At 34.1% G+C, this 72089-nt stretch overlaps 3 protein-coding genes across 4 annotated transcripts; 1 reads left to right on the top strand and 2 right to left on the bottom strand.

Moving 5' to 3' along the window:
• The first annotated feature begins 29178 nt into the window (after positions 1–29178).
• LOC120085599 (interferon-related developmental regulator 1) lies at positions 29179–34278 on the top strand. The gene is made up of 13 exons (XM_039041666.1): positions 29179–29512; positions 29822–29990; positions 30203–30283; positions 30975–31057; positions 31165–31277; positions 31374–31484; positions 31566–31675; positions 32594–32906; positions 33005–33082; positions 33164–33214; positions 33341–33430; positions 33590–33667; positions 34003–34278. Exons 1-13 carry the CDS (start codon positions 29503–29505, stop codon positions 34042–34044), a joined length of 1329 nt encoding a protein of 442 aa, XP_038897594.1. The 5' UTR covers positions 29179–29502; the 3' UTR covers positions 34045–34278.
• Positions 34279–34463: 185 nt separating this feature from the next.
• On the bottom strand, positions 34464–48543 carry LOC120085598 (activating signal cointegrator 1 complex subunit 2). 2 transcript variants are annotated; one of them, XM_039041664.1, is made up of 10 exons: positions 48074–48543; positions 47815–47950; positions 47321–47480; positions 47155–47216; positions 39691–39785; positions 38833–38946; positions 37404–37469; positions 37118–37215; positions 36587–37005; positions 34464–36110 (listed from the first exon to the last, which is right to left on the bottom strand). In XM_039041664.1, exons 1-10 carry the CDS (start codon positions 48344–48346, stop codon positions 34918–34920), a joined length of 2616 nt encoding a protein of 871 aa, XP_038897592.1. In that variant the 5' UTR covers positions 48347–48543; the 3' UTR covers positions 34464–34917. The 2 variants fall into 2 exon arrangements, with proteins under 2 accessions (XP_038897592.1, XP_038897593.1); XM_039041665.1 differs by lacking the exons at positions 47815–47950; positions 48074–48543 and having other exon boundaries at positions 34918–36110; positions 39691–39774; positions 47321–47376.
• Positions 48544–61531: 12988 nt separating this feature from the next.
• On the bottom strand, positions 61532–69706 carry LOC120085597. The gene is made up of 8 exons (XM_039041662.1): positions 69272–69706; positions 66750–67471; positions 63903–65611; positions 63354–63568; positions 62589–63210; positions 62406–62487; positions 62083–62130; positions 61532–61901 (listed from the first exon to the last, which is right to left on the bottom strand). Exons 1-8 carry the CDS (start codon positions 69591–69593, stop codon positions 61698–61700), a joined length of 3924 nt encoding a protein of 1307 aa, XP_038897590.1. The 5' UTR covers positions 69594–69706; the 3' UTR covers positions 61532–61697.
• Between the last annotated feature and the right edge of the window lie 2383 nt (positions 69707–72089).

Here is a 72089-nt window from a genome sequence, read left to right on the forward strand (position 1 = left end):
TATTCTAGTTAAACTTACACTTGAGTTTCATTAGATAAAATAGTGTGTTTACACAATTAAGGAGACCAAAGCATAGAATCATCTCATCGCATTTATAGAAATGCATCTGTTCTTTTTCCCATGTTGTGATTTCTGTGATACAATTTCCAATCTTTGTTTTAGTTTAGGGCATTTCTATGGCAATCATTCAACTGCCAATTCATTTTTATCTATGAATTTCACTTATTTTAGTTTTCTAGCATTTCTTTTTACTTGATAAGAGATTTAAACATTTTTTTTACTTCAGTTGTGTTAGAGTTAGATAATATGCAGCGGAAGTATCAAAGATCCATAAGCATTCAAATTCACTTATTTTGGCAGAAACTAAAACATGTTCATCTAAATAAGAGAGTTTTTTTTATCATACCTTTGAAGAACTCTTCAAGAACTTGATCAATCAGCAGCAGTCTTCACCAAAGATCACCGTGAACTACCTCAAGATCTTCCCCACTATCCTCTTGGAGCTTTAGACCGCGTTGTGGGACTTAAGAACAGCTTGAAACGATGAAAAACGGAGAAATGCTCACAGCAGCTCACTTTGAAAAACCCTTTCTTCCCACTGAAATTTCCTCTCAAAATTTTTGTGTTATGCATCCTTCAATTCACTCCAATCTTCTTTATTTATTGCAGATGAACATGCAAAGAAGAGATATACATGGCTTGCAGCTCATGCTTGGAGCTTTAATTAAGAGGAGGAAGTGGGCTTTGTGTGAGCATGAAGAACATGATATTGGAAAATCAAGATTTTTCATTTTAATGCATGCAAAACGATTTTTCCCAATTTTTCTTTAAAACCAAAATTTGATTTCAAATTCAATTTTGATTTTAATAACTGAAAAATCATTTTCTTAAATTAATTTCATACATTAATTTAAATATTAATTAATTTAATATCAAATATTAAATTAATTTTTGCATAATAACCATCTTCATATATTTAAATCATATTTAAATATATATTCTCCTATTATGTTTAATTTGAACGTTTCAAATTAATTTCTCAAACTACTCTAAACCTTAACCATTTACGAGCTAGTAGGGGACCTCACGGACCTACAGATGATGGGTTTCAACGTTTCGAGATTAATCGGCTAAACTCATTAGTCCGATCTAACCCCCATTCGTTAACTAATGGGACATTCCACTATAGCCCATAGTTGAACTCCCCTTACTGTAGATATATTATGTTCACTTTATAACTATAATCAGTAAGTCGATCCTTCACAGGTTGTTTGTAATCACAGCTAGGTCAAAGTTACCGTTTTACCCCTGTGATTACATTTTGTTCCTTAAGTTCTTACTGACCATCTAACGAAAAATTCTGCTTCATAATCTCTATGAATCAAATTCTTTCTCTATCATGAGAATGTGAGCCTCCGATTATTCAAGACATGGAATCAGTACTTAAGATAACAACCTATCTGCTAACCCTAAATAGGGTGGGAGTGAATTCCATCTTGCAAGGCTATGTCTTCAGCTATTCATTCGGTCTTATCCCCAAAATGGTAAGCTTATTGAGCAGTGTTGTTGGATTACTCTCACATTTGCAGATCAAAGGATAATCTCGAACAAACAGGAATTCATAGCTAGCTCAGGATTAAGATTGAGTTAACCTAGGTTATTTGATAAATGAAATAGTCAATTTTAATAGTAAACGGTCATTATAAAGAAAAGTGACAATTTTCATGGTCCAGTCTATATGCAAACTCATTGCATAGGATGCCCCCACTCACATGTCTCAACATGAACGATTTGTGGATCACATCGTTTGTAATACTTTACAACTTCTTGTAACAACTACATAGTGGGTCGCATCCAATAGTGTTGCCAGGATGAGATACCTAATTTCATCCATATACTTATTAGACCATTTAGGCTATATACTGTAAACTTGATCTTGTTTATGTCAGTACATAAAGTTACAGTATTCAGACTATAGCCAATGATACGTTTATTGGATTTTCATAATAAGATGCAAAATCAACAAGTCAATATTATTGATAAATAGAATGTTTAACACGAACTGTGAGTTCTAGGACATTCTCAACAAGTTGTTCTATTCTTCTCATATACTAAGTAACCAATTGGATGAATATGAACAAAGATTGTGATGAGGTTGTTAATTTTAGTTTCTTGGCTTTGAATGTTGAACACTGGTTTTTCTTTCTATACTTTATTGGTATTTCTGATGACATCTTGATCACAAGCTATCTTGAGCTTTGTTTAATTTACTTCATTTTGTTTGTTGGAAAATATATTTTGAAGTGGTTCTGTTCCTCAATATTTGCATGTGTATGTTTCTCTTAGTATAAATTAGAAAATCAAAAATGTATAGACTGAAGTTTCTATTACAGTGAATTTTTATTCATTAAAGTATAAATTTGGTCTCTATGGTTGGAAGAAAGTTAGAGTTTAATCTCTATGATTTCAAAAATTAAAAGTTGGAGTTTCGTTACTTATTTTTTCTGTCTATCTACCTTGAATGCTTGGTTGCTTTGTTTAATGAAATAACAATGTGATTGCTATCAATCTTTTCTCATGACTTGATAACATTAATTGTTTGGGTCGATAAGTTATTTATTTATGACTTCTATTTTATTTATTTTTGTCAACGAGTTTCTTTACGTTAAGTTGAGTTGCTAGGTTCAATAATTTTGTTTACATTTTTACGTTTGTAAGTCTATAAGATATATTGTTTATGTTTATGTATTTTGCTCAATATATTTAGTTTCTATTAGTCTTTTTTCTTTCTTTTGAGCCGTTTCTTTTCCAATGAGTTATTTATAGTTTTTATTGTGTTCTATTTAGTTTATGAGTTTTATTACCTCATTGAGTTTATTAATTTTTATAAGTTTAGTTGTTTTTTTTTATTGTCTATAATTTTAGGGAATTTTCAAAAATAGAAAAATAAGGGAAACTATATACACAAAGTTTTAATTTTAATCTTCTTTGATAGAGATTGATAGAGGTTGATAGATAAAATTCTATCAGTGTCTATCAGTGACAGAAACAGATAGAAGTCTTTCACTGATAGACGATGATAAAAGTCTATCAGTGTCTATCAACATTTTTTTTTTTTTTTGCTATTTCTGTAAATAATTTGACATTTTTTCTATTTGTAAAAATTTTCCTATAATTTTTTTAGTTTTTTGTTTATGTTCATGTACTTCTCCAAATAAATTCGGTTACTATTATCTTTTCTCTTGTTCAATTACTATTGTCTTTTCTATTTAGTTACAATTACTAATTTTCTCTTCATTTTGATAAGTTTAGTTGGTTGGATACATAAGTTTGTTTTCCAATGAGTTTTGTTACTTAATTCTCATGTAGTTTGCTTACATATAATTTTAAGTAAAATGTCTCTTTACTAATTTTCTCTTCTGGTAGGATTTAGCATATTCAGACACCCACCAATGAGGACTATACTTAGTTGGGTAAGTTTCAGTGGGTGAGAATGCTCTAAACTCTGTTTCAAACTAATTTAAGATTGTTGAACTTGTCTCTAATACTTGAAATCCCATATTTTTAGATTTAGAATAGTTACGGAACCATTTGAACACTCTTCAACAAGGGTTGAGTTTGAAATTTGAGGGTTTTCTCTATTTGTAGTTTACACTCGTTACGATGTGTTTGAATTGGTGTTCAAGGTCATTGTAAGTAAGATCGAGATTCAAATAAGGTTTCTAACTAAGTTTCAACCTTGGAATTTGAATGTTATTATATAAGGAGTCTCTTGATCGTTTGAGAAACACTTTTAAAACGCTTAGGTAAGTAGAATTCTATCTATTTGGGTTTGTTTTCTTCCGTACTAGCATGATCCTTTATTCATTACTATTATGCATAATTATGAATTATGTTATTCTGAAGTGATGATGTGTTCTAATATGGTTGGACCCGCCTGGATACTCTCGTTTTGTTGATTTTAATTATGTATAACATGCTGAAATGTTTTGTTGTTAGGATTATCTTATGGTGGAAAAAATATGGCCATATGTTATTTTTATTTTCTTTCTTTTCTTAAGTACATGGTGTATTTGTTTTGTTTTTCTGTTCTTGTGTGATTCTTTTGTGGCTACAGGAATGCAAAATAATCTCTTTGTTATTTTTCTAGACAAGCAAATAGGTTTGCTTCATACTTTGGTAGTTTGTGTAAATATATGTTTATGCTTTGGCAATCTTTTTTTATATATGATTTATTTAATTTTAAATTCTCTATTTTACACAAAAGCAAGTGTATCTTCTTTACAGACTTTCTGAGAAATACACCAATTAGACATCTAGTTCTTATAGTGAATTGTTGGTAAATCCTTTTGAACACCTCTCAACTTAGACAAAGGTTTTAGTATTGAGTTTTAACCTTTAAACCTTTTATTATTATTTAGGAGCACTTAGATTTTCTTTTAGTAACACATCAAGCAAGTATAATTCTACCTTCGGTTTGTTTATGTTATATTTGTATGTTGTGTGTTTTAGTTTTGAGTGCATGTTAAGAGAGATTGTAAACATTAAGAAGGTATATTTATATAATTATTATTATTGACATTGATATATAATTATTACTGTTGATATTGATATATTAAGAAGGTATATTTATATGACTATTATTGTTGACATTGATATATTAGGTTGAATTCTAACATGAATGTTATTTTTTTAAAAGGTCATACGCAAATCTATTTAAGTGAAGAAACTGTCTCACAAGTTATGTATATGTGTGTATGTGTGTGTTTCTTTTGTTGGGATAATACCAAACTTTTTTGGCAACACTTATTTATTTAGTTTCTTTGTAAATAACTTACCAAAGTTTAATTATTAGTTTCCTTGTATATAGTTTATTTGTATAAACGATACCAACCTTGTTATATATGAAAGTTCATATTTATGTTTCTATGTATCTCGTGTCAAAATTGGAGGAAACTTAGGTGTAATAATATGGATAAAACAAATAATTATCCATCATTATAAGTACTTTTTTGACATTTCTCATATGTCATGAAATGTATTTTTTTTACGTCGAAATACTATCATTAATCAACCTTCAATGGCTATAAATAAATGTCAATGTTGTCAATAAGAGTGTAGCTCAATTGGCATAGTCATATTATCAACCTCGTGGTCTAAGGTTCAATTTCCCCACCCCACACTTTAATTACAATACCTTTGCAAAAAAAAAAATGTTACCATGATAGGTAATTAATGTCACTAAATGATTATTGTTGATTGAATTTGAAAGTCATGAAACAACGATTTATGACACATTTTTCATATGTCATCTATACACTTTCTTTGATGGTGAATTCAAAGACTAAAAAAAAGAGTCACGAAAAATGGTAATGGCATTTTCTAAGAGTCATAAAAATCCGTTTTTGTTGTAGTGTCGTAAGTCTCATATCCCTTTGTGACATCCATTTACACCTAAGTGGCCAGTACCGATTTTATCTTAAGTTCAACAAAAAAAAAGTGCGTAAAACAATATGGAGTGCAACATTACTTAAGCCATAACAACCATAGGGCATCCATATTGGTATGGTCTCGGATTCCTCCTGTCATTCGTCGATGTGTCCTTGCCCTTACCTGAGAAACATAACATAATAAAGAATTAGTATAAAATACTCAGCAAGTAACCCTCCTACCGGGGTCAGACTATACTCAAAAATATGTGATGCATGCATATTAGTGGGACAAGCATATTGAAATTCATCAAAGAAACATAAGATCGTGAACACTTGGAAACATGAAAACATGGATGGTCATCTAAAGAACAATTACATCCATTCTAACACGTATTTGGGGCTCGAAAGCACACAAACATTGTAGAGAACCTGTGGTCCCCGGAGCTGAACATGGTATTGAGTCTAAAGGATCATGATGCTATTGAGTCTAAAGGATCATGATGCTGAACATGGTAGTGAACATGAAGGATCACGGTAATGTGGTAGAGAACCCGTCAACTCCCAATAACATGATAGCAAACTCGAAGGATCACAAAAAATGGCTAGTGTTAGAAGGGCAATTGTCACCACTGAACATGAATCATAAAACATTTATCTAAGATTCCGCATCATAATGAATAAAACATTCTCATGGTCCTAACATGCGTAAAGCTGAATCATTCAATTTACATCATATTCGTAAGGTCTAATATATGTTTCTGAATTTACTTATTTCTAATTGAAACTAAGGAACTAAAATGTCCGAACAAAAGGCGTTTCGGTATTAATGTCACTTATCTATTAATTCAAATCCAAAAATATATTCAAACAAACTTATCTCTTAATTGTCCAATTAGATCTTGAATCAAGTCTATGACATAAACAAAGTTTAAAATTAATATTAAAGGCCTAATTCCACCATATACATTTTACCAAAACTCAATCCAATTCATTTACACAGCACGTGATTTAACTAAAACCACTCCAGAATTCCCCCAAGTGCTCCAACCTAAACATGAACCAGAGCCAAACATCATAAACTTAATTTATAACAATTATTCCCAATCTCCACAAATCGCAATGCCGTAAAACTTACCAAAACTTTACCAAAATTACTCCTTGATGCCATTGGATAGCAACTGTGACCACCTCAATACCTCTATCCCAACCGCCTAGATCAACAATAAACCAACCATTAGGCTTAAAACTTCCATGGTTCACCAAAAACTTCAAGAAAAAAATATATAGAACTCAACCCAAAACAAGCAACCCTTACCTAATTCTCAAAATTTCCAACGATTCGGCAATTGAACGGCACGATTAATGTGGCGATAACACGAACGGAAGGTGCAGTAGAAGATCGACGACGCTACTGTTTAGATCCAAACCGAAATGAAACTAGTGATACTCGCCACTGACAAAAATGGATGAACAGCCGACATTGTTGGCTGTTCCAACGACGACCGAGCAGATGAAACTGACGGCGACGAGGTGATGATCGAGAGCGGCACACAAGTTGGTGGGTGGAACTTGGACTGACGATGGTTGGTTCTTCCATGCGAAGAAGAATAATATGGAAGAAGAAGAGTGATTATTTTTTTCCCTTTTGCACGCCTTATGAACCCACACTCAAGAACGCACGCGTACATACGCGCACACACACAAAGAGAGAGGTTGAATTAGGGTTTTCTGGGAAAATAATAGATATATATATAGACACATACACACATATATATCCTTTTCCTTTTTAGCTTCCCAAATCAAAATTTACCTCATTCCAAACTTTCAAATCTCATTTAATTCCTTCCAAAATTCCAAATCTCCAAATTATCTTAACCAACTTTTCCTTAAATTAAATTCAATTTTTAACCTAAAATTCAAAATAAACAAACAAACATTTCGAGATAACTAAGATTAAAATTACTTAAAAATTTGGGATAATTAATCTTATCCCAAAATATAGGCTTATTGAGTCAGCGAATTGGGTCATTCTCACCCATAAAAATCAAAGGACAAGCTCTCATAGGCAGCAGTTCATGACTCACCCAGGATTGAGATCGAGTTACACATGGTTATCCTATGAAATATTAATATCTTCAGAAAACGTTACAAAGAGAGATTAAGTATTTCGTGATATGGTCTTATACAATCTCATTGTATAAAATATCTCACTCGCACGTCTCCACATGGACGATTTAGATCATACCATTTGTAACTATTACAAAGTGGGTCGTATTCATAATGTTACGAGGATAAGACACCCAACTTTTATCCATATACTGTCCACTACATAGTGTTCAAATTTTCATGAAATAACCTTGGATTTTTTCCATGATAGATAGCTTATTATTGTATATTCAAAATAATCAACTATTATATCAAATAACAAATTAACTAAGAGGCTTTAGAGCATAAATCCCAATATTTCCATCATTAACTTTAGTTAGTCGCTTCACAAACTTAAGTTGGTTGTTATTCCACCACCTTGAGTTTGAGGGAGGGTGTTAAAGTTAATTCAGGTTTATTTCAATTATTATCTTTCTTGTATCTTTTCCTTATTTATTTTTTCGTTTTCAGTATTTTTTTCCTTTTCTTTTTTGGGTCTTTTGGTGTCTATCTATTCTTTATTTTCATGTATTCTGATGAAGCTAATTATTCAATAGTATACAAAATTATCAATATGTGTCGTTTAGATTCTTGATTTTGATTTTGATTATTCTTGATTTTGATTTTTTTCCCTTGACAATCGTCAAAACGATTGAATCCTTATTCTCGTTTTTTATTAATTCTTCTTGGCGTCTTGATTTGAGCTTTGGATTTTTTTTTCTTATTGATTGTAGTTTATTCTTGATTCTTAATCCTTCTAACTTTTAATCACCTAGAGAAGTTTTTTTTTTCTAAACAACCACTAATAGAAGTTTATCAATGATAATAGAAGCATATCACAGATATATTTATAGTGATATGCTTCTATCAATGCGAGAGTTTTATACCTGATCAGTACAGAGTTTAGGACCTTGCCATTAGCAATAACTTTAGGTTTGAATATTTTAGTTTCCTTTTCTTTGACAATTTAAAATGGTATAGCATAAGTACGTACTCATATGAACTAGACGTCTAAAATTGATGGAAGTCTATCATTGATTATCACTGATAGACTTATTATGCAATAATTATAGAGGTCTATTAGTGATATTCATAGATTGAATTCTATATACAACTAGAAGCCTATAAGTGGATATCACTAATAAACTCTTATTGTTATAGAATAGTGATAGTCATTGGTAAATGATACCCAAAAAAGAAGAAAGGAAAAAAAAACCTACCTTCACCCATTTAACATGCACTTTTTTAGTCCTGTTTTCTCGATCATTTTCTTTCTTAATATCAATTTATTTGTCATTATTTTCTTAATAATTTAATTGATATACGAATAATAATAATAATACTCTATACTAGTGATAGTGCATTAATGATAGACTCTATCATTGATATGAATCTATCATTTATAGATTTTTCTATTAATGATAGAGTTCTACCCTTCATAGACAATAAATGCTCATATCACTGATGGACTCATATAAGTGATAGAATTTTATCACTATCTATCACTATCAACTACTGATAGACTTCAACTGGACATTTTAGATATTTTCTATAAGCTAGATGTAAATTGGATTGGGTTGTATATCCTAAAACTCGCAGTTTGTAATATAAGCATATTCTATATGCAATAAAAATGTCATTGACGTTTATTCAATAAAATTGTTATTAAGTATGTAAATTGTACTTGTAAAGACTAAATCCAATAAACTAAGATTCATGGCTATTATATAGATACTCGCACTTTATGTGAAGACATAAAGATGGATCAAGTTTGAGTAGATAGCCAACACAGTCTATAGTATATGAATAAGATTGAATACCTTATTCTGATAACACTATTGGATGTGGCTCACTTTGTATTGAGTACCAACGATGTGATCCTGAATCGTTCATGTGAAGACATGCGAGTGGAGGCGTCATATGCAATGAGTGTGTAAGATCGGACCAAGAAATAAGTCACTCTTACTTTATAACGTTGTTTAATGTTTTAAGCTGACTATTTCAAAGCGATGACTTAGGTAACTTAACTTTAATCCTGAGTTAACTATGAAGTCTTGTTTATTCAAGATTATCCTTAGATTTGCATGGGTAAGGGTTGGTTCAACAACACCAGTTCAATAAGCATCCCGTTTTAGGGGTAAAATCGGGTAGATAGCTGGGGACATAGGGTGCAAGGTGGAATTCACTCCTACTCGTTATTAGGGATAGTAGAAAGATTGTTCCCTTAACGGCTGACTCCAGATCTTGGACAAGGGATCCCACCCTCTCATTGACCCAAGAGAGACTCGGTTTGATGATTAGATCACAAACCAATTGTTCATTAGTGAATCAGTGGGACTAAAGGAACAATAGGTAATTTTGGGGGTAAAACAACTATTGACCCAACCGTTATTACGAACAAACTGTGAAGGGTTAACTTATTAGTTATGGTTATATTGAGAGGACACATTATATCTACCGTGAGGGGAGTGCAACTACTAGGCTTTAGTGGAATGATCTGATAGTTAACGAATTTTAGTTAATTAGATTAAAGAGTTAGTCGATTAATCTTGGATCGTTGGAGTCTATGATTTGTAGGTCCATTAGGTTCACATACTAGCTCACAAATGGATAAACCTTAGAATAGCGTGATGAGTACATTTGAAGCGTTCAAATTCGATTTAAGAGAATTAAGTAATTATATGTGATAAAATTACACGTTTAATTATGGAATTAAACGAAATTGGAGAATCGGATAATATTTAAATACGATTTAAATATTAATTATATGAATGAAAATTCATGGTTGTGGAATTAGTATTTAATTAATTTAATATTTGATGTTAAATTAATAAGAATTAATTATATTATTTAATTAATTACTAATTTTTTTAAAAAAATTAATTATTGAATTAATTTTGGTAAAATTAATGAAATTTCAACCTAATTAATGAATTAAAAAGAAAATTGCATTTTGGACAAATCCACTAAAAATGGGTTTTTCCCACTTGCATGAACACCAACAATTCCACTTCAAGATCCAAGTAAGAGTTGTCCTATTAATGTGCAATCAAAATTGCATGGTCAAACTAGTTTAAAAAGCTAAGTTTTTTAGCTGAGAGAGACATGCAAAAGGTTGCAAATTACAGAGATTCTATGTTGAAGAAGGGTTCCTCAATTTGTTCTTCAACTTGAGTGAAAAACCAATCTTCTTCTTTTCATAATTCCCTTCAATTCAGTTCATTTTGAGTCCCACAACTCAATCTAAAGTCCAAAGAGAATAGTAGGAAAGATCTATTGGTGGTCTACACCTTGTAGCTGAGGATATTGCAACTGATTTCGTAGATTAAAGTCTTCAAAGGTGAGTTATTATGAAACCCTCTTGACATCTATGAACATGCTTAGTTTGATACAAAAATTGATGAATTAGAGTGTGTAATGATCCTAAATTCTTCCGCTAATTGCTTGCTATCTCTAACAAATTGGGTTATATCTATTATTACTTTGGACCTGACTGCTATATTTTTAACTCTCATTTTTTTCACTTTTTATTATTTTTTTTTTTATCGATGTTTTGGGTGAAAAGGTGAATACCTATTTGGCTAAGTATGGTGAACGACACATAGAGTCGCTCATAAAGCCATAAGTTTATTTGGCTAAGTATGGAACTCAATCCATAGGGTCAACCATTAAGTCATAGATTTATTAAGCTAAGTATGGAGACCGACCCATAGGGTCGACCATCAAGCTATAGATTTTATTTAGTTACATATGGATAGCAATCCATAGGGTTGGCCCATCAAGCCATAAGGTTATTTGACTAAGTATAAAGACCGACCCATACGGACGACAATAAAACTTGAAGAGGCCGACCTTATGAAAACAAAGATTATGCCTAAGTATTGTATTTTTACACATGTTTGGATCACTAGTGAAATAAATATGGTGATTCACAACGGTTAGTAATGACTTGATTGATTTCCCGATAAATTAATTAGCGAATAACCGTTACGAAACCTATTTCTATATAATCGAGAGAGCTTATGCAATTTGAGGTATGCCAAAATACATCTTGAACTCTCCACTCTCTTAAACAATTATTGGCTTTATCGGTGGAGTGTAAGTGGCCAAGCACTACACTGATGCGAGTTTTTTTCTCTATTGTGACGGACATGCATTCGATTCCTCCCAAAATTACAAATTCACAGTTGGTACTTGAAGGAATTAAGTTTCTCGCAGAAGTGTGTGAACGTCGTGCTATTGACATTCAATTTTGAAAATTTCAAAATAGAGAAAAAATACATAAATGACATGTTTTTTTAGGAGAAAATGATGTGAAGAACTTACCTTTGTAGTTTTTTTTTCCATGTATTTCCTCTCCACGAAAAGATCTCCCCAACAGTTACAAACACCGAACTCCCTCGTACGACAAAAACCTTCTGCACAAGCAAGAATAGCCTTGAACAATAAATGAGATACAACCACTCAGTAACCTTGCTATTCTATGGAATAAGCACCAAGGATATGTGGATTCCTTGTTATGGAAGCAAGAGTGAAATTTTTTAGAGAGATTTTGTTTTTCTTAGAATTCTTTTTCAGATGGAAAATTAGATCTTTTCTTCTGTATTTTCCTTCCTCATATTAAGGAGACAATAGGTAGGGGAGAGAGAGGAAGGGAGAGGAGTTATAACTTCCTTATATGACAGAATGACCAAGTTGAGTGAGCACCTTTTGTGTGCCTATATGGGAGCATAAGCTCTTCGAAGATCAACACCCTTGTCCTCGATTTCTTTTGAGAGTTCTTCTGTTTTTTATTAAATAATATATAATATATATATATATAAACCAACTCACACATATATATAAATTGATTTAATAATGTTGATTAATATTAATCAACTATTAAATATCACATATTTAATATCTTTGAATCATATTCAAACCACATTCTCTCATATAACTTATAGTCTTAATATGAATCTCATTCATATTAATTTTAACTTACAGTTTTATATGATCTCATTCATACAAATATTATTTGAATCTTATTCAAATATTTGTCTCTCCTTTATTATAAAGTATAATTTTAAATCTCATTCAAAATTAACTTTATATTATACTATATTTATGTGAAGGAGTAATATAACACGGAAGAAATTAGAATCAATAAGCACTCTAGCTACACTTAATTTGAGTTTTAAACATGCTATTCATATGACATTCATAGAGGGTTTAAAACAAACATTACCTTTGAAGATCTCTTTCACGAATTTAGCAGAATTTCAACAAGATTGAGCTTGATTCTTGAAGAAGACCACCACCAAAATCTTCTCCACTATACTAAAAAAGGAATGTGTGGTGGAAACACTCAAATCAAGCTGAATTGAGGATGAATTTAGGTGGATTTTTTTAGGATTTTCAATTTTCTAACACTTCAGTAAGTAACTCAAAATCACACTCAATCTTTCTACATGAAACTTATATATATAGATTGAAATCATGCAAACCAGTAAGGTTGCATGGAGTGCAGCTCTTACTTGGATAATTAATGAAGAAATTGGTGGATTTTTATGATATATCACCATAAGAGATAATGGATTTTTCCAATCTTGAAAAAATCTACTACTCTTTAATTTTTAATCAATTTTCTTAAAAATTTATTTTTATTTTAAATAAAACTATTTTATTTAAAACTAGTTTTATAAAATTATTTCAAAAATAATTAATTTATATAAAACTAATTTTATTTTAATTAAACCTTTTAATTAAAAGAATATTAATTTAATATCTTAATATTAAATGAATAAAACATCAAATCCACCAATATGATTCAGTTTCATTTTGAAATCATAATTTAAATATTAATTGATTCTCCAATTTCGTTTAATTTCAACTAAATTAAACGTTTTTAATTGTATCATATACAATCAATTGAAAACCCTAAAATTGAATTTGAACGTTTCAAATTCATAACCATAATTTCATCTATCAATACTCAATTTATTATTCGGACCTACAAATCATGAGCTCCAACGATTTGTAATTAATTCGTTAAACTCTTTAAACCGAATTAATTACTATTCGTTAATTATCAAGGCACACCACTATAGCTCGATAGTTGCACTCTCCTCACTATAGATGTATTTCTATCCATTTTGACTATAATCAGTAAGTCGATCTTTTACAGGTTATTCGTATTTACAGCTACATCAAATTTACCGTTTTACCCCTATAAATACATCTTGCACCTTAAGCTCCCACTGATCATCTATTGAACAATTGATTTATAATACCTTTTATAAATCATATCCCTCTCTATCAAGAGAGAGCGGGCCCCATTGTTCAAGATTAGGCATCAGCATTTAAGAGAACAACCTATATGTTAACCCTAAGTCAGGTAGGAGTGAATTCCATCTTAATCTTGTCCCCAAAATGGAAGGCATATCAAGCAATGTTGTTGGACTACTCTCACCCATGCAGATCAAAGGATAATCCTGAATAAATAGGAGTTCATAGCTAGTTTAGAATTAAGATTAAGTTATCTTAGGTTACTTTAGTATGAAATAGTCAGTTTTAACAGTAAACGGTCGATATAAAGAAAAATGACTATTACGTGGTTCAGTCTTTATGCAAACTCATTGCATAGGATGCCTTCACTCACATGTCTCTACATGAATGATCTGTGGATCACATCATTTGTATTACCTATACAAAATGGATTGCATCCAATAGTGTTACAAGGATGAGATATCCAATTTCATCCATATACTTATAGACCATTTATGCTATATACTATTAACTTGATCCTATTTATGTCACCACATAAAGTTAAAGTATTCATACTATAGCCATGGATATGTTTATTGGATTTTCATAATAGAATGCAATATCAACAACTTTATTGAATAAAATACTCAATAATATTTTATTGATAAATAGAATGTTTAACACAAAATTTACGAATTCCGAGTTCTAGGAATATGTACATTATATTAATTGTATCTTTTACAATTAATTCTTCCCTTATTTAACTTAAACAATTCAAATTAATCCAAAACTAATTTAAACATATTTTTAACCCTTAATGAGCTAGCAAGAGAATCTTATGGACCTATAGATTAGAAACTCCAATGATACGAGATTAATTAATTAAACTAATCAACATTCATTAAGTACATGCCACTCCACTAAAGACCCACTGCTACACTTTTCGTACTGTATATATATTTTTATGTTCATAGATCTAACCAATTAACAATAAGTCGACCCTCCACGAATTGCTCGTAACTACAGTTGGGTCGAATTACCATTTCACCCATGTAGTTACATCTAACTCCTTAAATACCACTTATCTCTCTAATGAACAAACAGCTTATGATCCAACTATAAACTAATCCCTCTTGAATGAGTGAGAGGGTGAGACTTTATTGTTCGAGACTCGGAATCAGCTATTAAGGAAGAAATTTATCTACTTGCTCTCAAGACGGGAATAAGTGAATTCTATCTTGGATAGCTGTATTCCTAGCTCCTACTCGGACAAATCTCCAAAATAGTAGGTTTATTGATTGAGTTAGCGAATCTGGCCACTCTCACCCATATAGATCAAAATATCGCCCTCATAGACAGGAGTTCACAACTCACTTAGGATTAAGGTCGAGTCACATATAGTCATCCTATTGAAATGTTAATCTCTTCAAGTAACGACATTATAAAAAGAGACTAATCATTTCGCGATCCAATCTTATGCAAACTCTTTATATAGAATACTTCACTCACACGTCTCTATATGAATGATTAAAATCACATCATTTATGACACGTCACAACTATTGTAATAACTACAAAATGAATCGTATCCATAGTGTTACCAGGATAAGGTACTCAACTTTATACATATACTAAAAACCATTTAAGTTATTACATGATCCACATGTTTAAGTTACATAATGTAACGTTGGATTTTAGTTTATTGGATTTGGATTAATACAAATTAAATATCAAATAAAATAACATATTATTTGATTAAATAAATAATTAATGTACAAAATTTACAAACTACAAACCTCACGAGATTTAGAATATTAATTCCAACCGTCGACATTAACGATCGACATAAAATGAAAAGAAAGAGAAAAAGAAAAAGAAAATCATTAAATTTTGTACTATATTGACCAAAGAAACCATGCAGAAAAATTCTAAAAAATATATATATATTAAACTAATTTTAACCACTGTGGACATTTAGGCAATTTCAAATTAGGTTTTTCTATTTATTAATATTCAATTATATAAAAGATTTTTCTTTTCTTATTTCTTTTTTTTTTAAAAAAAAAACAGATATATAAAATATTTAAAGAATAATGTCAATAAAAGATTTAAATAAAAGTGGAAGATAACACGAGATCCAAAGAGCTAAAGTATGGAAACCGACAGCTCGTGAGATTATTTTTTATACGGTAATTCTCCTCTCTATTTTTCCTTTTAATCCATTTATCATTACTATTTTCTTTACTGATTTTCTTTTTAGTACAACAAACTTTTGAACCTCAACTCTACGAACGGATCGTATGCAACATCACTTAACAACTTCATTTTGACTTCTTTATAGATTTACTTACTTTTATTTCCAAAAAGATTTAATTTTGAGAAAATTATTTTTCTTAAGTTACCCAAAATTTAGAATATTACACTTTTAGTAATTAAGTTTTAAACTTAATTTCAATTTAGTCTCTCAATTTCAAAATGTTACAATTTTATGATTGAAGTTTGTGTTTTATTTCAATCTAGTCCTAAGTTTCGTAATCTATAATTTTAACTTTGATTTTTCACTAAATACTCGTTTCAATTTTCTATGTTAATATATTTGGTTAAACATTTAACGTCGAGTTTAGTTTTCATTATGTACCTAAAAATTTTAACTTTTATTTCAATGTAGTCCCTAAATTTCATAATATTACACTTTTGGGTTTAGTTTTCATTACGTACCTAAAATTTTAATGTTGGAGTATTAATTGATTGCTTAAATTATATATAAGTTTTTTCTCTATGTATATATGTTTCCATGAAGTTTTAGTTTGTATCTTCATATTTATTTTGTGTCTAATAAGTCTCTAAATTTGAATAATGTTTAATATATAATTGAGCTTCTAATTATGTGTCTAATAGGATTTTGACGTTATAAAGAATTAAATTTAACTGTTTATATAAACAGTTGAAGGATATACTTAATGGAACTCTGAACATCCATTTTTTATTCTAGTTGACTTGTGAATTTTAGAAAATATTGAATAAGTTAAGTATCTATGAGATACAAAATTAAAGATTCAAAGACTTATTCAATGTGATATTAATTGTTTAATATTTTATAAGATATATTTTTAAAATTAAGACATGATACAAAATTGAAAATTGAAAATATATTTGGAAACTTGGTATCAAATTAAAGATTAAATTTGTAATTCAATCTCAAGGTTATTTAGATTTGGGGTGGTTTTGAAATTTAATTAGGGAAAGGGGGTATTTTGAAGTTATTTAGGGGAAAGGGGTTCTTTTTTTGTCCCCATCCGACACATTCACCAATATATTTTTATCTTATTATGTTTTTCCTCTGCACATTATAATATATATATATATATATATATATATATGTCAAAATGCGTCTGTTGAACAGACGTATTCTGACCGCGCGTCAAGGAGTTGTCAACTCCCTCTGAATGTGTCTGTTCAGAACAGACATATTCAGAGTGAGTTAACAACTCTATTTTGATGCGCGGTCAGTATGCGTCTGTTTTGACCATTTTTCTTTTCTTCCACCTCCTTCCACCATAAAACAACCCTCATCCCTTTAATTTTTTTCATCTTCACGAATTCATCTTCCCCCTCACTGAGCCTTCATTTCATCTTCACCCAAAAGAAATTCATCTTCCCCTTCATCACCAAAACCCTCATTTCATCTTCATCAAACACGAAATTCCCTTCATTTCTTCCCCCTTCTTTATTTATTTTAAAATACCGATCATCTTCTATCTTTATTCCCACTTCATATTATTAATTTATTTCGGTGTAGTATTTTATTTGGTAAGTTGATATATTTTTGTTATTTAACAAAGAATTAAGTTTTTGATAATTTTTACTAATTTTTTTAATGTTTGTTTTGTTTACAGTGGATATTATATTGAAGAAATTTTTACAAACCATTATTCAAAGTTTTTTTTTTTTTTTTTAAGTAAGGTGCAATATTTTACTTTTAATAAGTTGATATATTTTTTATAGTAGGTTAAGTTCTTTTGTATTGATTCTCATAATTTTATATTGGTTTAATTTCATAGATTATCATAAGAGAAAATTACATGTGATTAACATTGTGTTATGTATGGGGTTAAGTATTAAAAATAACTCTAATAAATATAATAAACTTTAATGTAGTCCGCTTTACTGTTGGTTGGTATTTAGTATTTGGTTGGTACTCTATTGTTGCTTTTCTGGTTGGTATTTAGCTATCAAAATAAGTAGGTCTTCTTTGATTAAATATAATAAACTGTAAGTATGTCTTCTTTGGTTTTTATCTACTTCTTTAAAAATAATTACCTTGCAATTTTATTGCTACTTTGGTAATTTTTTTTTTTAAGATGGAAAATTTTACTGAGGTGATTTTAAATGGAATCAAACAAAAATAGCTACCAAATCAACAACGAAAATGTCAAAATTAATTTATGTGAAAAGATACTTTCAAGATAAAATACAATATCTAAAATGACATGGAAAATCTTCCTAACGTGTGTATATCCACCCTAAATTATTTAAAACATACATATAAATGTAGATCACTTCCAGTATTTTGCAAGAAACAAATCAAAATAAACCCAACCTATTGTTCTTGAGAAAAAAAAATGAAAAGCAAGCTAATGATCTCAAATATTTAGAAAAGAGAATCAAGAAACTCAAAAAAAAAAAAAAAAAAAAAAAAAAAAAAAAACTTCAAATATCTAAAAACAACAAGCTGAGAACCAACTTAAAGTCAAATAAAAAAAAACAAACAAAAAATTTGTAAACAACTCATACTTTGTTCTAAAAGAAGTGTAAATTTTCTAACCAAGTCTATCCAAATGAAATCACCAACAATGGTTGAAGTTTGAAAAAGAATTCAATGTGAGTCTTTGTATGCTTCATTATTATCATTGTCGTTAAAGAAAATCTTGAACATCTAAACAAAAATCAAATAATATTTCTTATACATATCAAATTATGATAGTTATTTTAAAAATATAGTTTAGAATGTTCGACTATGGTTTTTAAAATATTACATCATAGTCTCAAATTATTTATGTTTAAACATATAAAAAAGTCATTAATAAAAAAATATTACATAGTAAAAATAATGTTTTTTTCATACTTTTAGTAAAAATAATCTAACTCAAATTTTTAATGGAAAAAAATAAATCTTTTTAAATGTAAAATTTATATTTAAATCTTTTTTCATTTTGTCAAAATTTTAAAATTTATTAGTAGTTTTTAATGTAAATTAAGAATATGTTCCTAATGGAAAAAAATAGTGATATTACTTTATTTTGTGGAGAAAAGAAAAAAAACTAAAACAAATTAAAGAAAGAATTTAAAGTTAATAGTGATATTGGATTTAAACTAACACGTTTTATTTTATAATGGATTAATTGGATAATTGATTTTAAAATTAAGTGAAAGAACATGCACGTGCAATAAATGGCAGAGTTTTGGAATCCCTTGTTCCCACATAATGGCTGCATGTAAGACCATTAGGGTAGACTACTTTTACTACATTGAACACTATTACAAAATTCCCACTTATCTGGCATGTTATTCACCCCAATTCGAGTCCAGATAAAAAAATGTTGGTTTGGTCCTAACTTCTCCATTATTTATCCGAGCGAATCACGAGTTAGGAAAGTTGGCAAACCGTGGACTTATCGCATGCAAAATGAGATGGATCGGAGGGAACGTTACAAGACACAATGCACAATTTACAGACAAGAAGAGCATATTAGACAGATTTGTCCCAATCGAGCTCGTGATGCGACTTAGTTGTTTATTTTTAATTGTCCTTATTGATTGTAACTTCTTTGACTTATTTATTCTTTATTAATTGTCATTGTATTTATTGATTATATTTATATAATGAATGGTGTATTCTTTATTAATTGTCATTGTATTTATTGATTGTAATCACATTGATTTTTCCTAAATGTTTAAGTTAAATTTAATATTGTTTTTATGGGATCAGATGGACGGGGATGTTACCACAAGGCCATACAACAATTCGGTTTTGTACTTATAGCATAGCCATAGATTCGAGGCTTTTTGGGTAGATGAGCATATCGATGCAATGCATTGTCGGCGAAGAGAGGCTGCTATTCGAAGGCACGAGAACCTAGACCCTCGTATATTGAACTATCTATGAGCGGCAAGATTCTATGAAGTCTTTCGTATAAAATTTATACAACTAGACTGGCATCTGGTAACAGCATTAGTGGAACGATGGCGACAGGAGACACACACTTTCCACATGTTGCATGGAGAGTGTACAATTACACTTCAAGATGTAGCTATCCAATTTGGACTCTCAATTAATGGAAGACCAATGATCGAGTCTCTAAATTATGACTGGGAACAACTTTGTGCCCTTCTTTAAGGCGTAACCATGAATGACGTCGTTCTTAAGGGAGGTCGTCTAAACCTGCTATGGTTAGCTGATCAATTTAACAACTTCACCCATATACCAGACAATGTAGATGAAGAGGACCTGCAACGATATGCTCGAGCATATATTCTCATGTTGATTGGAGGATTGGTATTTCCCGACAAATTCAACAGTAGAGTACACCTGATGTATCTTCCTCTCTTGGTAGATTTTGATGTTGTCGGGACTTACAGTTGGGCCATTGGATGTCTTGCATGGTTGTATAGGCAACTATGTAAGGGTGCGATGGAAAAGACATTGCAGGCTTACTTCTATTGCTGCAAATTTGGGCATGGGATCAATTTCCTCTTTTAGCGCTTCGACGACTCCATAGATACGAGAACAACTTAGGTGACAGACCACTTGCAGTAAGGTAAGCATATTTACCTCATTATTGTTGTGTTTATTATGAAATACTAATAGCTTAAATTCAACTTGTGATTGTTGTAGATGGAATGACAACTATTATGTAATTAGAGCACCGACGCATGTTCTAGTATAGTATAAGCACATACCAGATACATATATACCTAACCAAGTAATATTTTATATATTCAGAATGTTTCAATCTTCTGGTTAATTCATATTTTGACACATATCCATGCAGATTATTTGGGAGCCATATAATTATCCTATCCAACTATTATCGCCATACTGTCTCGATGATAATGAGATATGGACATCCAAATGTCTACTCATATGCTTCTTCGTTGTGGAGTGGCATCACCCAGATCGTGAGATGCGTCAATTTGGGATGTTGCAACAAATTTCTCAACCTTGCAACACAGACGCCCGACTTCATCCACACGATCTAAGGGGCAGACATGAGCGAGACCGGATTGTATATTTGGCTCCTCAAATTTCAATCTGGAAAAATTGACAGAGTTTGGTTGTTAATCGACCTCTTATTAACAACGATGTAGGTACCGAGCCTGGATATATTGAATGGCATTCCACTATGAGCAGGCTGTACATAACTAAAGCAGAAGCATCCTATCACTTGTTGGTATGAGCTTATTGTTTACTAGGATTGTTTGATTTTATTTCTTCATTGTACACCAAAATAAGTTTTAAAGTCATTAACTTGTTATTCAATTCTTTTTCAGGTCGAGCTTCCAAATTTTCCATTATTTGCTCAAAGAGCCTTGCGTAGACTCACCTCTATATATCGAGTGTGATATTTCGATAGTGATGTTCCAATGGAAGAACAAGGTGATCCAGCAAGACATGAGGATGTTCCTATTCGACCTAATGTTCGAAATAAATATCCAACAACGATACTCGATCATTTTACACATACTTCCATGATGTCCTCTTCCTCAACATTTGAATTTTGTCCAACAACCCCCAGTACACTAAGTATGAAAGAATGACAAACTTCACATGTCCATCTAAATGTCCATGACCAGTATATGACATATCGACAACGTAGTGATGGTATACACTTTGCAGAGGAAAGTCAACCATCAAGTGTAAGAGGGCGTGCGATTGTGGACACTATGTGACTGAACATGATCGATCTAGGCGTAATAGAGGATCTTCTTCTAGTCATGAATAAATAACATTGTACATATGATTAAATTTATTAATGAAATTCAATAACGAAAATGCACTTGCAGTCTACAACACATCTTAAAGAACCTTGAATATTATTTACAATAGTCGAAAGTTAATATCTATGTTTTTGCATAAGTTTCTAGCAACTTTAAACAAAAACAATAATTTAAAATTTAAAATTAATATTGAGTATATCAAATCAATCATAGAAATTTCTTGATCTCAAAATAACATTATTATTTATACCGTTAAAAAACTAGTAATATTATTATCAAAATAAAAAGAGATAAGTGAGATGGTTGATTTTAGGTAACAATGATTTAAAATTAAACAAATGAAATATTATTAATGGTAAAAAGTAATGAAAGAGTTGGGTTTCAAGTTGTTAAAAGAATGAAAAAAATCAAAAAAAAATTATGATTTTATTAATTAAAGAGTTGTGTTTCAGATTATTTTATTATTATTATTTTTAGAAGAGACGCATCTTTTTTTTAAGTGAATGCGTCTAAATAACCTTCCTTATTATTATTTTATTAATTTAAGAGACACATTCGGATGAAAAAAAAAAAAAAAAAAAAAACTTCTCCTAAATAACTTCAAAATACCTTTTTCCTAATTAAATTTCAATACCTTTTTCCTAATTAAATTTCAAAACCACACCCAAATCTAAATAGCCCTTCAATCGCACCTAATAATTTAACGAGAAGAAATAAAGAAGATCCCAACCCAAATAGTTCTGACTGAACAACGAACCATTGGAGAACTCCAAAGTTGGCCCACGAGCCTGAATGATACCCATTTGGCATTTGCTACCCACCCAAATTCAAATTTTTAATCTATCCCCATAGCTTTTTGTCCCTTCTCATCTACTTCTTCATTTAATATATTTAAAACTTTCAACCGATGACATTATTAAATCACCGATTGACATACACATTTTAAGTTAATGAGTGAAGACAAATCCTAATATTATATCACTAACATCTCTGGAGAGATCATGTGTTCGAACTCCTATAATATTATTTCCGCCTCAAATACTATTGATTTCCACTTGTTGAATCTTTTTTTCACATTTCAAACTCACAAGTGAAGGAAAGTGTTAGTGATATGATATTAAATTCGCATTCACCCATCCGCTTAAATTTTTGGGTCAATCATTGATTTAACATGGTATTAGAGAAGTCCAAGAAGGTCCTATATTAAACAGATAGATTTGCATCGGTAGGTTATTATATTGAATTTTAATTTATCATTTTTTCCTACATCTTAAATCTTAAAAGACTTTCTAATTTTGTCTTTATTATCTAATAAGTTATTGAATTTTTAAAAAGTATTTAATATCTAATCAGTACATTAGCTTTCAATTTTGTCTTTGATTGGTCAATAAATATTCAATCTCATATCTAAAATACCAGACGCCTAATTGATAATGGATGAGCATTGAAATTCCATACAAGAGGCTGTTGCTTTTGGGCCTTTTCCCCTTCTGCGAGGCAAAGGCTCTCCATCAGTATTGTTATGTCTCAACTTAATGGAACGCAAAAATTATCAAACTTCCCTATATATAAATTTTCTTACGTTAAATTACAAAAATTTTAAGTTGATGTCTATAGTTCATAAAATTTAACAAGTATCTTTAAATTTTGTATTTAATAGATCTTTGAATGAATTCTAAAGAATATCAACCATAATTTATTGAACTTTTTATTCTATTTTCAATAGATAATTTAATTTTCAATATATATTTTAAAAAATTTATAAACCTAGTAGATAAAATATTAAAAATTTAAGGTCCCATTATATTAGATTAGTTAAACTTTAAAATATTTAAATAAGTCAATGAATAATAACTTCAATTTTCTTTCTTTAGAGCATATGTGTGCCTTTGATTTCTCGTTAGTCTTTTTTCTTCAGTCTCTTAAATCTCGAGTTGTGAGTTCCTGTCTTTTTTACGAGGAAAATACGATTAATTAATTATACTACAATTTTGATTTAGTCGATCAATTTTACAATTGTTTTTATTGAGTCTAAACTTCAAAATGTTTCAATAAGATCTATAAATAATTTAGAATTAAAATTCTATATGTAATATGGTATGTCCATGTATTTTATAACATTAATGTGTGGTAATTAACCACTCTCAACAATAAACATATGTTGATTTTACATGACGTGAAGTAGAAACTATTAAATAAACAAAAGTGAGCGATATGTATAATAAATGAGTTTGACTCGTTGTTTAAAACCTAAAATATGTTACAAGGGGTAAATCAACCAACATTTATCATATAAACATTTTATACATCGTTGATGTTAAATTTTGAATAGGAAAAATACATCTAACCTTCACGTGATATGTATAATCTCCATTAGTATGAAGTCTTTTGAGGTGACACCAAAAGTAAAGTCACGAGGGTTTATGCCCAAAGTGTTATTTGATGTATTAACGTAGCTAATACACTGTTAATGAATCACGTATAGCTGTTGATGAATGAAAGTGAGGATGCATGGTCTCCTGTTGTATGTTGAAGAGGCACATAGAGAATTAGAGAAAGAGTACCATCATAAACTGCAACAGCCAGCTAATGGGGTTCTTCACAAAATCACAACCACATACCACACACTACTTTGGCTGCCACTGCTGAACACAAACTTAAATTATGTGCCAATTTCACATGCAATTTGTTTCCTCTCACCACTGCATTGAAATGACTCTATCCAATTTTCCTTTCATTTCTTCCTCTTTCTCAATCATTTCTTCTACCACCTCATCCATTACTTTATCATTTATTTCAAATTCATATTTGAAAGTGTTCTAAAATCATTAAAATCAACTATTACTTTATCATTGGAAGTAATTCTATAATCGTTAAAATCACTTTTGTTATTTTTTAAAACACTTCAAAACATTTTTTTGTCATTCAAAATCAATCTTGACGATATAAAAATTACTTTAAAAAATGTAAAATTAAACAATAAATTGATTTTATATGATTAAATGCGACTTTCTTATGATTTTGAATATAATGGAAGTTATTTTAACAAATATGACTGGATGATGTTCTTGCTGCTCTTTTTTCAATGAAACAAACAACACAAATAAGTATTTCTTTTTCTTTTTTCTTTTTGGAAAGATAAATGCAAATGTGTTTGATATTTTTTTTTTATATTTCTTTTGTCAAATCCAAAATTTAACAAACAAATTAGATATTAAAATATATGTTATATTTGTTATATGTCTATGTCGAAGAAAATATTGTTGTCTCAGTTTTACATAAATATTGAATTTAAAGGTGTTTTAGATAATAAATTATCATTTTAAGTTTTTAAAACCAGTTGATATATTTGTTATTTATATTATATTCACATTCGTAATATTTTATGGCTTATATTTATTTTTTGACTTTTTTTTACGATACACTGAAAATATTGATTAACTTCTCATCTTGTTGTAAAATCTACAAAAAATCATCTACAAATGTCGATGAAAAGATCGACAAGTTGACGAAAATTTAATACCTTTTAAGCAGTTAAAAAATGATAAAATTATATTTTTATTTATAGTTCTGAAAAAATTGAAAACATGAGTATAGAGAATTAATTTTATTGTTATCAACATGAGTGTAGCTCAACTGACATAGTGCTCGTACAATCGATTTCGAGGTCGTGGAAATGTTTCTCATAAATGAAAAGAAATAAATAAGAATAGTTACCACACGTTTGTATTTTCTATTAAAGCTAGAAAAGGAAATAAACATAGGCATGTTTGGCAAATGACGAGTGAATTACAATCCATTAAACATTTTATAATTTTTGTGTGATTGAGACGTCAAAAAAAGTAAAATTTGTGTCAATTATATATCAAACTATGTTCATGTTTTTTTTTTTTAAAAAAAAAATTAATAATAAAAAAAGAGTTATGTTCATGTTGTTGCTGGCCAATCAATTTATTAATATTGCTTATTTTCCATATATTGTTAACAAATATCGAAGACCGCATATAGTTCGATTTGACGTAATACGTTGCACCAAAGGGAAACCTTGACTATGTTAGGAAACGAAAAGACTTTTCATAGTATAAAGAATAATTTGACTGGTCTTGCCTATAAAAAAACTAGGGTAAATAAATCTTGACTTTATTTTTACTTTTATTTCAGCATATATATTAATAACAATAATTTTCAACTTTTTTTAATGCAGTATCTGGTAAGGAAAATATTCAAAAATTTCTATGAAGTACTTAAATTTTTAATAAGATTTTATACTAGTTTTTAACATTGCATCAGGTTAAAAAATTCTATATATAATAACGTTGGTCTTCTTTATTTTCATATAAATTTTTTAGAAATTTATTAATATTTATTTCTAGTTTTTTCCCCTTCAAATTACGGATTAATGTTGTCTAGCAATTACATGACATTAAATTGAAATGAAATAGGAAAATGCTTCAAATAGATGGTCTCAAAAGGGCAAACAATCGCGTTTTCATATATAAAAAAGAAACAAATTGATTAAAATGGCAGGGAATTGCCACATAATAAATAGTTAAAAACTATAATAACTACAAAAATAAAATAAAATAAAATAAAAAGTGCTTCGATCCATGAAGAAGATGATGATAAAAAAGGCCAAGCAATCGCGTGTTTGACGTAACCCCAAAGCCCAAAGTTGTGGCCTTTGCGCCCTTGTTATTCAGCAACCGCGTGCTCAATTCCTTCCCCCTTTAAAGCCCCAATCGTTATGCAAAAGCAAAACTCTTCACATTTGTGTGTATCATATCAGTAATGATGATGCTTATAATTAAGGAAATACACAATTCTTCCATTATATCTTTCAACTTTCACAATCAATCACTTCCCCGCCCTCCATTTCTCTGCCACTTCCCATGTGCTTTTTTTTAAAAAAAAAAAAAACAAAAAACAAAAAATGAAAAATGAAGTGGAAACAAAATCAATGGAATAGTGGTGGGGATTAGGTGGATGTCGGTGAGAGTGGAAGATTGAAAAGCGATGTGGGTTTGTCAATAAAAAGTAAGCAAACTTATAATCTACATTTAAGTCGTGTTCGAGTTAATTTTTAAATGTTTAATTTAAAAAATAAGTCTTTTTATAAGAAATTAGAGTGTTTGGTAAGTAGTCAAAATAATTTTTCATATGTATTTTAATCAATTTTTATAAAAAATATTTAAATAAAAATTTGAAAAACAATTTATCTCACGAAAATCCAAAGGGATTCTTAATAGAAAAGGGTGTTGTAGTGCTAGCCCCCAACTGGGCTCCCACTCTGACATTGGGCGATGAGTCAAATTCCGAGGCTTTGACTGACCCCTGCCCCCTGCAGATCGGTCGGTCTATTGTTTCTTCCCGATCCCGAACATACTGGGAACTGTGCTGCACATGGAGGGCCTCCTAATTTTGAATTCAATTCCCCATTTAAAACCTAAAGTTTGAGACAATTGGGCTTCTATGGCCCATTTTACTATCGCTCCTTCCCTTCTTTGCTTTGGTTATTTTTGATAAATACAACTGGTCTGTGACAACCAGATGACTCAAACAATATAAGCTACCACAAACCTTAGCAGTATACAGAATAAATATGATGTGTATATTTATACATACAAAACTTTTTTGTTTTCTTTTTTCCTCTGGCAGTGACAGTTTGGATGTCAGTCTCAAACAAGGGCTGCGCTTGTGAACTTTTTTTTTTTTTTTTTTAATTATTATTATTTTTAAATCCATTTATTCCTCCCCCCGCTCCTTCCCATAAATTTGGATTATTTATGTCAATATTTCAGGGGTTACTTTAGGTATTGATTTAAAAATGAGATAAGTCAGGGGGAAAGAGAGCAACAAAAAATGACATAGCCAAAGTGTGTGATTTGTATCAACCATTATTATTATTATTATTATTGAGAAAGACAGTATCAACCATTATTAGTGACATATTATTATCATACTGTTTTTGTTACCATCCTATATTTAGATATCCTTTTAAAACTAACTTTCTATATTTTCTATCCATAATGATTAATAACATGGAATGTGACTTCAAATCTAACCAATTTATGTATAAAATAGGAAAAAAGAGAGAGCCATCAAACAATAGCGAATATATCAATCATCATCTGATCTAAGTTAATTAGTAATTATTAATGATTATACTTGAATATACATATAGGGCCATCATCGTTGCAGTTATATGAATTAATAATATTATGGCATGAAATAAAAACATATAACGTCTATTAAACCTCATTTTGTAATTATTTAGTTTTTAAAAATTAAACTTATTTTTTTTTCAATTTATTACCAACATCTTTTATAAGTAAAAGAGTTGAATTTTTATATTTAAATATATAAATATATATATATATATATATTTGAGTTGAATCATTAGTAAAATTCCAAAAACAAACCACATTTTTTTAGTTTTCAAAACTTGGTTTAATTTTTGAAAACATTGATAACCAAACAAAGAATTTAGAGGTGAAAAGTGTTGTTTATAGATTTAATTTCAAAAATAAAAAGTAAAAAATCAAATGGTTACTAAACCGGGCTTAAGTTATATATCTTCGACAAGGACACACGTGGTTGAACTAGAAACATGTTTACAAATATATTTTAGGTTAAAAATCAATTTTAATCCGGTAAATTTTCATAGAAGCAATAATTTAATCCCTATATTTTTAATATTGCAATAATTTAGTCCTTAGACTTTAGCATATAATAATCGAGTCTGGTAACAATTTAATCCTGTCGTGATAAATCTACAAAAGAGAATTTTCACCAATATTTCTATTGAATGAATTGGAACAACCAGTGCTAAGTTGCGTAATAAAAGCAAGACCCAATCTGGCGCATCCCAATTGCTGAGCCGAATTCTGGGCCCAAACTGAAAACGAAGAGTCCGGTGTAGGCCCAAATACTAAAACTGGGCCTGATAGATGATCGAGGCCCAAAAATACGTTGTAGAGAGATTGAAGCCGATTCTCTTGGGTTGTGAAGTATTGGGTCCAAATCAAAATCCTACAATATAGCGGTACTTCCCCACCTTTCCGGAACAATTCCTCCACACCACAGCTACAGCACGTGATCCTCACTCCCAACAACAGCGTATCCCTCACGCGTCCAATACCAAAAGCACGTGTTTTACATGCTCTAAGACCATCTGCCACGTGTCCATCCCACGCGGCGCCGACTTATCTCCTTCGGTGGGTCCCTTCAGAGTAGGCACCAACGCTCTCTACATCCGACGGTGGTAATTGAATCCACGTCATCATCTCCAGGCAACCACAGCTTCACCGAATATTCGTTACCATACGAATTGAATAATTCCATTTTCGTTATTAGAACATGGCAGAAACGAAATCCCCTTTGGCACCACCGTTCGGCGTTTTAAATGTCCTGGACCTAATAGGTTATTTCTTCTTTTCTTATTTCTATAAAATCCCTAATTTGTTCCTCTAAGAAACTTTCCTCTCTTCATTCTTCCCTATATTCCAGAATTTTGATGGCGAGGTTTTCCTTCAATTCATCAAAGTCTTGCTCGATTCTCGTTTCAATTCGATTAGATTCTGTTCATCTTTTTTCTCCGAAACTTTTTCGTTCTCAGATTTTTACGCACCCTTGTAGTTCTAATTGACGTCTATTCGAGGGAGGAGCCACCGTGATCTGTTCAAATGGGAAGACGTGAGTTTTCTTTCCTTTCTTTTCCGTAGTTTGATCGATATCGATGGTGTTTTTTTGTTGACGTTTTCTTTTACGAATTAATTTTTTGTGGTCTTAGTATCTTGTTCCTTTTTCATCATCTATACATGGTTTGACTTTTCGTCCTGGAGTGTTTCTGTTTGTTTGGCTGTGTTGATTGTCATTCTGGCGTATTGTGCCGTCTCAAGGATCATCGGATCCTTATGTGACTGGCCCGACGAAATTTTGATGTTTCATTGTGCAAATTGTTGATTGCAAGGGTTTGGGATTGATGTTGTCTCATCTTGACAGGTAAAACTCAGCGAAAAAATTCTCCAACGGTGGATAGTGATGATGATAGTAGTGTGAGTTCTTCATCGACTATGCGGTCCGATCGTATGTCTGTTGTAGGGATTGAGGATTTTCATTTTGACAAAGATACTTTACTTGATCAAGCTCTTGATGCTTTATATGAGAAGAGGTATTCTTTCAGTTCTTGAACGGTTCTTCGTACTAATTGTTCTTACTTCGAGAATGAAAATTGATGCAATTTGTTTTGTCATTAGTAGCCACAGCTGTTGCCCCATTGTAGTTTATAACTTGTTGGTCATCATCATCATTATTATTATTTATTGAAAAATATATTATGTAGTTCTTAAATGAAGACTAAAGTATGTTCGACTTCTGCTGTAGGGGTTCCACGAGAGAGAAAGCGTTGGCATCGATTATAGAAAATCTCAGCAGCAATTTGCAACATCAATTTGTCGAAAAGAAGTAAGTACTCTCTCCGTGCAATTGTTACTTCTTCCGAACGTGGGCTTCAACTCTTTCAGTCTGTTTTTCTTGTTTATTGATTGGAACGGTCTCCTTTGATTTGTCTTGGGTACTGTTCCTAAGAGTGAAGGATACCAGCGTTCCTTTCATTCACTTTCTTGGTTGAATATAATTCTTTTTGTCGATTGAGCAGAATGTAGTCTTGCTGCTACAATATAAGAACTGCTCAAAGTGGGGGAAGAAAAAAGGAGAGAGATTTCATTTGTGTGAGAGATTTTGTGGGGGTGAAACCTTTGTACACACATTAGAATACTTTTCTAGGAAACCAACTATCATATGGACCTAAAATTATTACCGTGTGCTCTTGCTTTATTTCCATAAATATGACAGTATGGTCATAATGGGAATGTGGTATTAGAGTGCGACAATTTTCTAGTCAAATTTCTCCTGTAACTATAATTCAGCCACAAGATTGTCATTTTACCGTTTCATCATTTTGTTCAGTTTGATCAAATTAAATCTTTAGCCAAATGTAATGTAAGAAACTGAAACTAAATTCTCCTCTTTTATATTATGCAACTTTGATGCAATCATCCAACTAATAGATATATGTTAGATCCTATTGGGGGAAAAAGAAAAAGAAAAAAGAGCATGCATGTTGATTGATTGCATTTCTTCTTCCTTTGGCCAGATTTGCTACTCTGCTTCATCAAGGCCTGAATTGTATCAAAAAGGGTTCCAGCAAAGAAATATCCTTGGCTTCTCATGCAATTGGTAGGTGTTTGATAACATTAGCCTTCCCAAGTGTTTGATAACATTAGCGTTCCCAATTACTATGTATCCATATGCCAATTAATTATATGATCATATATACTTTGTAGGATTATTGGCTTTAACTGTGGGTGAGGGAGACAATGCTCGGGAAATATTGTCAGAATCAATTCCCTCAATTTCTCAAGCTCTTAGATCTGGCTCGGAGTCCTCAAAGATATCGGTATTTGATATGATATTTGTAATCTGAAGTTTAAATTCAAAATAAGTTGATGATATTCATTTTACTAATTTGCATGGGATGATAAATTTTCTACAGCTGCTCGAATGCTTGGCAGTTACCACTTTTGTTGGTGGAAATGACATGGAAGAAATTGAAAGGTCATTACAGCTCATGTGGCAAGTTGTCATTCCCAAACTAGGACAAAATGTATTCCCCTGTCCTTTCTTTGTTATCAAACCAATATGTGGATGCCTATTTTGACTGTTGTCTGCTCTTCGAAATTCATAGGTAGTTGCAGTCAGGCAATCAGCAGCTATCATTACAGCTATGGTGTCTGCATGGTCCTTCGTCCTTACAACTATGGATGGGTTGAAACTTAATTCCAAAGATTGGCTAGAGTGAGTAAATTTTTGTTATGCAGCTTCCTCTTTTTCTATTAATTTACTATTTAGTTTTTTCCCCCTCCCGTCAATCCTTTATTTTTGGTAAGAAATCCAATCTTGTGCTATTGATTTGATTGTGGTTGTTAATGGGTTGATGTCATAATTTGCATGTCTAGGTGTGAAATAACACCATCCCAATGAATTTTCTTAGGTGGTTGGAATGAGGACATCATTTGGGTTGATTGTGTTAATATGGTAGTAAACAAATGTGCAAAAAAATGTTCACAGTTTTATGAAAATTTGGTAAATAAATGTCTAGAAATGTTCGCGTTGTATTAAAATATGCTTTTTTTATTATTATTATTATTTTTTAATCTTACATTTTGATGTGATCAAGGATTAAAATATCCTCTGATATGTCAATATATCTATTGATATATCCTGGAAGGTTTGACGTCGGTATTAAGCATTAATCGGTATTTTTCGTTATTTTAAAAGTACCCGTAGAACATAAAAAGAAAAATCATCTATTAGTCTCAATATGAAGATATATAGTAATAACAAAATATTTAATTGAGTTTGGAAGTAAATACAACCTAACTTTTAATTTAAATAATTTTTAGGATCTTTTTTATTTATAGAAATATTTGTCGATATTGATATATACGTAGAATTAAAATGTGATATTGAGATTGACATCAATATTTTAGTCATTAGTTTATGATTTTGTACCCTTTATGGGGCAATACGCTTTCTTTCCAAAGAGAATATCAAAGGCTCTATGGTAAAAAAACCAAATCAATATGTGGAGAATCCTTACTAACATATTATAATTTTGAATTTTCCTTCTATAAGAAGCGGAAATATAAATTTTGGCACCCTATGTATGTCGAATTGTTGATCAACGGAAATTATTATACTGCAAATATACAGGTCAATATCATATTTATCAAGTCTTCTGGACAAGGATGACCGTGCTGTACGCATTGCTGCTGGTGAAGCACTGGCACTGATTTTTGAGAGAGGCATTTTGGAGAAGTTTTCTGCTGAAGCTAAAGGATCAACTGATGGCTCCGCCCTAGAGGAAAGTAAACCGAGGGAATGGTTTATGCATATACAGGGACTGAAGGGAAAAATCTTAAATCAAGTAAAAAACCTTTCGATGGAAGCTGGTGGTAAGGGTTCTGCTAAGAAAGATCTCAACTCCCAGCGGAATACATTTCGAGATATTTTGGAGTTTTTTGAGGTACACAAAGATCATTATCTTTATTTCTTCTTTAAGTTTGATGATTTTGATGTCCTTCTCTTTTTAGGCTCATTCGATTATCTGTTCTCTGATATTAGGATGGTTATTGTCCTGAAACTTCAATGAAGATTGGAGGAGATCTGTTGCAGACTTCAACATGGACTCAATCGATTCAGGTTCCCTCATCTTTTCGTTGTCTGAGTATAGTATGAACTCTTCTTTTCATTTCGTTTCACTAAATTTCTATACTTTTACAGTTGAACTTCTTAAAGCACTTTCTCGGAGGGGGATTTGTTAAGCACATGCAGGTTAGTTTCTTTGCCTTTTGTATATCAACACGTTTTACTTTACAAGTCCAATTTATTCTTTATCTGCGGGTGTTATTCCTATGACTTCTAAAGCTTTCTAATATTCTCCTTATTTTTCTGTTTTAGGAGAACGAATTCCTTCATGATGTCTTTGGGTTCACTCCGAAGAAAAAGTTTCTCTTGGACAGCGAACATCGAATATCAACCGCGGAAAAAGTTAGTGGAACACTAGTTATTAATTATTTTATTTATTTATCTTTCGGTTGAACGTGTTTTACTGAATTTGTAAATTCTATTCCTGCATATGGCAATGTCATTTTTATATTAGTTGACTTTTCTCTCTTCTGATTAGCGTTTGTTTTCCTAAAATTACAGAGGATGTTCAAGTCACCAAATTCAATTGCCAATAAGGCAAGGACTCAGCACTTGAACAAGCAGCGAATGTTAGCTGAGGTAGGTCTCTGCACATTACTAGAATATGAAGGCATTTTTTCTTTTCTTCTTGGGACATGTTTGGAATGACTAAAGAGATTTTTTTTTTAAATAATCATTTTTGTGAAAACTATTTAAAACAATTCGAAAGCGTTGTCAAATACTTTACTTTTTTTTAAAATGACTTTTGTTCCTCGGATCGATTTTATGAATATTTTATATGTAATGGTTGCCCTCTTGGTACACAATCTAATGCCTAGAACTAGACATAATTGGTTTGGACGTTGTTGAACTCTCATCTTCAATAAAATTATACATTTTCTGCTTGGATGATCCTCTTGCTTTTATGTTTGCAGGGGAGAAACATTGGACACTATGCTGTAAACGTGGGCGAGTGAGAGATGTAGAATTTATTTAATTGTTGACATGAATTAGATATATTGAGGTGCTGTTAAAGGCTGGTGCGAGCCTCCACGATCTGTTGATCCATTATTATATTTCCGAGATTGTAAAATAGTAGGAACTATAATTACTCGCAGTTCATAATTCGGGCTGTTAATCTCGGAATCTCATGCTGTACCCTCACTTCGTAAGTACTGACAATTCACATTTAATTTCGATTTAGCAAGTAATTTACTATTTTATTATTAGACGGACATATTATTTCATAAATTTGGGCTAGAGGTTATTGTCATGTTAAAAAGGGGCCCTCTAATTATAATAGCCAATCGACATGTTTCAATACAAGCATTGTTTAACAGCAAACGTAATTTATTAAAAAGTTTACCTTTTAGATTATCATTCATTATGAGGATACTTTTTTTCTCCTATTTAAGTTCACATTGCATTCAAATGTTTGTTATCCACAAGATATGTAAACGAGTACAGCTAAATATTCAGAGCTACAAAATTAAAATTCTAACACGGCTTAGAGCGCGACCTTAGAGAAGCTGTACATATTTGAGATCGACATTCTGTAGAGGCTAAAATGCCCCGAGTCTCCCATCTTGAACTTCTCTTTCCATGTTTACCTCTAATCCGCTGCCAGAACAAAGTCATCTTTGAGACTTTTTAGATTAATATAAATTTCAAAATTACTATAAAGTTTGCCAGTCAGCTACATTCTCTCACAGAAAAATGCTGTGCTGCAGACGTTCAATTCGACTAATAGGCAACTTGTCCTTTGTATGCGTAATCATTCGGGAAGTTGTCTTCGATAAAACAAACAGATCGATTTTAAATCTGTAGACAGTTGCTCGGAATACATTAACTTAGAAACCAGACAATCCAGCAAAATGCTTTTTCATGGCTCTATCCTTCCTGTGATGGTCACCCCCTCCTCTCCTTCCACGGCCTCGGTTGCCGCCTCTTCCCCCCCTGTCTGAAACCTCAGCCACATTTGGTTGTTTACCTTGTCCTTCAGGCATGCCTGGAGCTGTTCCACTTTCCCTTTCCCTCCTTCCTCTGCCCCAAGACTTCCGTACATTATTATCTCTTGGATCTCCTGCAGAAACATCAGGTTGGCTATCCTGCTCGGCCTCTGTCAGCTTTTTTACTGCCCCGAGTGGTAGGTTGCCTCCTCGTCCAAGTCCATAAATAAGTTCTTTCTGAGCTTGAGTTACTAAAGATGCCTCATCAGAATTGGCAACTGCAACCGACCCTGCAACTTTGTAACTATAATTCTTACCATCCTTGACGTAGTATTGTGGTTTTCTTCTAGATCCCCACTTTGAGTTGGGAGCATTTGATGCTGAACTTCCATTTGTTGAGTTCGATGAGCTACCTGAATTGGAACTCAGCTTTTGACCTATCGAGTCTTCATTATCTTCTGTTGTGGTCTCTGCTATGCTAATACCAAGATCATCAAAAGAGTCGTCATACTCATCTTCATACTCATATTGAGAAATTAAAGCTGCAGTCCTCACTGGATCTGCTTCATTTCTATTGTCAAGGGTCTCTGAGTATGGCATGTTATCTTTAGATTTACGAACAAATCTGCCAACAGAAGTTGATGAAACTGAAGGGCCTTCAGATGTCAAATCTTTATCACGAGAGACTTGGTCGATGTAGGCAACTGTTGGAAACTCAAAAAGTTTTCCTTTTCCTTTGTCGTTTCTGTTATTAGCAGTCGCTCTAGAATTGGGCACTGGCTTTGTTTCTAAGGAAGTGTCCAAGGACTGAAGATCAGAATGAAGAGTTCCCTCAAGTATTCGTTCAATCACTTCTTCAGGGTTCTGATTATAAGCTTCCAGACATGCAGCTAGAAACCCACTGCCATACTCGGGGAAAAGATCCTTTATTTGACAGATTTTCGACTCCAACATTGCAGCATCCTCATCTACTTCTGATATGTGGCTCATCACAGGGGCCTTAGAAAGAGATGGATTCTTAACATCAGACGTGGGGGTATACATAACTATTGTTGATAGATAATCAAATTGTTCATCATCGACAAATATCCATCCTGTAGGAATAGAAATAGGCACACGATTCATGTCATAATGCTCTCTCTAGCGAGAAGAAAATAGATTAGCCAATACTAAAAATTCTATTCAGAAATATGTCTATCTACATGATTTTTCGTTTTGTGGGTGCCATTCCTCGTGCAGGTGTTGAGCAGAAAATTGAAAATTACTCTATTTCTCAATGGAAATTGAAAATTACTCTATTTCCAAAATCCATTGAGATTGTGCAATTGGCATGATGGGAAACTCTTATCTTTCTTATCTCACAGGATAACTGGAACTAAATCCAACACGTACCATGCATAAGACATTTCATGGTCTAATGATCAACTATTCCAAGCATGAATAGTTAGTAATAAAAATTGCCAATAGTGTTACGCTTTATTTACTTGTATATTGTGGCACTAATGAATGTTTGATCAACTTAATTCATCCTATTTGTAATAAAAATACAACCTCAATCCAGAAAACTTACCATTGTTTCGTAAACTGTTGATTCTGTTCATTACAGAGTGGTTCTTTTCCATACGCTGAAGAAATGTTTGACCAAGTTGTTTATCTGAAGCCTGTTGCGAGATTCCGTTAATTTCTCTCAAAGTTTGAATCAAGATATCTGCTCTTATGACAGGATCTTCTACATTTGCAGGGAACATCTTCATAGAGACTGGAACAGGGAGGGCATGTCCAAACACTTCGTCATCTAGATAGCAGATTTCCAGCAGTTTCCAACCAAGACTCACAATTCTTAATGCTAGCATCTTCAAACTTGTTGCAACATTAGACAACATTTCATCTCCTTGGGGCACAAGGACAATTTGAAATCCCTTGTGTAAATATGGAAGAAGTAAATCATGCAACCTTGCAAGAGTTCCAAGTAAATCCTCATTCCCGCAGCTGCAATAACATTAATTTTTGGGGGAGAGCGAGAGTACATATTCAAATTCAATTACAAACTTCACCAGCGGAAATCAAACCAGAATCTTCTATAAAAAAAAAAATGTAATACCTTATTTCAACAGCAGAGGAGAAGAATATAGCTGCCAGTCTGTATGCAGTGACGAAAGAGTCCAGCGTGACAATTGCATCATTGATAAAATCAATCACCTACCCAGGGAATCGAGTTAGTGATTGCTACAAGACGTAGTGACATAGATGAATGATTTCTGTTATTGAGTCAAAGAATGGTGGAAGGAAAGAATACAACGGTTCAGCTTCTTGATCATAAATTTACACTCAGAGGAGAGCCTCAGTCTTAATATACAACAATTTCCCCTTTGTTCAAGTTCACCTACCTCCAAGAAGTCTGCTTGAAGCTTACTGTACCCACTTCCTCCATGGTTACTCGAGGAGAAGAGAGTCTGCATAAAAGAAATGGAGAGATTTCCTCAATGGATAAAATTCAGTTCTAGGTCTGTACATCATAATTTGCACATGGAACACTATAAAATGATACTCTGACACTGTCAAGAGAAAAAAAAAACCATAAACTTATCAAAGCAATTGAACTCCATAATTGAGTGGGTGTAGACTTTATTTTTTAACCCAAAAAAACAGCACCGTTCTCTGGCATAGACACAAACATTGATGTACATACCATTCAGAGTGGTAGAGCAAGAGACTAAAAGGTGAAACATGTGCTTTCTTGGGCAATATTTTGGCAGTATCCCATATCATACTAAAGGTCCCTTGCAAATGAAAAATAGAAAATTCACTCAACGAACAGTTTAACCTCTATAGTGCATTTATCTATCTTTATTTTTTTATGTATTCCTCGAGTCCAAGAGGTTTAACCCAAGGTTGAGAAGCCGAACTACTGTTTGCTTGTGTTTAGTAAATAACTCCATTTTGTGGGCCCAGGAGATGAGTTTTGGCATGTGAAGAATTAATTATCCCCTTTCACGTTTCCTTGCTTTGTCCCTGTTTCATATTGTCAAAGCCACGTGCTCTTTTAAAGGTTGGCTTTAAAATCTTCTCAAGGGCTTCAACTCCCCTTGGGATACATCCAAATTAACCACCTTTCACTTTACATTCACACTTTTAAGTCACCTAAAGATCAACAACCCATTCAGAAGTATCAACACTTTCATATTAACTGCTGGTTCACTCCAAAAATCTTCCTTTCTGGTATTATATAGATAATGCTCCCCAACTATGGTGGATCACCCGCACAAGAAAGCAAAAAAAACCCTTCGTCTTCAATTTATTAGAGCTCTCTTTTGGTCTCTTTGGCAAGAGAAAAACCTTGGCGTCTTCAATACCAAATGATAGCTCTCCTTATAGAAGCTCCCTTTTTTGGCTCTTTCTTGTTGAAAAAATGGTTCTCATACAACTATTGTATGAATCCTCCTATAACCCTTTTCCTCTTTTTTTCATTTTAATATAACCAATTGGAACAAACCTTTGTAGTATCCCTTGGTCTTGGGCTTGGCTTTCCTTCCCCTTAGTTTTATATCATTTATGAAATTGCTTTCTATTTGTTTTTGGGAAATTGTATATTATCAAATGAGGTTCTTTAGCCAAAGCAATAGGATCTTGAACAACGAAGAAAAGCCCTGCACTAGTTTCACTGCATCTCTCTCTCTCTCTCTCAAAACAAAAACAAAAACAAACAAACAAACAAACAAATGACCAATTAACTTTTAGTTGTAACAGGGTATCAGTATCACAGAGCATTTCCTGGAATATCCACTATCAACACAACATATTAATTAAAAGAAGTACCTCAAGAGATGAGCTGCACCTTTCATGCATCATAGAGACAATGCTGAGGAAGTGAGATATAACTGATGGTAAGGTTTCATGAATACTAGGTTGGGATTTTATAGCATTCTCAACCTGGAAAATATTATATGGCAATTTCAAATGTCAACTTAAAATAGAAGAGTAACATACAGCATTTCATTAAGAATAGCTAAAAACTTCCCAGTCTCCTTGTTTCTTTTAACTTCTGAGAATATTATGCTGAGATTTTAAAGCATTTTCGACCTGGAAAATCCTGAGGCTATTTCTAAAATTTCAACATACATAGAAGCATAACATATTGCATTCCGTTAAGCTAAAAATTTCTATTTTCTTTTTTTTTTTTTCCTCTTATTTTCCTTTTTCTTAAAAAGAAAAAAATTACTCCCTTACCTAAATAATCTGCAGCTAAAGCACCAGTAAAGTAAATAATAATTTAAAATATACATATACAAACAATTTTTACAATCAATCAATCAGCGGACAGAAAAGTTGCATATGCATTGCAGCCTGTTCTCAATTTCCAGTGTTGGTTTTGTAAACAATTATCATCTGTTTCTTGTTGTAATTATCTCTTACCTGAAGAGATAATTGCTATAATAATCTAATAAACTTCCAACAATCATTATGACATCTGCTAGAGACAAATGGTCCACTATAACATCTAAAAATTCCACATTTGCAGTTGCATCCATATAAATGTGAATTACTTTGAGAACCAGTTTGAACTTTAATTATCCAAAAGTTTGAGGTCTAAAGCAGCAGAGTACAAAACTTTAGACACATTACATGATCATTACAGGATGAGAACCAACAGGAACTACTAAGCAAGATGATTACCAGTATTCTAGTTAGATCTTCATTCTCATGACTATATATAGCACATATATCAAGTAACTTTGGAAGGTCAAGCAACTTCTTTCCCTGCAGAAGGACTACATACAAAATTAGTGAACAACAGGTCACCACTATCACCAAATTGATATAAACTCAGTTTCACTCTCCAGATGATGATCCTAGGACACATTTGAAGTTCTTCAAAATAATATATCCTCTTGATCAGACTAAAATTATTTTAGAAAAGAAGTCTACATTATTCTTCCAACAAACTGTTCGTATTTGTATAAACATGCACCAACAGTCAGCTGGCTACCATAACAGCAGAACCATGTCCATAACAGGTGCATCATATTTCATCTAGCTCACCTCCAATTATTAAGTAAACTAAAAGTTTGAGCTGCTGATCATAGCCAAAAGGTATCAGCAGTTTCAAAGTACATAACAGGACCCAGAATTTTCCTCAAGACCCAAAGGCCTTCAAGCCTGGACGCCAGGTGACATCACAGGTCAAATGAAGTGAGATGCACAATGAACCAAAAAAAAAAAAGCATTATAGAAGAGTACTAATAAAATAAATAATAATAATAGTGAAGTATTAGAGTGACTAAAAAGGAAAATCTTGGACCAAATAGGAAGAAAGATCTTAGAGAAGAACATTTATGTAAACGAATCTCAGAAGATAGTAGGGTTTAAATTAAGGAACCTCCTTCATCATTCAAGTGGATTCGTGAGCACATGGTTACCAGATGCATGTCTAAAGTGAGGTTGACTTACTTGACACTGAGCAGTACAACTAAGATGCACCTAGTGGCTATCCATGCTTTTAAAGAAGTGTCAGATTTTTCGTAGAATGTTAAACACGTGTGTTCCTGGTTATTGGAAAACCCGATGGTAAAAAAATGTCCCATCACCCGTATCACAGAACTAATATCATAAACAAGGTCGAAATAAGTGACAACAAAATCTGCTCTGAAGCATTAAATTTCAAAATACTTCTCATAGAACCCCCTACGTTCCCTTCACTTATTTTTTTCTTCTCCAATAACTTATGTTATATTTGATACGTAGCTGAACTCTTCTTGCTTTCATCAGATTGGATTTGTTCTCAAAACAAATACTAATGCTGGATTTAAAATAAATAATTGAATAACATAATGATATGATAAACAATTAGGGGATATTTGAGCCCCCAACTTCTAGTGAGTGTAGTGGGTTATTATAGCCCACTCCATATTTGGGGCTCCAATTATAATAGTTGGTTTTTCCAACTATCATAATCTACAATTAACTACAATATTAATTATTGAAAATGTTGTTTAGCGCTAAGGGTATTTTAATCTTTTTACGTGGTGTTTACAGTCTAGGGTTTCATCCCTTGGTTATTTATACTTGTCCCTGTATTGTGTACTATGTATCAGAAATTAATAAAAAACAACTCTTATCGTGGTTTTTTCTTCCTGGTCTAGGGTTTTCCACGTAACTCTGGTGTTTTTCTCTTCTACCCTTATTTTTCAATATGGTATCAGAGCATGATGATGAGACTGTAGCTAGAATAGCAGAGATTCAGTCGTCAACCCTAACAAGGGATGGAACTCCAGTGGAAAGTTCTCAAAAGTGCTGAAATTAGGGCTGTCTCGACCAATATTTATGCTCGTTACTTGGACCATTACAGATCCAGCCGTTCGTAGGGCAGACAACCGCCAATCGAATAGACTCGACCGACCATGCCTCTTCAGTCGCACAGCCGTACAGTGGGGCGTCGAGCGATTCCTCTAGCCGCCGATCGCTCCAGCGGCCGTCGGAGGTCCTCCATCGCAGCCGTCGACTCTGCCCGGTCAAAGCCAGGTCACCATTCGCAGCCTAGATGCCGCCGATCTTCCATCATCTTCATCGCAGCAATATGGTATCGACGCCGTCAGCCTTCCAGGTCAAGTTTTCTCTTCCTCTCTGCCCAGTCATTCGAACCAGCCGGTCCAGCCGAACCCGATCCAATCGAACCAACGGGTCCAACCAAACCCAGTCCAATAAGCCTTCTTTCCCCACATTTTTTTCTCTGGTCAGCCGGCTCATCAAGCATCTTTTCCCATGCTAGCAGAAACCAATTTTTCAAGGGTTCATGGGCAGGAACAACCTACGGCAGATTTTAGTGGGACCATTGGGTTTCAACATCAACTGGCAAATTTGCAATAGCAAATTTCTGCGCTTGGGGCAGCCGTTAGATCCATCGCCAATCCGTCGACTGACTTTCATCCAGATACATATCCGGGATTTCCGTTATGTTCAGAAACTCCGGTAACTGCTTACCCCACTTTACCTTTTGCAAGCATTATGTATGGTTCTGTGAGTAATTATGTAGGAATATCTATCAGTGAAAAACTTAACGGCCAGGACTATTTTTCTTGGTCGCAATCTGTGAGAATGGTCTTTGAAGGACGACACAAGTTCGAATATCTAACCGGGGAGATACCCAGACTGAACCTTGGGGATCCTCAGGAACATATATTGAAGGGGGAGGATTCTCTCCTCCACTCGATTTTAATAAACAGTATGGAACCCCAGATCGGGAAGCCACTCCTTTACTCGGCATCGGCTTGGGATATTTGGGAAGCTGTCCGAAAACTATATTCGAAGAGGCAGAATGCTTCACGACTTTATATATTGAGGAAACAGGTGCATGGGTGCAAGCAGGGGACTCTTGATGAAATATCCTATTTCAATAAATTATCACTATTGTGGCAAGAAATGGATCTGTGTCGGGAAATAGTTTGGAATTGCCCAGTGGACGGGGTGCAATATTCGAAGATTGAGGAGGCTCACCGCGTATATGATTTTCTAGTTGGCTTAAACTCGAAATTTGATGGCGTTCGGAGTCGAATTTTGGGACAAAGACCAATGCCGTCCCTGATGGAACTTTGCTCAGAAGTCAGATTAGAAGAGGATAGAACCAGTGCTATGAATGGTACAACAACCACCGCCTTAGACCTGTCTCTTATACACATCTAGATGTGTATAAGAGACAGGTCTAGGGTTTCTTACCTTTGGTTATATAATATTGTCCAATCAGATACTCCTCAGTCCTTTAGTTTCTTTGTTGAGGGGGATGAATCCTGGATCCTTGACTCTGGAGCATCTGACCACTTAACCGGATCATCTGATCAATTCCTCTCCTATTATCCAAGCGTTGGATATGAGAGAATACGAATTGTAGATGGGTCTTTTTCCCCCGTTGTTGGAAAAGGTCACTTATCTCCGATTCAGGGATTGATTTTACATAATGTTTTACATGTGCCAAAGATATCTTACAATTTGCTATCGGTCATTAAAATAACCAGAGATTTGAACTGCAAAGTTGTTTTCTCACCAGATGATGTTTTGTTTCAGGACCTGAGCTCAGGGAAGACGATTGGAACTGCCTGACACAATAGGGGGCTCTATTTCCTCTCTGATGATGCTTATTCTAGGAGTTTGTCTAGGTCTAGTTTATTGTCTTCTCTTATTGTTTCTTAAACTTATTTTTAATTCTAGCACTTTCGGCTTGGACATCCAAACATTCATTATATGAAATATCTGTTTCCCCACTTATTTTGTAATGTGAATGTGTCGTCTTTATCTTGTGATGTTTGTATTCGTGCAAAGCAGCCCAGAGCCTCCTTTACTTCACAACCCTATAAACCTTTCCGACCCTTCCATTTGATACATAGTGACATTTGGGGTCTGTCTAATGTTACAACTATATTGGGAAAACGGTGGTTTGTCACCTTCATAGATGATCACATTCATCTTATATGGGTGTTTCTTCTTACAGACAAATATGAAGTAACGGAGGTATTTCAACAGTCCTATACTACCGTTGAAACTCATTTCAATACCAAAATCGTCATTCTTCGGAGTGACAATAGACATGAATTTATTAATCAGTCCCTCCGTGAGTTTTTAACATCTAAAGGTATCATCCACCAAAACTCCTGTGCCTATACCCCTCAGCAGAATGGGGTGGCTGAACGAAAAAATCGCCACCTTATTGAAGTAGCCCGATCTCTCATGATACCTGCTTCCCTACCCTCGTATCTGTGGGGAGATGTTGTACTTACTACAGCTCATCTCATCAATCGGATGTCGTCCCGTGTGCTCAAATTCCAAACCCCTTTAGAATGTTTTAAAGAGTCCTTTTCGTCCAGTCGTCTTTTTCCAGATGTTCCTCTTCGGGTGTTTGGCTATACTGTTTTTGTTCATAATCACGATCCCCACCAGAGCAAATTTGCTCATCGGGCCCAAAAATGTGTTTGTTGGGTATCCACTCCATCAACGGGGATACAAGTGTTTTCAGCCTTCCTCTCTAAAATATTTTGTCACCATGGATGCCACCTTTCAAGAGGACAAACCCTTTTTTCCCGTTAGTCCTCTTCAGGGGGAAACCACAAGTGAAGAGGCTAACGCATCTACCTACTCTGTTCCTTTAGATCTATTTCCAGAGTCTATTCCTGAAATAAATGATCCCGTCCTCCCTACAAAACAAGTACCTTAGATAATCTACTATAGGAAGAATCTCCGAAAGGAAATAGTTCCCCTTGTTGCTCTGCCAGAAGGTGTTCAAGAGTCAGAACCAAAACCGGCTCAAGGTACCTCTATTTTTTATGATAATGAATGTGTTGAAAGTGATGTAGTGAACTCTAACGAAGTCAAGATTGATGGTAGTGGTGAATTGCCAAGAGATACATAGGAAACTGAAAATGTGCAATCAGTTGGTACAGATGAACAGGTAGCCAAGACCAATGAGATTAATGCTACCTTGGATTTATCGATTGCCCTACAGAAAGGTACAAGGTCGTGCACCAAGCACTTTATGAAAAACTTCTTGTCCTACAGTAACTTGTCTACAAGATTTAAAGCTTTCACTACCAGCCTGGACAACGTGATGATTCCAGACAATGTGCATAAGGCTCTGGAAGTTCCTGAATGGTGAGCCGCAATTATGGAGGAGATGCGGGCCCTTAAAACAAACAGAACGTGGGATCTGGCAGTTCTTCCGAAAGGTAACAAAACAGTAGAATGCAAGTGGGTGTTCACTATCAAATACAAGTCTGATGGGACTCTCGATAGATATAAGGCCAGGTTAGTTGCAAAAGGATTCACTCAGACATATGGGGTGGATTACTCAAAAATCTTCTCACCTGTGGCAAAACTTAACATTATTCGTGTTCTTCTCTCCATTGCCGTTAATCAAGACTGGCCCTTACACCAGTTGGATGTGAAAAATGCATTTTTGAATGGTAAGTTGGAAGAAGAGGTCTATATGAACTTATCTCCAAGTTTTGAAGCACGGTTTGGCAATCAAGTTTGCAAATTAAAGAAGTCTCTGTATGGCCAAAAGCAGTCTCCTAGAGCCTGGTTTGATAGGTTCACTATATTTGTCAAATCTTAGGGGTTTGTTCAAGGGCATTCTGATCATACCTTGTTCACTAAGAGGTCAACATCAGGGAAAATAGTTGTTCTAATTGTCTATGTTGATGATATTATCCTATCAGGGGATGATTCAGCTGAGATTGGCAGGTTGAAACAAAGGATGGCAGATGAGTTCGAGATTAAAGATCTTGGTGACTTGAGATATTTCCTAGGCATGGAGGTAGCAAGATCAAAGGAAGAGATCTCAGTGTCTCAAAGAAAATATACACTAGACTTGTTGAGAGAAACTGGAATGACAGGGTGCAAACCTGCAGATACACCGATAGAAGTCAATAGCAATTTGGTAGAATCAGTAGATGATGTTCCGGTTAACAAGGAAAGATATCAACGGCTTGTGGGGAAGCTGATCTATCTTTCGCATACCAGGCCTGATATATCGTATGCAGTTAGTTTGGTCAGTCAGTTTATGCAGGCTCCTTATGAAAGACACATGAAGGCAATTACGCGGATTCTGAGATATTTGAAGTCTACGCCTAGAAAAGGCTTGGTATTCAGAAAACATGACAAAAGATGCATTGAGGCTTACACAGATTCAGACTGGGCTGGTTCTATTATTGATAGGAATCTACCTCTGGATATTGTACTTTTGTGTGGGAAATTTAGTTACCTGGCGGAGTAAGAAGCAAGGTGTCGTGGCTAGGAGCAGTGTCGAAGTAGAGTACAGAGCTATGAGCCTTGGAATTTGTGAAGAACTTTGGTTGAAAAAGGTTTTGGTAGATCTCATTAGGAAAGTCATGACCTGATGAGACTTTATTGTGATAATAAGGTTGCCATTAAATATTGCTAACAATCTTGTTCAACATGACAGAACCAAACATGTTGAGATCGACCAACACTTCATCAAAGAGAAACTAGATAACGATAGTATCTGCATTCCTTATGTTTCGTCCAGTCAACAGATTGCGGATGTCCTCACCAAAGGGTTGCCGAGACACGACATTTGACACCTGTGTTAGTAAGTTGGGTCTCATTGATATCTACGCCCCAACTTGGGGGAGTGTTGAAAATGTTTGTTAGCCCTAAGGGCATTTTAGTCTTTTTACGTGGTGTCTACAGTTTAGGGTTTCATCCCTTGGTTATTTATACATATCCTTGTATTGTGTACTGTGTATCAGAAAAATTAATAAAAAACTCTTATCGTGGTTTTTCTTCCTGGTCTAGGGTTTTCCATGTAACTCTGGTGTTTTTCTCTTCTACCCTTATTTTTACATATCTATATTTCAAATCCCTCTTTGTTTCAATATTTACTAATTATTTGTTAGGTACTTAAGCACCTTGGAGAACCACACCCCAAAAGATAGCTATTGGGATGGGAGAGTCGGGCCACTTAAGAACCACATTGGTCATCCCATTCTAACCCAAGTGGGACAAAGGCATCCATACTACCATGGTTCCTAATAATACCCCATCCTCAGAATCGATGTCCCGGCGGCTACTCCGGCGGTACTTCACTCGGCCACACCTAGTCAAAACCCTCCGATAGTTCCACTTCGGATTGTCGGCAACTGGCTCTGATACCATTGTTAGGTACTTAAGCACCTTGGAGAACCACACCCCAAAAGTTAGCTATTGGGATGGGAGAGCCAAGCCACTTAAGTACCACATTGGTCATCCCATTCTAACCAATGTGGGACAAAGGCATCCCATACTACTGTGGTTCCTAACATTGTTACAGTATTTGCTATTTCCTACCCATTCTCTCTTTCTCTTTTTGTTAAAGTGTTTACTATTTCCTACGCAAACTAAAATAATCTGCACTATAAACAAAAACTATTATTACACAAACCAAAATAGTTTGTGTAAAAGAACACAGACTATCAAAACCTACAAATTATCATAACCCATAGACTATAATAAGCACTAACTATATTAACCAACTCAGTGCCTAAAACACTCCATCCTTATAGATAGTGTTTATAGCCACGCAAAAAACTATATTGATATCCTGAACTATATAGCTCTACAAGGCCATGTTAAAATAGACACAATGAGTGAAATTACCTCCATGATCTTTTAAACTGAGGCTATCAGCAGCTCGTGCACCAGGATCCCTATTGGAAGACCTGCAAGAAGAAGGTTTTAGAGGGAAAAACATCTGCTGTTAGCCATTCAGCTTTGCAATAATGTTCAATGTGAATAAAACTTGGTACTTTGTAATGGAACTTACATCCGGTATAATACCATAAAAACACGGCGGCTTAATTCATATTCTCCGACGATGACACCTGCAACTATTCCATTTGCTCCACGATGTGGAAAATCATACCATCTACTCCTGAATTTTAGGAAGCTATCGAGAAATTCATGCAAGGAAGTATCCATAGCCACTGAAAGAAATACAAGCAAAGGATCAGAAGAATCAGTCGATTGGCGGACGATCACGCTGTATCCACCTTTATCAATACATCATAATCAGATAACAAGACTTAATGCATCCTAAAAGAGACAAGCACCACCTAGGGAGCACTTTTAAGGAAGGATATAAGGAGACAATCCTCCACCATTGTTTCCTTAATACCATCAAAGTATACTCAGTATAAGCATACGATACCAATCAATAGCAAAATCACAAAACACATTCCCACAAGTTCTGTTAATTATTACTGAATAAAAAAGGCGATTAATTTGAGAAGCACGTGCTCAGAAATGTATTCCAAATACCTTCCCTCCAAAACTCTTTCGCACTCAACTTGAGCAGCCGAGACAACTCTCTGTTCAAAAGGTCTACAACTCTTTGAGATTCCATCGGATCCAATGCTCCTGCTTCGGCACGAAGACCAGTGGCAACGGCCTCGTCCTTTTACACATCTAGATGTGTATAAGAGACAGTACTAGACCTGATATATCGTATGCAGTTAGTTTGGTCAATTAGTTTATGTAGGCTCCTTATGAAAGACACATGGAGGCAGTTACNCTCGTCCTGTGGCAAGTAATTCACGAAACTGCCACCACTAGCTCTGCTAGACACCCAATCTCCATTTGCACCCATCTGAATCCTACTCGTTGATGGCGCGGCAGAAGTGGTTACAGCAGCAGAATCGGAGGGCTTAGGCAGCGATTGTCTGAGAGAAGACGAAAGGGTAGGTTTAGGGTTGGGGAGTTCATTTGTGGATTGATTTTGATTCTTGGGGATGTACTTCTTTTGGTCTTTCCTTAAACCCTTGTTTCCATCGTGGTTGTAACGATTAGACATTCTGAATTCAGATGGCTGGCGGTGGTGATCGGATAGGAAGAAGAGAGCGCCGGGTGGAGAGGAGGAAGAGGAAGACGAATCGGTTGGCTTCCTAATTTATACCTTTCTTCGGCTTTGTAATTGGTGGCTGGCGACTGCCAAACCGAACTTTGTGTTTGGAATTCTACTTTGGACTACGACGAGCGGAATCTGTTTTTAGAATTGAATCAAAGTGGAAAAATTTCACGAAATGATCCAAAAATAAAAAAAAAATCTACCATATTTTTTCCTATTAACTTTTCTATCATTGATATTTTGCCCATGTAAAATTTCAAAGTTATCCCCAATTTTAAAAAGTTTCGAACCAAAGTCTTCTATATTCTTCTTTCAACCATATCTCAAGCATTCATTCAATATATATTCAATGCAGCACCAACATTCCACAAAAGCATCTATTTCCAACTAATATTCTATCAATAGCATTGAATAACATTAGTATGAATAGAATAGAAGGTCAATCTCAGTATTCACTTGAATTCCCCATGAAATTCTCCAATTGTTCTCTTGAAGTGTTCTCTCAGAGTTTCAGTACAACATCCTCATCGATCACTTACATCATCAGATTCAGAAATGGAGAGAATGTAAGTGATATTCTACAATATTTCTTGTCCCAAATTGCTTTCATAATAAGCGTCGTTTAGCATTAAATGAACTATCGTATAGTAATATATACACAATCATTCATTATAATATAAACGATCGTTCATGAATTACTAGACAGACGTGTAGTAAGTTATAAACGATCGTGTAGTAATTTATAAATGATCGTATAGTACTGTATAAATGATTGTTAAAAAACTTATATACGATCGCATATACAATACTAAGGGAACACTTATAAATAGTTAGGCGATCACTTATCAATTACTGGATGATTTCTTAAACTTTATGAGACATTGTTTAATATTTGCTTATCTCATTGCAAATCAATGATGCTACTTCGCATCTTTGTACAATTTTGTGGGGATTGGGATGAGTCCATAAGAAATTATGTTAGAGGTCATATGAAAGGTCTGAAAGTCGAAAATGATATAACAATATGTGAATTAGTGAGTATTATGCACCAACGACTTAATATTGATCCAGATATGTTATACACATTAAATGTTGTTAGAATTTATTGGTCTCAACTTCCCCAATTGACATAATCAATGGGAGGACCTTAGCTTTTTTTAGAAGGAAGTGATGCACCCCGAATGTCATTATTTGTATAAATTGCACCTTGCAAAAGTCATGGAGTGCACATAAACGATATGTATCAACATTGTAATCTAATTGATCAACCCATTTTAACCAGTCAAAACTTTGGGTTTGTAACCATTCTAACATATAATATTCACACCATGTCTTCACTGGATGATCATATTAAGCCATGTAACTTGGAGGATAACTGAAGTGAAGCTTGGTTTGGTCACAACAGTGAACCCAGATATACTTCACAGTTTGATACTGAACATGGATATGGACAATCTTCAGGACCACAAACTTCTCCAACACCTTACATCCATGTTCCAACCCCACCTGCTCCGTCCCACCAGTTGTGAGGCCTTCGGTTCAAATGCGTTTCATCGTTCCAACCCAACCATTTGTAGATATACCCAAACCATCAGATGGTCGATCATATGACGACCTCATCACAATACTTCATGACTGTCTGAGTGACGAGGATATGAAGGTCGGTCAAATTTTCTTTTCGAAATATGATTTGTCAGTTAAGTTATCAATGCTTGCAATAAGAAAGAACTTTGACTATCGTATAAAAAAATCAACAAAGAGCTTGCTAACTATCCAATGTTTGGTTGAGGAATGCAAGTGGAGGGCCCGTAAAAAATAAATAAAAGAAAGTGATTCCTTCAAAGTGATGAAATATCCAAGTTAACATACATGTTCTCTTAAAATGTGAATGGGTAATCATCGAGAAGCAAAAAGTTGGATTATTGGACACTTAATCAAGTCCAAATACGAACAAGTTGGTCAAAGATACCGCCCGAGGGATATAATTGAAGATGTCCGACGAGATTATGAAGTGAACATAAGTTACAGGTGGGCTTCTTGCACTAGAGAATATGGATTGGTGTTCGTATGAAGGCTGTCAGAAGGATCATATGGCGAGGCATTTAAGCTTGCAAATCTAGATACAATCTTTGAGGTTAAAGTAGAAGACGGGCAATAGTTTAAGTACGTCTTCATGACACTAGGGGTAACGACCGGATCCTTACACATTATGATCCGACCGCTACGACATGCATACTTAGACTTTTCTATCATGAAATGAGTTTTGGTGAAAATTTCAAAGAACATATCTAAATTTTTATTAATTAGATAGAAAAGCTATATAAAAAGTTTATTTATCAAAACACCAGGATCTATAAAACATTTGCGTGGTGGTACAAAATGCATATGCCTATGATAGTGAGTTTGATGGTTGGCCATTTGAGCGATGTCCAATTCTGCCATCTACGCTGTATTCTTACCTACAAAGTCTGTAAAAATATAAGATGAATATATAATATACCCAGTAAGTAGTTCTCACGTAGGGTAGTGACCAAATGCACAATCACCAGCAACATGTCATGAAAACATATGCTCGGGATAAAAAACGTATAATAACATGTAGTGGTCGGTTATGCTTCCAACATAAATCTCTCCACCCTGATAGGAAGATGAGGACTTAAGCGAAAACTAACCCATCTGATGATTAGTGGGTCATGCAGTCAGTAGGGCTAGAGTCGCATCCAACATCAACCATTAGCATAAACGTAATATTGGACTAGAGGGGTGCAACCATACATACCCTGCCAACCCATAAATTTCTCCGCCCTAATAAGAAGATGAGGACTTAAGCGGAAACTAACCCATCTGATGATTAACGAGTCATGCAGTCAGTAGGGCCAAAGTTGCATCCAACATCAACCATTAACATAAACGTAAGGTTAGACTGGAAGCATAACTTACACCTAATTAAAACTTGATTTTTAACGTAATCGTGAACAAACATCATGCATGGGGTCCCTTGTAGAGAAACGTGTTCTAAACATATAATGCAATATAACAATGAACATAACTATGCAACATAATAAAGGTACACTACCATAGAACATTTAAAGAGAGGGTGAGATAAACTACTTACCGTGATCTAGTTATTCCTTATTATTCTTTATGATTTGATTAGTAGAGCTTTCCCTTTTTAAACTAGAAGGAAATTTGGGTAGTACTTTACCCGAGCTTTTCTCTTTTAGCCTCACAGTACTTCCTCACTCACACTTACTCTCTCACACGATTCTTTGTTACTGAGATTTGTTTGAGAATGGGTTAAATCTTCAGCAAAGGGTCCTATTTATAGTAGTTTTCAGCTCTTCTCAGTGTGACAAATCATCCTACAGGTGGCTTCTTTAATTACTTAGGTTTAAGGATTCCTCTCAATAAGACACCTAATTCTTGGCTAACGTTTGCCCTTACGTCATCATTCTTTGTTTGTATTCAATATTAGGGTTTTTCTATGTATAATCTATAAGACGTGGCCAAATTCAACGCATAATCCACGCTTCTGTCCAAATCTCGCTCTCTTTGTTCTCAGAATCTCGCTCTCTCCAGCTTTCACGTTGGTTTGGCTCTCGCGACTTTCGCTCTCGCTGTCGCTGTCGCTGGTCGCGCTCTCGCTCTCGCTCCCGTTCTCGCTCTCGCTCTCGCTCCTGCTCTTGCTCTTGCTTTCGCTCCTGCTCCCGCTCTTTCCTACTGTCTCGCTAAGAATCTCGCTCTCTCCAATGTTCTCTCCAATCTCGCTAGTTTTCACGCATGGTTGCCTTCACTGCTTGTGGATTCCACTTCCTCTTTTTAACTCTTTCAAATTTTAAGAGTATATGGGCAATTAATTCACCTCCAATTCTTCCAATGAGCAGTGCCCAAACAAAAATGTTATCTACTGCCCGTTGTCTCCTGAATTAACTAGCGTCCAACTTCTAATTAGTCCTCCATGATTCTGCTCCCTCATTCATTATTTTTGGATAATGAATAAATTTCCAAATAATCGAATAAATTTTCAATTTCCAATTATTCATTTTTTTTCCTTCTAAATTTCCACCCCTTTAAATAAAATTTCGTCCTGCTTAATATTTGACATTTAATTTCCTATATGCGTACAAATCTGGGTCGTTACACTTGGTCTGTGTATCAGAGGTTTTTTGAATTGCATCCGCCCAATAGTCATTGTTGATGGGACCCATTTGCACGAGAAATACAAAGGTGTGTTATTAAATAGCAATGTATAACGATGACAATAATAACATATATCCTATCGCCTTCAGTGTTGTAGATGGTGAGAATAATGCATCAGGGACTTAGTTTATTTAAAGGCTTCGACAAGAGACATTCCGAATTTAGTGATTATATTAGATCGTCACATCTCAATTGCAAAGGTTGTCTCAAGTATATTCCCTGATGCATTTCATGCCCTATGTATGTACCATATTCGAATCAATTTGACTGACAAATTTAAGAATAAGGACATAATCCGATACTTCTACCTAACGAAGAAATGTGACGGCCTATCTTGAGAAGACTGGATTACAACAGTGGGTAAGGGTTTATCAAGTCCATTGTAGGTATGATAAGATGACGACAAATATAGTAGAATGCCTCAATGGAGTGTTGAAAGATGCACGAGAACTACCAATCACATAAGTATTAGAGCATATCCGTGAGTGGCTACAAAGTTGGTTCTATATCCGACGTACACATGTAATGACATGCACAAGCATTGTAACTGATTACGAATGAGTATTCTTAAGGAATCGAAATTGATGTTTAGAACATATCGTGTTTCCCCGATGGACATGCATATAATTAATGTGGACAATGGATATTTGAGGGGATTGGTTGATCTTCGTTTACGGACATGTACTTGTATGAAGTTTAATTGCATTGAGGTCCCGTACTCCCATGCAAAATCTACAGTGACCCTTATAAACATTAATGTTCAAACATTATGCGTAAAATGCTTTACCGTCAAGTGTGTACTTGTTGCTTACACCGAACCAATATTCCTATTGGACATAGACAAGAATTGAGTCGAATACCAGATTTTAAAGACTTTGAAATTCTATCACCACGAAAGGTAGCAAGTGTCATCGATGTCAAATCGTTAGAATACCTTCTACTGGAGATGAGCCATGTCAAATACATAGGTCTACACGATGTAATCAGAGAGAACATATCATGAAAACGTGCAGACAATCATTAATAACACCTAGCACTAGCCTATCTAGGCTCAACGATATGTAATTTGTATGCGATCAATTTGTTATAAATGAAGGGCAATCACTTAGTTATTTATGGGTGATCGCTTAGTTATTTATAGGTGATCACTTAGTTATTTATAGATGATCACTTAGTTATTTATATACAATCACTTAGTTATTTATGGTTGATCGCTTAGTTATGTGTGATCATTTAATTCGATCTATGTGATTGTTTAGTTATTTCTATGCGATCGCTTTATTATTTGTATGCGATTACTTTGGTATTTGTATGCGATATTCTAGTTATTATGTGTGATCGTTTACTCAGATATATACGACCGTTTAGTTAGTTTTGGGTGATTGATTAGTTATTTATTTTCTTAGTTAAATGTATAGTACAATTTGAATTCTATTATCATAGATATTTATTTGCCCACAACTGGGCAACATATTGTTTCCTATACAATGCCATATTAGCTTGTGTTAAGCTAGCCTTATCAACATCAGTTACACAATATTTTATAAATTTAGTACAAAAAATGCCACAGTCTAAAGACTTGCCCTCTTGGAGGGTCACCTTCGATCTCTTCCCTTCTCATTGCCCATACTTGAACCTCCATGTTGAATGTCGAATTAGACAAAAATCAACATCGAAGTTATTGCTTTGGCCACGAGCTGAAGATAATCATAAATTATGTCGCTATCGATGTAGTTCGGCATGGAGTCAAATACAAAGATCGTGCACCTCTCCAAATCAATGGAAAGCATAAACTAATGTTGTTTGATGTTGATTGGCCCAAATACGAAGTCAACATCCATCCATACTGGCTTGTATTCTTTATATTATCCAAGCACATAGTCAATAAAGAAGTGAGAGTCCACCCAAAACCTCATTTGTGTTTCACTATCCAACCAACCTTCCACTTTGCCATTCTCTGTTTCAAAACCTTCTGACAGAATCTTAGAAGCAATTCCCTTTGGCTCCATCAAAACATTCTGGGAAAGGCAAGATGTAAATACATGGTTGAGTGAAGAGTAGTTTCAATAAATATGTGAAATTTCTATACCATGAAGTTCGAATCAATCACTGTGAATCAATACTTGCATATGTCAAGTTTTGAGTGCAACTTATGATGTACGTGCATCAATAGGAGATCCACAATCTTCTCCAACAAAGAAAAATATAATTATAACTACTGTAAATTATAAATGATTATGTAGAATTATCTTAAAGATTGTGTATAATTTCCTAAATGATCGTGTAGAATTATCTTAGCGATCGTTGGGAGCTTTCTACGCGATCGCCAAAACTTTTCTATGCGATCATTTCGTAATGTCTACATGATCGTTTAGACTTTTCTATGCGATAGTTTATAAAGATTTTAACGATCGTTTAGAAACTTATAAACGATTTATTAGAATTTTCTAAACGATTGATTATGGTTAATGAATTAAAAGAAATACTCACGTCTCCAAACACCCATGTGTGTCTGCTTAAGTGTTTTGAAGAAATCTTGGTCCTAAAGGTATATATTACCGTTCGCTCCTCATTTATGGTTTTAGGATGACTTTTCCATTTCTTGCATTTATTCCACAGAACATCTGGGACTGGGAAGCATGAGTCATAAGAACTAACGATCCTTATGGAAAATTCAGGTATAGGGACCAAGGGATTCAGATTGATAATACTAGTGGTTAGTTTCAATCCTACTATAGGTGATTGAGCTTCTTGAGATTGGGGTTGAGAAGATTTAGAAGGTGAATGAGGTGGTTAAGGATCACTTGAAAGGGAGGGAGAGGGGGGGGATCACTAGAAAGAGAATCTCCCATTTTCCCGCTTTTCACATCCTCAGGTGTAAACTTGGTTGTTTTTTTCCTTTTCTAGCGCTCGTGGTCGTTTTTATCCTACATTTTAATTATAAATCGGTGATAGTACAATGTTAAGATAACTAACTTATGCAATAGCCTTACCTTGACTCCAGTGGCATCATTTTGAGTTGAAGACACAACCTTGGCTGAATTCGAATCGAAATGGCCCCTAAGATTGAATGCTTGAGTGGGGAGTTCATGTATTTCATAAGCGGTGTGATGAACTAGCTATTCACTAATAATTGGATCATTGACGGCAGTGTCCATCAATTCAAATATTGGAGACGGTTCTTGAGTTTTGGATTGCTCACTAATCATCCCAACTGGTTCATTGACATGTTCATCTACACTAGTTTGAGGGGGATATTCTTCATGTTTTTTATAGGTATTGTTACCATCATTATTATTATCATCACGAAAAATTCCCTCATTATTTTTCCTTTCATCATGACGAGTCCTTATATTATTACTATCCTGAACAAATCAAACGAAATATTTTGTTAAGCGAGGTAATCAATTAAGACTATCTAAACGATTGTTTAATAATCTTAAACGATCGTCTATATTTTCTAAACGTATTGGGTTTTATGTCCTAAAACTCGTGGTTTGTAAACAATAAACCTATTTTGTAAATCGATAAAGTTGTTATTGAATATATGAATTGCTTATTTCGTTTTTAGAAATAAATCCAATAAACTAAAAGATCCATGACTATTACATGAGTACTTAACTTTATGTGGAGACATAAGAGTGAATCAGGTTTGAGTAAATAATCAAAATGATCTATAGTATACGAATAAGGTTGGGTGCCTTATTCTGGTAACACTATTGGATGCGACCCACTTTGTAGTTGTTACAATTTGTTGTAAAGTGCTACAAACGAAGTGATCCTGATTCGTTCATGTATTGACATGAGGAGCGGGGCGTCCTATGCAATGAGTTTGCATAAGATCGGACCAAGAATTAAGTCACTCTTACTTTATAACGTTGTTTACAGTTTAATACTGACTATTTCAAAACGATAACCTAAGTAACTTTACCTTAATCCTAAGCTAACTATGAACTTATGTTTATTCGGAATTATTTGCATGGGTGAAGTTGGCTCAAAAGCGTCGGCTCAATAAGTCTCCCATTTCAGGGGTAAGACCAAGTAGATAGCTGAGGACATATAGTGCAAAACGGAATTCACTCCTACCCGCTTTTAGGGATAATAGAGAAGTTGTTCCCTTAAGTGCTGACTCCGGGTCTTGAATAAGGGGCCTCACCCTCTCATTGGCACGAGAGAGACTCAGTTTAGTGATTAGACCATAAACCAATTGTTCATTAGAGGATCAGTAGAACTTAAGAAGCAAGATGTAATCTTGGGGGTAAAACAACTTTTGACCCACTCGTTATTATGAACAACCTGTGAAGGGTTAACTTACTAATCATGGTTATATCGAGTTGACATAATATATCTACAGTGAGGGGAGTGCAACTACTGGGCTTTAGTGGAGTGACTCGGTAGTTAACAAATGGTGATTAATTGGGTTAAAGAGTTTATCCGGTTAATCGCATATCGTTAGAGCCCATGATATGTAGGTCCATGAGGTCCCCTACTAGCTCATATCAGACTAAACCTTAAAACATTTTAGAGCAAAGCATTAAATATATATGATATATTTAACCTAATGTTTAATTATGAATTAAACATAAAGAGAGAGAAAATAGGAGATTTTAAATAAGATTTGAATGTCAAGATTATGAATAGGGGAATTCATATAAATTGGGATTAGTGTTGGATTTAATATTAAATTAAATTAATTAATAATTTAATTTAAAAATTGATTATTAGAATTAAATTTGAAGTAAAATGGAATTGGTCAAAAGTGCATTAAAAGTCAAATTGTTGATTTGGTCAAGAATGCAATGAAGTCAAATTGTTGACTTTAGATTTTTGAAAGTCAAAAAGTCAAATTTGTTGACTTTGGACTTTGAGAGTCAAAACTTTGACCAAGTTAGTGGAAAGATCCAATATTTCTGAGTGGAAAATTTCAACTATTAAATTGCTAAGTGTTGTCTTCATTTGAAGACACTTGCCCCACTAAATCCCAGTTAGTAGATTTTTTAGTGTTAAATTCTCATCAAACTCAAAGTTGCATATTTTGTATGTAATGGTCTTTAAAAGGGAGTGTTTAAATGAATTTTAAAAACTCTTGGTCATAGTGGAATAGGATGAGATTATGTGATAATCTCATTGTAATTTTCTCTCAAAGTCTTAACCTTTTCCTCTCCAAATTAGTCACTCACCAGATTCCACCGTCCCGTTTTAAGTTGGAGAATAATTTGGAAGACTCTTGTGGTGGTCTACAAACTGTTCGTGAGGAGATTGGAGCGGATTTGAAGAAATTTTGGGGACTACAAAGGTTGTACTTATTAAATCCCCTTTTACTTGTTTTATTAATGCATGCTTATCTTTGTAATTAACCTAATTAGAGTACTTTAGATCCGTTTTTTCTTCTGTTGTGCATGTGTTCGTTCCATCAAAATGATCATTTAAGAATGTATAAACTATCATTTAAAAAATCCAAACGATCATTTAAGACTATCTAAACGATCGTTTAATATCTTAAACTATCGTTTACTATATTTTCTAAACAGTCATTTAAGAATATGTAAACGACCATTTAGAAAATCCAAATGATCGTTTAAGACCATCTAAACGATCGTCTACTATATTTTCTAAACAGTCATTTAAGAATATATAAACGACTATTTAGAAAATCCAAATGATCGTTTAAGACCATCTAAACGATCGTCTAAACAATCGTCTATTATATTTTCTAAACGGTCATTTAAGAATATGTAAACGACCATTTAGAAAATCCAAATGATCGTTTAAGACCATCTAAACAATTGTCTATATTTTCTAAACGATCATTTAAAAATATATAAATGATCTTATAGAAAATCCAAACAATCGTTTAATAATCTTAAATGATCGCCTATCTTTTCTAAATGATCATTTAAGAATTTACAAAAGTTCATTTAGAAAATCCAAACAATCATTTAAGACTATCTAAACGACCGTTTAAGATTATCTAGACGATCACCAAAGAATATTTAAACGATCGTTTAGAAAATATAAGCGATCGTTTAGATTATCTAAACAATCTTATAAGACTATATAAATGATCGTTACCATTTGAGAATATCTGAACGACTGTACAGAAATACATACCTCATTCAGATAATGGACTATCATCTTTATTTCGTTTAGTTATTGGCCCATCAGATGATGTTGGATAGTAAATGTATCTCCCATCTGACGAACCATGGTAGTCAAGTTTGCCATATCTTTGCAAACTTCTTTAATTTCCTTCCTAAGAACCTTGTAGGATTTGGAATGATGATGTCTTGAGGACTTATGCTGCCTATTTGATGTTTCGTCACGTGCCCTCTTATCCTTCAAGGGGTTAGTCTAAACCGACATGTAGTTACAGCTCTATGAGGTTAGTCTGAACCGGTATACGTGGTTCCGGCTCTATACGTTGCACATTTACAAGCTGATCTACATGGGGTTCATACTCTTCGTGCCCCCCAGAGGACTCGTGAGTATTAATGAAGTGTTTAACCCTTTTAATCCTTCTTTCTCCAACAACATGAACCATATTAAGTCCTTCCAGTCGGTCCTCCTTGTACCTTATCTCCTCTGCGCTAGGTACAAGTCTCGACACAACTGTAATCTGTACATAAACAAATGAGCAAGTAAGAATGAATGAAACTATAAACAAATGAGTAAGTTAGAAGCGATCAGTTACTTACTTTTTTTGGTTGGAAAACTTTATCGCTCAATGATTTATAAGATGAAGCACGAGAACAAGTCCATCTAAGAATTCTAGGAATTGCAATCTTACTGACTTTGGTGGCTATGAACTTACTTGATGTGGATACAATATCGTAAGCTCAAACCTATGATATGGGAACTTTATTACACGACATAACACACAGGTTCAATATATATTAAAGTGAATTAGAAACAAAAGTACATACCTGGAATGTAAGTGCGAATCCCTTTATAAAGTAATATAAGGCACGATGATCATTTTATGTTTTCTTTGAATCATATGCCTCATTCTTTCTGCGCATGATAGTCTTCATGCTATTCAATATACGTTTATAAAAGAGAGAAGAGCAGTCGTGATGTACAAAGACTTCATGATCATCGACAATCCCAAATATATTCACATTGAATTGGGTTTTCTTGTCTTTTCCATTCATCATCGTTTCAATGAATAGTGTCAATACAACCTTGACAACATCTTTATCATTAGTAAAATTGAACTTTTCGAATGTGGTCTCCACATCCTTGCGAGAACTATCCTTTTCTTTTGGGTTCTTCAGTCCAAGAATGAGTTATCATAGTCTTTCACCACTTGTTACTCTTTCTACTACTCGCCTAGTCGGTCACAACCTAATTATCAAGTTAAAATTGTCTTGGAAGAATGTTACCTTCTTCCCTAGAATGTTGAAAGATATAACGTCTGGGTTCACATTTGCTACCTCCCTTAACAGAAAGTGGTGCAAAAGTTGTCCACTAAAAACAAGATCTATATCCAATAGTGGACCAAAGGTTGTTTTCCTATACAGTCTCATCTGTTCTTCTGTCAACTTATTCTTAATCACAAAGGCAGTTTTGTGGACGTGGTAAGAGACTGTAGCAGAGAAATATTTCTCAGCAGGGATGTTCATCTTACCAATCTGACAAGCGTGTACATTACAACAATTAGTAAACAATCGCATAACAAAAATTAAACGATCGCATAACAGATATCTCAACGATTGCATAATAGATATCTCAACAATCACGTAATAGTTAGCTAAACGATCGCATAACAGATAGCTATGATATAAACCTAAACGATCACACAATAAATATCTCAACGATCACTTAATATTCTCTATTCTATCGCTTAATAATATCTAAATGCTCGCTTAATATTCTCTAAACGCTCGCTTAGTATTTTTTATCTGATCACTTAGTATTCTCTCAACGATCAATTTCGAATGAATACGCGATTAAACCATAAAAGATAGTCAAACCTCGAATATCAACATGCATTCTTCAAGAAGAAGAGTCTGATATCTTTCAAATCACGACGACAATGGCAAGTACGTAGAAACGACTAGCGAGAATCCTGCAAGGAGTGCTCAACTAAAGTTCGAAGAGAAAACAAGAGAAAATTTGAAAGAAAATTCTTCGAAGAGAAATGTTTTGAGAAGGAAATGAAGGAAATAAAGGGACCTATCATTGTAAAGTATTCGTAGAGGTGCGCGGATACCAAACGGTATGAAGGTTTTTTAAAATTGTGGGTAATTTTGGAATTTCGTATAGAATAGATCATTGGTAGAAAAGATTTTAGTTTTGAGGCCATTTTGTGAAAATTTTCATCCATTTTTAAGTTTACTAATTAAGCAACAGATTTGACAATTTTTTTTAAAAAAATAATACAAATAATACGTGGAGTGGGTAATCATGGTCAGACTCTAAGACTGATAATATAATTTTATATCAATTGAATTATATTATTCATGCTAGTTAAATTTGGCAAATGCTATCATCTTAGATAGATATTGTAATTTTTCAAGCATAGTTTTTGAAGATATTCCTATCATTTCAAAAGACGTTGCTTGGATTCCACCTTGTAAATCGTTAAAACTCAGAAAAATAAATAAATAAATAAAGTATTGGTTTTTTTTTTGCCGTGAACATGTAAACGTATTGCACTAAGAATAAATTTTGCAATTTTTGCCTACTATATTTCATTTGAAAAGTATGTTTAAAAGGTATATTTTAATTCGTGTTCTAGCGTTCATTTCTTCTTAGTTAGAGAATTTTTTACTCAATTATACCTGAGTCGACTTTGTGAAATAAGATTTACTTTTGTATAAAACTTGATTTTCATTATAATTAGTGTTCCTTTCTTACTTTCTGAAAATTAGTTGTTTCACCTGAGCAATGAATGCATTTTCATTACATTGAAGAAGGTTTGAGAAGACGTTAGTTTCGAGAAAAATAGGCAGGCAGATGATAAACTCACAGTCAAAATTTGTATGTTCCATACAAAATTTACACTCTCGTCTTCGTCTTGCTTATAAAGATAGCAGCGAGAGTAGTTCAATAGTCTACATTGAACTATTTGGCACAAGATTGCGAGCAACCGTATTCAAACCCATTCGAAGTTTGTTTCTTTGGGAAGAACCAAGGCAATCAGGCTATCTGGTGGCCCTAGTGGAATTGAGAGCAGAGAACACGAGTCCTGTGAATATGGAAGTATAAAGAGAAGCCTTGTCCATAGTGATTTAGTGGCCGGTATCTTTATTACTCCCGCACAATCCCTCTGCTTCAAATACGATACAAAATCTTGAAACTGCCAAGATTACAGGGTGTGATTGTTAAAATGTTACTGCATATCGCAATGAATAAACAGCCATGCTTGTATCTCTAGAACAATCAAATGACAAATATCACAAGTTACTAGGAAAATGATTTACAATTTTTTCCAAAGCTCTAAAGCAAATGAGACAAATTTGAAAGGAAGAGATGCTTACTCCTTTATGGTCTCCACCAGAAGATGGGATCAGCTGACATATCTCCCTCTAAAGAAAAAATTAAGAGGGGGAAATAGTTAGAAGTGAATACTAAATAGCTTTAGAAATGCGATAATTAAAAAGGGGAGATAAAAACGGCTTTGCATCTACTAGATCTAAACCTAGTTTGTCCTCGTTCATACTTCACAGTAGCAATGTTATTACAGGCTACAGTGAGGGGTTCTTTCCTCTTCTACTTTCTATTTTCTTTTTTTTTTTTAAATTCCTAATTTTTAAATATTTTCCCATCGGAAGGATCTTCATCTCAAGAATGAGGCACTTACTTTACTTGGTGAAGTGCTGGTGAATGTCGACTTCACATGCCTAAAATCTGTGCGTTTGGTCATATCTAATTTTGCAGGCCACCTACACCAAGAAGAATTAAGCAAAATACCAGCAGAAGTAAGAAGAAGAAGAAGAAACAGATGCTGAAATAGAAGAGAAAAACGAAGAACCCGAGTCTTTACTCAATAGGTTCTGGACCAGCATTTAAGTATTTGCAAGTTTGGGAGTCCACTCTTCTTGCATAAATTGTACAGTACTGAACCCCGCTTTTACAAAGTGCTCCTTGCCATTGATACAGAACATGCTGGCTACAATTTTCCACTTCACTGGTTCCTGTGGCAGCCAGGGGTGGAGGTGGAGGCGGAGGAGAGCTGGGTGGAGGAGGAATATTAGGTGGTTGTGAGTGAGGCAAAGGTGGTGGAGATGGAGGCATAGGAGGAGGTATATCAGGCTGGGAAGGTGGTAGAGATGATATTGATGGCGGAGCAACAAGATGGGGGAAAACATGGTCTAGATGCTGCTGCATCGGAGTTCCTTGTATCTGAGAAAGAGGTGTCACGGAAGCAGGTAAAAAGGGAGGGCATGCAACAGAATTACCCGGAAAAGTATTAGGTATAACACTTGGTGATATTGGATTTAAAGGCAAAGGATGGTTTAAACCCCTTGCATCCCAAGAACTGTTTGGAGGAGGGTATGGAGATCGAATAAATGGAGGTGGCTGAATCTGAGGTGGAGGTGGTGGAGCCGGAGGTCCCATTGTTGATGTGGGCAAGCATGGAATCGTTCCAGACACTACGTGGACACCTAAATAGGATATCAAACCATTAACTGAATACAGTGGCAAGAATTAAACAATTTTCATCAGTTCCTTTTTATTTCTTTTTTAATGTGTGTGTGTGGTGGGGTGGGGGTGGGGGGTGGCGGAAGCCACCATCTGTAGATTTCACCTTGTGGATGATCTATCAGCAGGTTTCGGTCACAAGCATCAGTCCTCCCGACCCCTATTTCAAGCATCTCTGTATGACCAGAAGGAGCCCAGTTTGACTGATAGGAATATCCACCTTGCTGAGGTATTGCATGATTCTCAAGTAATATTCTGGGAGATGGATCACAACTATCATGGTTCCTCGGGAAAGGTGTTGCATGGAACCTTCCTGGAAAACTTTTCAAATACACAAGAAATATTTTAATGACAGGCAATCCAACCTCAACAACAGATATTGTGGGAGCAAGAAAGAAGCAAAATGGAAGACAGCCGAGTGTAATTGAAATTAGGAAGTAATAGCTGACTAAACATGATAGAAAGATCCCAAACGCTTTAAGAATACAATCAAAGGGAGAAAAAGTCAAACTTCAAGGTAGGGGAGGAGGGACCTGAATCCAATGCAAAGGGAAATTCCAGGACAACCACTTTGTAAATAAAACTGAAAGCTCCTGAAACACAATGAAAAAATCTTCTACCAACATGAAACAGAGAAAGTTTGAGAGGGAAAAACCTGAATTCTATTCGAAGGAAAATTCCAGGACAACCACGGAGATTCTTCAAGACGGTGATTGCAGCATCTACACAACTGCACTCAACAAACCAACCACATCCCACCTGTACACTTGCCCGAGTCATCCTCACAACAGACCCAATATTGGTGATGGCAAGATTACAGATCTTCATCAATTCTTCGTCAGTGACAAAAGGAGAATTATAATTTGGAAAAGAAACCCAGAGAGTGCTAGTAGGAGTTCTGTCTTCTTCCCTCATTGAAGCATTGCAACTTCCAGATATGTAGTTTTCAAAATAACTTGAATTCTGATTGATGTTGTATTTCGCACGCAGTGTATAGAGCAACGAAGATAGCTCTGACATTCTTGTCCCAAAGTCGGGACTCTCTGGGACCATCAGAGCATGAGGTGACCCAACCATACTACTAGGCACGTTTGCAGGATTGTTGCTTCTGATGTTACCACCAATAGGGGCACAAGTAGATCTTCCACCGTCTAGATAAGGTGCAACAATATTCGTTTGTCCTGCATTTGGAGGTGTCCAGTGAATATTCTTTTCCCTTCGATGTTGTCTGAGATGTGTCATTACAACTGCAGCTTCTTCCGGAGTCTCAAATTCCATCAGCAATGCTCCCTCATTGACAAGATCAGAGACCATGTATGGACCCTTGTTAAGCGCTTTCCTTGTCTCATGCAGAATCTCATCCTTCACCCAGTAGCTCAAAACATTTCCAACATAAACATGCAAACTGGAACCAACTGCAACTCCGTGGGTAGAGCCTCTAGTCCCTAAACCAATATCCATGAATTTTACACACCATTGAAATTGTCCACGCAAATATTCACGTGCCCTTATGGCATCAATGATGTGACCGTACTCCACTACTGCAAACCTTTTTAATGGAAAGAAGAAAAAATGTTCAATGTAACCAAACCTCTCAAATTGATACCTTATGTGAGCTTCAGATGCCTCTGGGCCTAAAAGACCCACCCATAGCTGTTTGGAAGCAGAGAAGATATCCAAGGCTGATGGATCTCCATCAGAAAACCACAAACTCTGAGAAGTTGTAGTACATGGCACTGATAGTTGATGTCTAGGAGGCAGAAGATCATTATTGATATCTCCAGTAGACAATCTCTGAGCAGGAAAGTTGCGATCAACACTCAAAATTTGATTCCCATCAATTGAATGCTTTGGGCATTCAAAAGAATTGTTGTGCAGGTCAAATGATGTTTTTGCATAAGACAAATGATCATGCTTGCTTGAAGGATCCTGCGACTGTGGCAAACTGCAATGTACCAAACCTCCAGGCTCCTGAACATCAAAGGCCATGGGTCTCAAGCCGCCAGCATCAAAATCAGAACACGTGCTGTGCTTGCAATCAAGAGGAATTGATGAAGAATGTTGACCAGAAACTTTATCATTGACACCATCTTCAAGGGAATCACAATGTCTCAATTTTCTCCTTTTATCAGATAGTTCCATGGAAATTTCACATCTATTACGAGTAGAATGCTTCAAGGAATCAGGCATTTCCTCATCTATATTCACTTGACTATCTTCATTGTCCATTAACTCAGAAAATGATTCAAAAATTCCTTCCAGTGCAGATCTTACATCTGCTAAAGCTCTAAAGGATGGCAGGTCACAGAGCCTCTTGTACTGTGTAAACATCCAGTTTCGAAATGATTTATCTTTTCCAAGGACCTGCATTCAAGAATCCCTAGTACAATGATACATGAATGAGAGGGAAAAAGGATAAAAAAAGTCTTGCATTATGAGCCATATGTGACAGTATATTCCATCATTAGCTTCAGCGAGTGGACAGAGAGAAAGAAGAAGATGACAAGTAGTTCATCGACCGATAACTAATGGTTATTAAGAATCCCTAACCAGTGATCATTAAAGCAAACCAGGGTGCTAGTGTGCATTAATGTGGGAAAGCAATCAATCAATCAAAAGTTAAAATTAAAAAATAATAATAAACACTGTAATATACATAGTAGACTGATTTTTATCTGCCAATATGGTCGTTAGATTTTTTTTTCTCAAGTTCCAATGCATTTTTGAAAAAACCATTTTCAGTTTATCTTATTTAGTCTCTCATTATAAATGCTTCTTGTAATTGCCTATTGGCTTTTGGGGTTTCCCCTATTTCAAATATCAATGAAATGTTTCTTATCTAAAAAAAAAGCAAAAGAAAAACCATGAAACACCAACCTGCCCAGCCCCCTAAGCAGATCATTGTCCGAGAAGAAGGGACCAAAACTCAAACAAATAAGGAAAAAACTGATCAACTGCTGACCTGACAAGATGTCAGTCAGTCTTTTGCTGCACTTATCCACCTACCACAACGGAAAAATAATAACAATTGCTTAGCATCCCCCCTCCCCCCCTCCAAAACCAAACACACACATTACAGCCTCTGTTAATCAGCCAACTACGGAAAAATAAGAGGACCAAACGGGGAACGAAACCTGTTAGGCTGTTACGACCAAAAACATTGTCTAACATTGATCCAAATCAACAAGAAAAATTATTAGATGTGACCACACACTGTGCTAACGCCCTTCTAAATATTTGATACATGGTTAAACCATAATTTGTATTTCTCGCTAACATTCAGTGGCATAAACCTGTCAGCACATTATTCCAACCTCAAATAATTTCTCTAACTATAACATTTTTTTTAAGAGACCAAACCTGACAAATAAACAACTTTCAGTGAAGGCAAAGATAAGTAGCCACGATAGTGGAGTGGAGTCTAAAAGGTAAATTGTCTGAATGTATAAGGACACGGTAAATAATACTACTTTAACAAAAAGAAAATCATTGTAGGCATTACCAAGCTCAACATGCAGTTTCTTGAAGCAGATGATGCATCAACAGAGATGTCGCTACTGACTGAAACTTGCTCCTTAACATCATCCTTACAGTAATTGGGGCTTGTGCTTGTCTTCTTGTCACTTCTTTTATCCAAATGATGGGTGATGTCAACATCAAGCCCAAGTATAATCTGATTTAGAAAATACTGCCCGTCCTTGTGAATTACCTCGGCAGACATATTGAAAAGCTCAAAGCAAGCTGCAGCTAAGTTTTTAGGATAATGAAAAAATAGCCAGAGGAGACTGATAGCACGTAACTTGGATAGCCTAATCACGGGCAAAATATTTTCATCAGTATATTTCTGCTTTAACTCAGTGAAAACATCAGCAGAATCTTGAATTTTAAGAGCTTCTTTATCTACAATCTGAAATATATCTTTTCCCTTAAAAGATGACACAAAGAAGGTGAAAACATTCTGAAAGACTTCAAAACAAATGCCTCTGATGACAGATGACGTAGGTGCCTTAGATATTACAGCAGCACAAATATCAACTAAACCAATAATACAAGCCCTTGCGGTCTCAAACGCAACATTATCAACATCCTCCCCATTATTTATTATTTCCAAGCTCTGATTGTGCATATTGATGATAACTTTTGTTGCAGCTTCAAGAGCAGTTGGACAATGAGGTGCATATCGAGGAATAAAGTCAGCCACAATACGCTTTACACTGGTGCACCCTGCAAATTACATGCACATGGCAACGCAGATGAAAGAAAGACCCAAGGGCAAGAAATATGACCAAGTACATTCTCAGGCTAGCCGTTGGGATTTGAGCTGAATGTATCATTTTTTTTTTCATTAAAAAAAAAATCCAGTCTGTTCATTTCCCAACCTGATTTAAAATCCAACACTAAAAATGTGGTCAGTTGCTTGATGGTTCACACTCTCATATGATACTAATGGCAGTATGGGTCAAAGTATGACCTAGTTTGGGATTGCGGAGGCTGTGAAAATAAATGTTGTCAATTGTGCTAAAGTTAACTGTAATATTAAGTAATTTTCTTTTTTTTTTTTTTGTAAATTTCTATTTTAAACATGAAAAAGTAAGTTGTATTTTGTAAATTAATAGCAAACAAATGAGATTTAACTGTAATGTCTGAAGTAGACACAATTTTATTTATAAATTTAAGATAATAATTAAAAGCGTTACATACAATTGTATCAACAAAAGCATAGAGCTGAGGATGAGAAATTCTTCTTCTTTTCAAAGAGCAGAGAGTTAAGCAATGGTAGAGACTAGAAAACTCGGTGGTGAGAGGTCTAGAGGCCAAAAAGACATGTTAAAAGTGTTGACCCATGGTTGGGCAGGATGGAGTCAGAAGGGTTTCTTTTTTTAACAACTTTCATCAAGAAAAAGATGAAAGAATACAAGGGCATACAAAAAAAACAAGCCCACCAAAAGGGAGGCCAACTAAAGAAAAAGGCTTCAGCTATACAAAATAGTGTCTATAGAGTAATTACAAATAATTTTCAAAATCGAAACCCAAAGAGAAACATGAAATCTATCGAGGGACCATACATCATTGGGATCCCTCTCCAACCGTCTAAAAACTTGGTTATTCCGCTCACCCCAAAGGTCCCACAATAAAATACACACCTCAAGAAACAAAAAAAAGCAACCCTTCTCGTGAAAGGACGGATATAAGAGGAACTCCCTAATCATAAAAGTAGAAGATATGGGATTGGCCAAAGCAGTGATTTGCAGGAGAATTGAGAATTTTTTATATTATCAATCTAGAGAACCCTGTGGAGAAATGATGTTGTCGTGAGAGGATTAAATGGACAATTCTGAAAGATATTGAGAGACTCCAGAGTTTTTGGGAATCCACTTTCAAATGTTACTATTAATTAGATTTTACAAATCAAAGACTTGAAAAGGTGATTTTATTTAAATTAATGTATAAAAGGTTATACCAGACAAACAAAAAAAGGGTTAAAATTGACCCAAAAACACATTAATGGCCTCCAAAATCAATGTAAAACGGTGCTTAAACGGCCCCCACTGTGCTTTATACTCCCATTTTAATTCATTGTCGAACGGACTTCATATGTTATTCTAATGGAAATTGACGGAAGAAGTAATTTTAAATACTAAAGCAGCATCAGAAAGAAGTACTCCTCTGCATATATATAGATTCAAACGCGTAGAATGTTGTTGCTATTTGTTTAGGATTTCTTGATAAACAAAATGCGAGCGTAAAATAGAATCAGCATCTAAAGTTAGGACGAGTAATTGGTTTCTAGTCTAATTTCAAAATACACAAGCAAGAAATGCGAACTCTCCAACAATACTCAAAGACTTCAAATATATAAATTGCTTCAAGGGGGAAAAAAAAGTTCTGGGACACATAGGAAGCGTCCTCCAGTTCGTAAGAGTTGTGAAACCCTAATTCGACACTTCAGAGATTGAAATATAATCCTATGATACTGGAAATGATACAAAATGCAAAGAGGGAGGAAGAGAATCGAATACTGACCTCTCGAAGCAGTGATGAGAGAAAGATACGCCTGCTCAATATCAGGTGTGGGAGCGCCCTTCTCTTTCTGGGAAAGGAAAAACCTAATTCGCTTAAAGCATCCATAGACGCTTCTAATTTCATCTCTGTTCCTTCTCCTGAGGAGAATTTCGGCTTGGGAAAGCTGAGGTGGAGTGGGAGGCGATGGAGCGGCGGAATTCTGGTCCGTGACTGGGATTTGCGGTGGCGGTGGCTGAGGCAACTGGGGAAGTGGGGGCGGCTGTTCTGGAGCGGGTGGTCCGTAGTTCCGGCGCTTCTTGAGAGGCTGCTCCGCCGAGGCCATGGCCCACTGCGAGAAAAGAAAGAGGCGCGCGGGGTCTCAGATAATTTTGATGACAGTCAGGTTAGGGATTCAAGTGCTTTGTGGGCCCACTTTGCCTTTCACTCGCCGACCCTGCTTATCAAGCATTCACCCTTGGGATTTGAAGTAAGAAATTTATTATTATAACTTAGTTATAATAGTTTCTGTTTGATATGTAAATTATTCTAGTTTAAAAAATAAAAAATAAATATTATAGCAAAAAAAAAAGAATGAATGTAAAATAGTAAAAACAGTAATAAATAGTGAATATTGTAGTAAATGAGAGTTTTGAAATAATGTTAACTATAATTAACTGAAGAATACAAATTAATATTTATGGAAGTAAATGATGATTATTATAATTTTATGATAGTTTTCGCTCCAACACATCTTAAGACTTCTCTCCAGTTCTTCATTTCTATGATTGAAATTATCTTTTTTTTAAAAAAAAAAAAGTTAAAGAAAAAAAATCATGGTATTTGTAATAGGTCATCGTCGCAATCGTAATTAGATTGGCGTTCTATAACAGAACAATTTTATCCAATATTTTTTATATCCTATTTTATATTTTACATTAAATAGTAATCTTTTTTTATATCCTATTCTATATTTTACATTAAATAGTATCTTATACTGATTTATTGAATTAATATGTAACTTTATTTAATGCTTAGTTTGGGATGAATGTTATTCACCAAATTATGTGAATTAGATGAATATTAGGCCACATTTACCTTAGGTAAAACGTAATAAATCAATAATAATTTGAAAAGCAGATCTATTTGATTACGTTTGGTGTTGTTTATTTGTATTCAATATTCATATTGACATCTGAAGTTGTCACAACCCGCCCCAGATTATCCTACCTAAACCTAGGACGGGTTGTGACATCAATAGACCCCGAGCATGCAATAGAACCTACCATCAAATACTTCTTGAACTTGAAACTCAACTTGAATTAAAATATATTACTTACACATGTCACGAACTACAATCTCATTAAACTTCCAAGGTTGGCTACACGTAACAACAAATTGATGAGTCGGTTGGCCACTTCTGATCTACTAATCCTTGTTGAAACTCAAGAGCAATCTGACAGGGGAAAACATTTTAAAAAGATTGAGCTAAAAATGCCCGGTGAGTGGTGAGTTTATAGGAAAATAATTTAAGGAAATAATAATCATATTAAATAAAAATACAAATTCTGTAGATTGATTTAAAACATGAGTTGTTCGAAAACTTGAAAGAGTTATTACATATAGAACATCGTAAAAATAAATTGTAGATCGATATAAAACATGAACAATTCAAAAACAGGGGAATTATCACATAAATAAAATAATGAACATACTCCAACAAATGTGGACATAAACTTGTAAAAACCTTTACCAAACCTGTGCTCGAACATGGTCATACTATATATGGTGGAACTTAATGCATATAGTAGAGAAACATGGTCATACTATAGATCGAGCAAGCTCCAAATACATAACAAAGCAAACGTAGTCATACTATCCACCGAGTAATCTCAAGGCAAATAATAGAGTAAAGATAGTCTCTGTATGCACCCCAAAACACAACCCAAAACCTATGTGTATGCTAAAGTGGGTCCTAAAGACCACATGTATATCATGACTGCACTACGAAAATACATTCACGTTGGTGTAGTGGGAAATTACCATGGATACATCGATCTAGAGGTTTGAAGACCACTTTAAACATAAAACATAAAACTTGTAATTTCTGAAAATCTGGCTTTCACATATCTTTTAAATCATTCAAAAATCATAATCTTTCTTTTGAACAATGTTTTATAGATCCAGAAATACGCACGAAATAAATTTTCTCTAAAATACTTTAAAACATAAAATCTTGCTAAAAGTATGACTTTACTTGAAAATCTTGAATTTGTACTCATTTTCTAGAAATCACATTTCAATATTTCTAAAATTCATGCATAATCAAAATTTTCATGAAATATTATAATATTTAACTAATTATGAAATATCTCGTGAAATAAATCACTCACTGAGTTGTTATCGATCACACATCATTATCCAAACTTTAGTCCAACATGAAATTTCAACTTTATTCATATACTATAGATCATTTAGATTATTTACTCAAATCTGATCCACTCTTATGTCTCCACATAAAGTTTAAATACTTATGTAATAGTCATGGATCTTTTAGTTTATTGGATTTCCTTCTAAAAAAAATAAGCAATTCAAATATTCAATACAACTTTATTGAATCAAACTTTAATAACAACTTTATTAAATTACTGAATGAGTTTATTATTTACAAATCACGAGTTTTAGGACATAAGACCCAACAAGTTGAACTTGGCAAACAATCGTAGTTGGATGTTTGCATGACAACCGTGGGGGTAAGCCAAAATGAATGGCATAACCAAGTTCAATGCTTTGCCTATAATTTGAATGACGCAAGTTGTTTTTCTTTTCAAACAAACACATT

This window comes from Benincasa hispida, chromosome 9 (genome assembly GCF_009727055.1).
Source record: "Benincasa hispida cultivar B227 chromosome 9, ASM972705v1, whole genome shotgun sequence".
Lineage (NCBI taxonomy): Eukaryota > Viridiplantae > Streptophyta > Magnoliopsida > Cucurbitales > Cucurbitaceae > Benincasa > Benincasa hispida.

Bases quoted from the DNA above. Each gene is read 5' to 3' on its own strand.
- LOC120085599 (XM_039041666.1), top strand. The intron at 31,485-31,565 runs GTATTCCCCTGT...CGAAATTCATAG, and splicing joins TTCCCAAACTAGGACAAAAT to GTAGTTGCAGTCAGGCAATC. The intron at 33,083-33,163 runs GTTCCCTCATCT...ATACTTTTACAG, and splicing joins CATGGACTCAATCGATTCAG to TTGAACTTCTTAAAGCACTT.
- LOC120085598 (XM_039041664.1), bottom strand. From the start codon at position 48,346: ATGTCTAATCGTTACAACCACGATGGAAACAAGGGTTTAAGGAAAGAC. The intron at 47,481-47,814 runs GTATTTGGAATA...TATTTCTTTCAG, and splicing joins GAAAGAGTTTTGGAGGGAAG to TGGCTATGGATACTTCCTTG. The intron at 36,111-36,586 runs GTAAGTTTTCTG...CTATTCCTACAG, and splicing joins CAACAGTTTACGAAACAATG to GATGGATATTTGTCGATGAT.
- LOC120085597 (XM_039041662.1), bottom strand. From the start codon at position 69,593: ATGGCCTCGGCGGAGCAGCCTCTCAAGAAGCGCCGGAACTACGGACCA. The intron at 65,612-66,749 runs GTAATGCCTACA...TCTTGAATGCAG, and splicing joins GAAACTGCATGTTGAGCTTG to GTCCTTGGAAAAGATAAATC. The intron at 61,902-62,082 runs GTAAGCATCTCT...TAATCTTGGCAG, and splicing joins CTGGTGGAGACCATAAAGGA to TTTCAAGATTTTGTATCGTA.